Raw genomic sequence first — 71,687 nt, 5'->3', positions numbered from 1 at the left:
CAGAAAATAAGAAGGAAACACACAGAATTCTAGCAAAATTTAATAGATCCTCCTCTGTCCATTCACCCAAAAATGTACAATCGTCCGCATAGAGAAGATGTGTAAGAGTCGGTCCTTTATTAGGTAGTTTTAAGCCAATTAACGAACCTGAACCCTCGAAGCTTTATTCACCAAGCAAGACAAGCCTTCCATGACCAATAAAAAGGGAAACGGAGATATAGGATCACCTTGTGACATTCCTTTTTGACATTGTTATTCGAATGTTGGTGATCCATTAACTAGAACCGCCACTCGAGCCGACGAAAGAATTCCATGAATCTACTTACACCATCTTTCAGGGAACCCTATATTATCCATAATTGCTAACAAGAAATTCCAATTCACGTTGTCATAAGCTTTGTTAAAATCAACCTTGAATATGAACGATTTGTTTTCTCTTTTCTCCGCCCAAGTAATTAACTCGTTCAGCACCAACGGGCCATCTAGGATCAATCTATCTCTAAGGAATGTGGATTGAGTGTTCGAAATTAAAGGACTAAGAACTTGTTTCAGCCGATTACTCAGAACTTTTGATATCACTTTACTAATAACCCCAATGAGAGTAATAGGCCTATAATCGTTAAGACTTCTTGGATCCAACATCTTAGGAATAAGAGTAATGAAAGCGGAATTGCAGCCTCGACTATTGGTTCCAGTCTCGGAGAATTCGTTCATAATTGCCTTAAAATCAAGCTCGAAACTGCTCTAGAATTTTTTTTTATAAACTTAAAATTAAAACCGTCTGGTCCCGGAGCTTTGTCGTCTCCACAATCAAACACAACCTCTTTAATTTCTTCTTTGGAAAACCTTCTGATCAAATTGAGCGCCTCTGTTGTAGATAATTTTGTACCTAGATTGAATTCTGGAATGGGTCTTATGGGCCAATCCTCCTTAAACTTGTCTTTGAAAAAGCCATAGACCACTTTCTTAACACGATTTGGTTTAGTGACCCATTCATTATCGACCTCCAATCCCAGGATGCAGTTACTTCGCTTCCTGTAATTAACGAGTCTATGGAAAAACTTGGAATTCTTGTCACCTTCTAATGCCCATCTACATCTTGCCTTTTGTTTAATATCCAAAGATTTGATTCTTTCTAACTTTGAAATATTACGTTTGCATTCCATTTGAGTCCATAATTCTTCCTCTGAAAGTCCAATCTCTTCACTTTTCAATTCCAACTCTTGCAATCATTTTTTAAGAATCTCTGACTGCTCTCCTTCCTTTTTCACAACTCCATCGCGCCACTCTTTAATCTTTTCACGAAGCCACTTGAATTTCAATGACAAAACTACATCAGGCGATCCATTGCCCACAAAAGACTCAAGAGCATCATTGATGACTTCATTAAAATCCGGTCTTTCCATCCAAGTATTGAAGAAACAGAGAGGTTTAGGCCCAAATTTGTGCTCCACCAGCTTCAATGTAATTGGGTTATGATCTGAATAAAGTCTCGGTAACACCCTCAAGCAAGCTTCAGGCCACTTATCTACCACATCTCTACTCACTAGCACCCGATCTATTTTACTAAACTTTTTGCCTCTTTCATCTTCCATTAAGAAAGTAAACTTTCCGCCTTTCATGGAAAACTCGTGAAGATCATTAGAGCCAATAAAGTTGTTAAATTCTCTAGCACACCTCGGTTTGAATTTAGATCCAAGTCTTTCCTCTACACATCTAACCGTATTAAAATCTCCCATGATGAACCAGGACCCCGAAGTTCCTTCTATGATTCCAGTGAGAGCCTCCCATAATGCTTTCTTTTCTCTACTATTTTGTGGTGCATAAACGTTTACCACCCAAACAAAATTCTCACACCCCTTTATTTTTCCTTTCACCACCAAAAACTTGTTATTTTTTATACAATCTGTCTTTTTAAAAATCATGAGGTCCCAAATGCTAACTAAGCCACCAGATCTCCCACTAGGTTCTACAACTTCATAATCCATATCCGAACTCCCCCAATACCAACGAATTAAATCTTCCGTTATCGCACCACACTGAGATTCTTGCAGTGCAATAAATGAGGTCCCTTCTTTTATTTTAATACCTCTAAGCCAATTCCCTTTCCCATCGACTTTAATACCTCTAATATTACATGATAAGAAATTCATTGGAGAATAACATTAATACCTTTCAATTGGATGGCTTGAAAGACCTTCCCTTTGCTTGATTTAGATTGACTCCAGAAACTGTACCCATATTAATTGTTGCTTGGGCTTCGAATTCCATTGCCTCTGTATCAACCATCCCATTAATATCAGGTGTATAAGACTTATTGCTATTGCAAGTCTCCTGATAAGATATTGAAGTTGAGATCGAGACATTCTCAACCTCCTTAGCAAGTACTATGTTGCCAATTTCAACTTGGGGTTCACTTTCCTCCACCGTCGTCAAAATATTATCAAGCCTCAAATTTTGGGCCTCAAACTCATCAATAAAAAATGCATCAGCCTCCCTTTGCCTTTTCTTTGGTCTCGATATATCCTTGTTAATCTTGAGACTCAAGTCCAATGAGTTACTATCCTTCTGTCCTTCCTCACAATGTTTCATCCTTGGAGAGGAAATAACAAATGAGCTTGCTTGTTCCTCCTTGTTTCTCTGCGTGGAACCATCTTCCCCATGTTGGTCAGAATCTTTTATTTCACCTTCCTCCATAATTTCTTGGGTCTCCTGATTAAAATCATTCAACCCATGATGTGTATTTTCTAGTCTTAAATTTATGAACATGAAATACCTAGCTACTGACTACTACACACTTGCGGGCAGTGAACCCATTCGTATGCAATATAGTTGACTTGGTCAACCGAGGTCGAACACAAGGACTTAATAAGCAATTGTCACAGTAAAGTGATTCAGATTAAAAAGGGGGGTTTTGTGACCGAATTGTCACGTTGTAAAGTTAGTGAAGAAAGTCAGTAATCCCGTAGGATTAATCGCAAAGAGTATTTGATTGGTTGAATCTTAACACAGATTTAAAAATGAACACCTACTTGGATCAGCTCACATGCCAATCATCGGGTCTAAATACTACTTGCATTTGTTGAACAACTCAAAAAGTAGACAAGATGAACTCCGTTATACTTGAAACTTTAACTGCTAAATAGATAATTATTGCTCCCGCACTTAATTTCTCCTCTAAACAGTTAAGCATTAAATTCCTGAGTTGATTTTATGATTTAATCTTTTGAAAGCTTTCTCCCGAACTGCTTATTCGCCTAATCAGATCCCTCTATCATAGACGTTTACACATTCGAAATGAATTTAATTGTTTTTAATCTTCATCGTTGATTTCTCCCGAACTCCAACGATTTCAGGTTAATTACAGACCGATTAACCATTTCATAAATCAATTGACAATGACATAGATTTCTACCGAACTTCTAATTACAATTATCAATCAATTAATATAAAAGTTGAAAACGATATTTAAATCCAAATAAATGTAGATCTTCGATTAAACATATAAACCTTGTTCAACATTTGCAAGCAACATCAATTCGATCCTATGACATGCTTACTACCCAAGCGGGTGCTAAAGATTTAGCTATTCCTTAGAAATGCAAGAACAAACAAATAGAGAGGAAATCATATTATACCAAATGAATGATGATAATCCGGTAGCAATGATGATTACAATCCAAAGCTGAAAATAAGCGAAACCCTAATCACTTGTTTGCTCCCAAAATATTCCTAAGTATGAGAAAACTATCAAAATTGTGTTATCCATTCGTCCAAAAGTGCAGAACCCTAACTAATCCTATGTACAAAACACGCGTGTAACGGCCGTTACTGGGATAACGGCCGTTACTTTTATACTTAAGGCCTAACGGGAGTTACTGGGCTAACGGCCGTTACTCTTCAGTTGATTTCTAACGGCCGTTAGTTCTCTAACTGCCAGTTACAGGAGAAACCACAAACCACCTATGTAACGGCCGTTACTGGGCTAACGGCAGTTACAACTTCCAGATTTCGTTTTCTTCGTCTTTCGCTCGATTTCACCCGAATCTTTCTCCCGTTTCTTCCTTAACTCATCAAAATCGACCAATTCATTCGTCTAATCAATTTCCAACCTGAAAACACTCAACATACCTTCAAAGCATCGAAAGTTGGATATAAAACTATCAAAATGACGAATAATTGGTTCTAAAGTCACGTGGGAAATGGTTCTAAACCCATCTTTCTTTCAATATTCTCTGAATGATAATGGAAGACTGGGAGGAGTAAAAGTAGACATACAAAAAATTAATTATTGATTTCAAAGGAGTAATTAATATGGGCAAAATAGCCTTAACCCATTTTATGCAGCATGAGAATATTAACCCGTAGTATAAAAATCAGTGCAATGCGGTACTTGTATTTGCGCAATGCGGCGGTGGTCATTGCGGCGACCATGCTGTGTGGAAAAGACGTCGATTGGTCTAGGTAATTGATGTAAAGGGTTAATAGATATATCTTAAAAGATAAATGATTGATAGTATAATTTAATCATTATTGTTAAGGGATAGTGTATGTGAAAAATATTTTAAGCAATAAAATATTACACATTTTCAACCTTTCCTAAAATAAAGTGGTTTTTTCTTTATAAGCTAATATAGAAGTATAGATTATCATTCTATCAATCAATTGCGTATTAGTATTAGGAAAAAAAAACTTTAATTGTCAAATATAAATGTGACACTTATAATACAATTTACTCATTGTGGTCAATTGTTTCTTACTACTTAACTATTTAGTAAGAACTAGTAATTTGAAACGACTCGACTCAATTTAAGAAAAATACATTTTTTTTTTCATTTTTTTTAACCAAGATAAAAGAAAAGGCATAACCCAGATGAACAAATGGCACAACCCAGATGAACAAATGGCACAACCCAGATGAACAAATGACACAATCTAGATGAACAAAAGACACAACCCAGATGAACAAAAGACAACCCAGATGAACACTTAAAAGACTTGCAACTTTCACCATTCATATTCTAGTTCAAAACAATTGTCAAACTTCAAAAATTGACTAAAGATAAATGATTCAACTTAGAAAAACTTTCATTAACATAAACATAAGCAAGTCTTCATATTCCCAATCAAATGGGTCATTTACCCATTTTGCTAAACCTTCATTTTGACACTAAAGTCACCATGAGTCCATGACCATGATACAAAATCTGAAAGTACATAAATTACACATATTTATCAAGTTCCAAAATACCAACTTTTGTACCAAGAACCAAAGGTTTGAGAGGGGTTCAACTAAGCTTCTACCTAAAGTGTCATTCTTCAATGGATGGCCAAATTACCTTCAATCCTACTTCACTTCAAACACTTTCACTTGATCAAATTCCTCTCTTGGCTACTACCAACTCCTATAAAAAGGTTAAACAACTAAAACGTAAGCAATGCTTAGTGAATGCATAAACATATGATCATAATCAAGTTGCCAAAACATCTTTTGATAGCCATTTCATTCATAACAATCATAAACATAAAATTAACACGAACCAATTTCTAACATGGCCATGGATCATGCTAGTAGGTTTTTACCCACCTACTAGTCTTTATCATACAAATTGGCTAATAGGAATTTACCCACCTACTAGCTCACATAATCAAAATCACATTATGCTAATAGGAATTTACCCACCTACTAGCTTTCATTCATTAAATCAACATTTTGACTAGTAGGAATTTACCCACCTACTAGTCTTCATATTCAACAAACATATGGGTCATAAAAATTTACCCGCCTATGACCTCTAATAACTAAAACATGATCATATGCATATACACTCACCTTAAACTTGTCTATTTGGCACTATATGACTATTAGGCTTATGTAATATATATATATATATATATATATGAGTTCTACAAACTCAACTTTCTCACAATCATCTAATTGAATTCACCCTGAACTCTAATATTATGGTGTTTGACTACTTAAAACAATTCAACACAAATTTCATAATAAAGTTCCATATCACATCTACTAGCGAAACACCACCAAATATGGGGTTTTGTCATTATCAACATACTTATTCAAATCAAACTATCAATTTCTCAATCAAAATTATTAGGGCTTTACTTGCAAATTCTTAAATAACAAAAAAAACCCCAAATTCTAAGATTAAGAACCCTAATTTAATTAACAATAGCTTCTAGGGTTTAATTCATACCTCCAAAAAGAGAAAATAGTAAGAAGCAATTGAAACTCCAATTTTCTCCTTATCTTCTTGTGAATTTCAACCCACACCAAGCCAAAATCAAAACCCTTAATTTGTTTCTTTGCTAATTAAATTAGATGGGTGGATTTAGGAAGGATGAGTCACATATACAATTTACTAGAATAGATTAGAACTTTGAATTGGAAATGAAGAATGGGTGGAGAAATATGACAATGGAAGTATGAGTCACAAGATTTGAGATGGCTGGCTTCTTGTGATGCAACCACGTTTTTTTACAAAAATAAAGGGTATTATACCTGGCTAGTCAATATAGTTCAAACTAAATTAACCCCTTATCTCAAAACAAAATATTAGGAATTTAATTTAATGTCAAAACTATGATAAAGGTTAATTTTCTATTACCTTAAAATATTGGGGTGTTACATAATTGCATTCGCGCGTTATCGCAGAATACACTATTGTAAAACTCACCGAGTAGAGCCGAGTACTCTCCGAGTACTTGCTACAAGGTAAGGTGTCGAGTAGACCCGAGTCGGTCAATTATTCCGAGTACTCCCCGACTTGGCCATTTTGATCCCCGAGTACTCACCGAATACACCCGAGTACTCCCAACTCACCTGTCGACCGACCTGGGAGCGATTAGCGACTTCCGCAACCTTGGCAGAGTAAGCTTTCTATACGACAAAGTTTTGAACTCAAATTTATTTTTGAAATATTCGAACTAAATTTTGAAAATGGCAACTAAATATGTATCATTAACAATAAAAAATGTAAAAGAATAATAAGATGTATAAAATCATAAACAATATTGTTAATGCTTTAAATATTTATGAACGTAAGATGTAATTATGATGAAAGTTAATATATATTAAATATATTATAAAACACATTTACTTTTAATTTTCAACATTGAACTTAAATATTCAATATTAATTATAAGTTTCAACAATGCACACATTATAATGCATGATGTACCAAATATCATAGTCACATTACAGCAATAACTTACACGGCTCACCGGCGCCATCGTCAACACCACCGCCGGCGCAACTACTGCCGCTCGCCGCTACCACTGCCACCGCCATTACATCACCACCGCCGCCGCCACCGCAATTACCGTCGCAATGCGCGCATACCTTTTTCTCATATATTAAAAACGTTATTTACATAAAAAAGACAAATAAAAATAAACAAAATCAAATGTTTAAAAGTAAAACTGTAACTATGTGAAAGTTGTTTGATGAAAACATGATAACTCAAAAGTTTAGTGTCAATAAAAAAAAAAAAATTTTTTTTATGTAGGCTAAAAGTTAAAAGGTAGAAACTGTAAAGGGTTAAAATCAAAATTGATAAGAAAAAAAAAGTATTATGCACTATAAAAACTTGTACATTTTATGCATTAAAAATTTGTAGATTTATATATTTTTAGTGTATATATATAAATAAGTATAGCAATTAACAGTATCCAATAAAATCACTTCATATGTTACACTCTAAAAGTTGTAATTATTTTTATATGGACTTCTTATATTCTCTATGTAACTATAAGAGGATAGTTTTGTTTTTCTTTCTATATGACACTTCTCATTTCGTGTCAACTAGGCTTTTTGCCTAGGTATTATTTTCTGATAATTTTAATTTTTTTAATATATATATTGACATTTAAATTTATATTTTTAAATGCTCATGTGGCATTTCATTTGACACGCCATCATTTGACTACGTGGACATTTGCATTTTTTAAATAAATTTTAAATAGCAAATAAAAAAGTCACATACAAGATTAGAACTCATGACATGTAACTTTTAATATTATGCACAAACCACTTGATCTAACTTAATTTTTGTTTATATTTTACAAACTATGGTAGATATTCATTGAATATTAAAACTAATTAAAAGACATTGATTATATATCATCGATCTTTGTAACTTATCTCTTTCTATTTTCCTTCGTATTTAGTAATCTTCATACGTGAAATATAATTTACTTTAACAAAATATAAAACTAGATTATATTGATAATTATGGATATTAAATTAGATATTTACTTTATCAATTTCTTTAGTTTGTATGTTTCAGATCTATTTTTTTTCCTCTCACATGCTTCTTTTTTTTCTTCTTTATATGAATTCAAAGATATTCACTCCAGAAAATTCTTTTTTAGGACTTATGCAAAAGAACCTAGATCTATCAAAATATGGAAAAAACATTCATAATAACTTGCCGTCGTTGAAGATATAGATTAATCGAGATCTATATATATATTATTTTGAGAACCCATTTTTTTGTAAGAACCATGAGAACTCCTAAATTTCATATTGGATCACATTTTTTTTTGTTCATTCACATGTGAAACATTATAAAAACATATGTTGCAGAAGAATATTTTTTCCAAAACCTTATAGATAGCCGTTTGTCACATGTGAACAAAAAACGTGAACAAATTCATTCACGAGTTCACAAAAGGCTATTTTGAAGGTTTTTTAAAACATTTTCTTTTACAACATATATTTTTATATCATTTCACATGCGAATGAACAAAAAAACATGTGTACAAATATATATTTTGAGAGTTCTCATGGTTCTTAAAAAAAATGGTTCTCAAAATAAGGAAACTCTCTCTCTATATATATATACTATATTATAAAGCAAATTCACTTTTCAACTTTCAATATTCAATTTCAACAATATACACATATTAATGCATGAAGTACCATACATCAATACATAAAACTTTCTCTCTCCTTCATAAATCATTTTATTCCTTCAATGCTTTCAAAATCTTTTATCTCAAAAACCGTACATCGATAAATTATAAAAATTATATGGGTATTCTTAAAATTTCATGCTCTTTCATTAGAGATGTCATTCGATATACTTTCGACGAATTTTTAAATCCGAGGGTGGAGCCCGTACGACTAAGGCATTTAGCTATGACATTCTATGACATGTAACCTCCTATGACCTATCACACTTTATGACCTATCACCCTTACCATTTTACCGCCGCAACGCGCGGGTACTTGCTTTCGTGTGTGTGTATATATATATATATATTATATGTATATAAATCACTGTTGAAGAAGATACCGCCATTAACACAACCTGAATCGAAGATGGTGGAGGTGGGATGGAGTAACTCAATGGCAGTGTTTAGATCAGATTTTGATGACCGGATTTGGAAAATCTAGTTGAAAGTTTGATATTTTTGAAGTCTTAGAAGTCAAGATCTTAAATCTTGATAATTATATATTCTACAAGTAATTCGATCGATTGAGATTAAGCTAGAAAGAAAAAGAGATACAACACCAAGTTTTGGAATTTGGTCAAATGGAATTTTGTGAGCTGGGAAGTGAAATTTGGAAGTTAATTCATGTATAGATTTGGAAAATGGGGATGAGGAAGATAACAATGTATATATATGGACAATTATATCCTCACATGTTTTGCACATGAGGGGTTTAACAGAGCTTTTTGACGGCTGTTAGTAGAAGGGACGTTTGACAATGAAAATGAAAAGTACAGGGACACGTAATGATTAAAAAAAAGTACAAGGACGAAAATGCGAATCGAGCAAACACATGGACGATTTGTGATAGTTTCTCATTAATCTATATTTGTAACTTATCTCTATATAACTATGATGCCATATTTTGATAATATATGAGCACAAAGATGTTTATATATTCTTTTTTTATTAACTCAATCATAATTATCATTGTTTTAAATGAGATTGTTTATTATATTATATTTAATATATATAGATCATAGAAAAGAATTTTATGATTTATGAATATTTACGTTTCATTAGTCATGTTTTAACATATTTGATAGTTTATATTATATATTTATAAATTATAATTTTATTATTTGCATCAGTTGTAAATTGACTATTATATTATCATAAGCTATGAATAATAATGTAATTATGAGTTAATGTTAGTTTAGGTTCTCAGTCAGTCCCGCACAACGTGCGAATTTAATCTAGTTATCCTTATATAAAATGAAACTATACGAAACTGGTCTAATTTAGTGTATACATATGCCGTCATCACCACTGGTCTAATTTAGTGTAAACATATGCCGTCATCACCTTCTATCTATATGAATTAATGTTAGTTGACCTACTTTTATTGCTACAATTATTTTCTGAACCATATATCACACTTGTCTAATTTAGTGTAAAAATATAGATAGAAGGTGTAAAAGTATAGATAGCATGAGGCGTATAGATGAATTGGTTAAGGGTGGAAGTCTAACATGAAAGATATAGTGTTCAATCTTTATGATCTATATCCCTATATGACTTTGACCCTTCATTTAAGATATAGCTCAATTTATCATTCACATATTGGGCTTCTAACGATCTGATGTGTACGACCCAAAATTAGTCAAATGATAATATATTTGACCAAACATTAAAATATGATATTAACATATAAAAATAACTCCTTTTTCAAAAAGTAACATATAAAAAAAACTAAAGGGGTAGTTGATTTACATAAAAGAATAGCAAAGGAAATGATGATGAGAATAATAAGGAATGGAGTGAGTATTGTATTATTATTGATATTTGTTAATTTTATTTTAATATATAAAACCTTAAATTTAATATGTAATTACTAATGTTACCGTTTAAAAAAAATGTTATATATAATTGTTAAAATGAAAGTCATGTATACATTAATAGGCAGAGAACGAAGGTTATACGAGTAATAGTTTCCATAACCCCCAATTTATAGAGGAACAATGTAGTATCACTCACTACCAAGTAATCATTGTTTATATGGTAGTTCTATTCTTTACATGTGATAACCTAACACATGTTAAGTATATAGTATATTTCAAGGCCGGGCGGGTTAAAAATGACTTGTCTCGAGTCGGACATGTACCCCATAAAACTCATTTTTTGTTGCATTAAAGCGCACAGTTTAATTACAGTTTTCGGGTATCAAGTTTTTTAATTGGATTTCGGGTTTTATTGTCATGCCGTTGATTGGATAGGATAGTGTGATATTAATATTTCGGAAAGTTTATTTATGTTGAAAATCTTGGCGCCATTCAAAAGGGTAATTTCGAAACATGAAGCAAGAAATCTTTTTGAAAATATGAACCAAATCATCAGGGAGACCAAAGATGAGGTTTTTGTGGTTATAAGGTGTCCTCATCACAATCAATTAACCATCACTCTCTTTTTTATTTTCTTTTAATATAATAGTAATAATCATAATAATAATAAATGTTACCATTTCAATGAAACCAAATGTAATGTAAATAACGTTAATATGATCTCGAAGAAAACGGTGGCCAAGTTTCAAGTAGCAGTGGCCTGAGATCAGTTGTAATGTTACTAGTTTTTAAACGCTGAAAAATAGAGATGATCATAATCTTCATTCTACCATTTAAAAGTATTTTTCTAATACGAGTAGTAAATATACTTCATTGCTAGACGACTAGAACAAGTAGTCGAGTACTAAACCCATTAGGGTGGACAGAGTGTATAGGCACCCGACCGGTACCGTATCGGGACCGGTTTGAAAATCGTTCCGACCCTCCGGTACCGGTAGGGTGGGGAGCGTTTTGGGGAGGTTGTGGTGCCTAATCTATTCGACCGTTATCAATTATAAAAAATAAAAATAAAATGGGCCTACATGAAACGTTCCAATCTCCTTCTCTCTCTCTTCTTTTCCTCTTCCTTTATTTTCTTTTCTTCTTCTTTTCTTCTTTCTGTTCGAGTTCATTGCCTTTCTTCTTATTTTTTTTTTCTTTTCATTTGAAACAAAAAATCATTACCAATCACAAACACTACAATGAATCGAGGGAAAGGCAATACAAAATGTAATGAACGCGATTATGTTCAACTGCCAAAACGCCATAGAAACCCCCCGCCCCCAAACAATCGCGATTCAATGGCACCTCGTACTCCACCACATAACGTCGAAAATGCTTACATACCGGTACCCGTTGATGATTTCTTGTGTCAAATGGATCCCGGGTTTTTTGAAGCGCCTACAGGGTTTGTAGGATTCGCAAATCAAAGTCAAACCGGGTTTACACAATTTATGGCGAGTGGTTCATCACAACAATATGAAAATGTTCAACAAGGAGAAGAAGAAGAAGAAGAAGCTGCCGAGGAGGAAGAAGAAAATGAACAACCAATACCCGAGACTCAAGTACCGGTAAAAGGAAAAAGAGAGTGTCGTGGATGGGGGAAAAATGAAGAGGTGGCATTGGCAAAAGCTTGGTTAAACGTTTCCGAGGATCCACACACCGGAAACGCGCAAACGGCCCAGTCGTTTTGGAAAAAGGTGAAGTATGAGATGGATAGACACTTGAAAATCGGGTCGTACCCCTGAAGTGTGTAGGTCGAAATGGAAGGATTTGAGGCTTAAGGTGTCGGGTTTTTGTGGTATTTACAATGTCAAGAAAAGTAAGATGCTAAGTGGGCAAAGCGAGGAGGATGTGTTTAAGGCGGCCATGTCATTGTATATGCGGAAATACAATAACAAGTCCAGGTTTCCACATGTAGAGGCGTGACAAATTTTGAGAAACGGGCCGAAATGGGCGGAGGTTCTTACCTTGGAGGGGATTTGTGCGGAGTCGGGTAGCAAAAGGGCAAGAACGGAAGGGTCAAATGTTAATGTTCGTTCATCGGGGGAGGCGTCGGTCCATATTGACTTGAATGAGGATCAAGAAGAGGAATGGGGGTTAAAGTTTTATACCATTTCCCACGTGACTTTAGGACCAATTATTCGTTATTTTTATAGTTTTATATCCAACTTTCGATGCTTTGAGGCTGTGTTAAGTGTTTTCAGGTTGGAAACTGATTCGACGAATGAATTGGTTGTTTTAGATGATTTATGGAAGAAACGGGAGAAGGATTCGGTCGAAATCAAGTGAAAGACGAAGAAAACGAATTCTGAAAGGTGTAACGGCCGTTACTATTGTAACGGGTGTTATATAGTGGATTTTGGGGTTTCACCTGTAACTTGCAGTTACTGACATAACGGCAGTTAGAATTTCAAAGGAGGGTAACGGCCGTTACTTGAGTAACGGGGGTTAGCCAACTAACGGCCATTACACGCGTTTTTTTAATATATAGACGATTAGGGTTCTGCATTCATGGTCGAATTTTGGCATAATTTTCTCTAGTATTCTCATAGCTTTTAACACTTTGAAGGCAAACAAACTATTAGGTTTTTTTATCTTTTCAGCTTTGGATTACAATCATTGTTGCTACCGAATTTCCTTTAATTAATTAGTATAATATGATTTCTTCCATTCTTGTTTGTTTTATTTATTTCAATATGAGTAGCTAAATTCTCTATCATCCGTCTTGATGTAGTGATTCAATATGTAGGATTGCACGATTTTATAATTCAAAGTTGATTTTAATTAATGTTGTGTCGAGATCTTGATGATTTAATTCCTTATTAATTATTATTTTGATATTGGTGGCATATGTGTTCTTCGTTAGTGGTACTAGTTGAATACGTATGTGATTTTCTATTAATTGTTTGTCTATAAACAATTATCATTAGTTCATGGTATGATAGTGAATGTCATTTAATAAAAGGAGTTATTTTGTCAACGTGTTGTGTAACGATTGGTGGTACCACGTTATCTTCACATAGGTACAATTGTTAATTTGATAATCAAATAAACTAGTTGGTTAGGGAAATTGCTTTAAGCATTGGTGGTACCGGCTTTTACAAAGGAACTGATTAATTAGGTGATTTAAATGATTTTACAAACGTTGGTGGTACCAGTTTGTGTTTTTATTTTGTCACGGTTATCTTTATCAACTTAATTTGAATTTGAACTTCATTAATGTGCAATCCAAACATGTTGTTGAGCGAGGTCAAGACGGATGGCTTTTAAATCTCTTTTATTATTTAATACAACAAAATTCTCTTTGTGATTAATCCTACGAGATTACTAACCTTTTTCTACTAACTACTTGCAACGTGGCAACTCAGCCACAAAACCCCCTTTTAATTTGAATCATTTTATTATTAACAATTACTTAATTAAGTCTTTGTGTTCGACCTCGGATTTACCGGTTTACTATATTGCATACGAACGGGTCCACTGCCCGCAAGTGTGTAGTAGTCAGTCGCTAGGTAATTCGTTTTATAAATTTTAAGACTCGAAATTACACATCAGGTGGGAACGACATTGATGCACCAGTACAGCCTGCTAGACCCGTGCCACCCCGTCGTAGAGCTAAAGGTAAGAAGCCGTCTACATCCGCCTCCACCACATCTAAAGAATTCTTGAAAAGATGGTCGTCGAGTTAAAATGCGACAATGAGGATAAAAAGCGAATTCGGGAGGAGAAGATTTAGATGCAGAAGGCGATGATGGATAGCTATATGGCGGCGGAGGAGGCTAGGAAAAAATGGGAGGAGGAGATGACACGGATGGTCCAGAGTCAACAACAACGAAATGATATGGACTTCATGATCAGGCCACACGATCACCTCAGCGGGCCAATGTTGGAGATGGTTTTGGTGCGATAACGCGCCATTTGTGAGCAGTACGGATGGTCGTTGCCTTAGTTTATGTTGTTTATGTGTTAGTTATTGGTGTGTTTGAATAATAATTTATGTGGTTTGTTTATGTTTTTGAGTAGTATTTTTAATTTATTAAATAAAAGTTTTATTTATTATTTTAAATAAAATAAATAGAAAGTAAATTAAATAGAAAAAGGTGAGGAAGGCGGGGAGGGGTGTCGAGGTGCTCCTAGCTTTAGGGAGCGGGCGGGGAGGAGAAGAAAAATCGGGGAAAGGAGGGGAAGGGTGGCGAGGTGCTCTGTATCACCCGTCATTTAAAAACTTGGATTTTCAAAAATTTTCGCCTAACGGCATTTAATAATAGCGGAAAAGGATCTCATATAAATCTGCCCATCCGTAGCCGGATGAAACATTTGAAAACATTTGGTGTTACTAAATGCATCATCGAAATAATAAAAGAAAATCCAAGTCTTAGCACCAACATAAATGCCAAGCATTATTACATAGTCTTTAATCATAATATCGTAAATGAAATAGCCAAACAAAAGGCTAAGGGTAGTTTAAGCATCAAGAACATAAATGCTATCGTCTTTAATGTCTCTACCCATCCTCACCAAGCAGGGAGTCCTCACACCCGACATGATGGTAACCAATAAGGGGTCCATCGGCGTCGTTAAGGAAAGACAAAGTCATTTCCAACTGAATAAACCATTTATGCCTTTACACATTGGTGGTTAGTTACTCCACCCGAAATAAACAAACATAACTATGCCACAAGGAGCAACTCAAGTGACCACATACGCACTAGCTTTACAACTAGCACGGATTAAGCTTAACACAACTTTGAATATGCTCGAGAGTTCTTTATTACATTAGTTTAGGCTACAGTTTCACCTAAACTAATCACTTTTATCTTTACTTTATATTAACGTAGGCTACACTTTCACCCAAGTTAATCACATATCATCTTTACTTTAGGGCCCTTAACGTGCACGTGAACATGGCAATCCTAATCAAAGTACTAGTGACTAGGTGATCAAGCAACACATGTAATCATATCATAAACATGTCACCATTACGTGTTCACATATCGAAAGCATAACATTATTTCATGATCATTTAGCTTAAGCATAACATCGTATCATGATCACATAACATAAACATGGCATCATATCATATTCACATTTCATAAGCATATCTTCATTCCATAATATGAGAACTTACCTTATGCCTTTGCAACCTGCATATACATGTCATTCATCATAGAAAGGTAAGCATCATATCCCATATCAACCTCCCATAATCCCCTTTACCTTACTTTTAATCATACATAAACGTTTGGAAGGTTTTACTTATGAAAAACGTGTTTGTTGTACCACCAGGTGACAAAAGATGTTATCTTACCTTGGTATAGTTTATGAACCTGTTATGAACTGATTATAGTGCTTGCTAAGTGCTCCCGACTACCTATAATGAGTATAAGATCGACATATAAGCTAAACGAAGTGTTTTGTGCAAACTGGGCATCAGGTGCACTGCATCACCTACTTGGTGCGTCGCACCAATCAATCAGAAAACTCAGATCATGTCCAGGTGCGCCACACCTGCCCTTGGTGCGTCTCATATCGGGCTCCCTTCGAAAATCAAAAATCCCAATCTTGGCAGTGGTGCGCCGCACCACCCACCTGGTGCACCGCACCTGGGGTGCCGACCAGTAAACTCAATTTCAAACTTGCTTTAAACGATTCCCATTCAATCTCAAACCCTTAGCCCGACCTGCAGACATAAAATTGACCTCTTTGACAACACTTTTCAAGCCTTTAATCCATCAATTAATCCTTTAATGCTTTACATCATAAATCAATCATTAAAACACCCGAATAACATGAATTCGGTAAACGTTTAATCAAATAACCCAACCCAAACCCCATGGCCTGGATTGAATACTCATCTATGACTCATAAGATCAGATTCCAAAGAGAATATTACCTATATTAACTGTAGATGACTTTGGAGATTCAAGATCTTGACAAAACTTAATCAATACAGCACGAAACAATGAAATCTTGGAGGGAACTTGCTTGGAGAGGGAGAGAGATCGGCTGGGGACTCTTCACACACACGACACAGAAGTTATGTGACAATTAGGGCTGCCTAATTGCTCCTTAACCCCTGGCCATCAGCCTTACACGTTACACTTAAGACCCCTCAACTTATAAACTTGACTTTTTTAGCTTAAACCTCTATCGGGAGTCTTAACATTCTAACAAACACTTAATTACTTAACTTTATTTCAATTACTTTCATTAATCATCATATTAATCATATCATAATAAACACATATGCATTTATTCACATAATCCCATATAGGACACATAAACTTAACGAAACTTAACGTTGACTAACGGAAGGTCAAATAGTCAAACTTAAAATGTTTGGGATGCTACATGCTCCCCCCACCCTTATCTTGTGTGGCGCTACGTGTCAACTTTCCCATTAAGTATGATTGACACTTTATCTTGTCTTGATTGACACTGGCAGCTAGGTATGGAAAAATACCTGTACTCGATGGGGAACCTGATATCTGCACTCGATTTGACCGGGGATGGGTATTGGGATGTAAATCTAATCCCCGGTGGGGATGAGAACGGGGATGGGAAACCGTAAATCCTCGATCCCTATACCCGAACCCGAAAATACTATATATATTTATTAAAATCACTTTAAGTTCTTATTTATATTCTAGAATCAATTTATTTATTATATTTTATTAATCATTTATTTAATATACTCCCTCCATCCCATTTTAAATGTCCATCTTTCTATTTTTGGTTGTCCCAATTTAAATGTCAATTACTAAAAATATAAATGCAATTTCCAGTTTTGCCCTTACCACTACATACAAATATATTTAATGTTTAAGTGGGGTACCATAAAAGACAAAAGACAATCTAATTAACATAAATAAAAGTACAGAATTTCATCTTACAAAACAAATGACCATATTATACACATTTCTTTATATGGTGCAATACGTGTACATACAAGTACAGAACTAACAAAAGACATAAACTTTCATTTTTCATGAAGCTCTATTTTTTCTTCATTGCAACATAAAACACAAAAGACATACTCGTAAAGCTCTAAAAAATGTTTTCCTTACCAAGACAAATACGAAAGAGCTTCATATATCAAGTTCTCATCACACTCGATTTGTAGTGGTAAATTCCCTTGTCGTTCTAACTTACCTTTGCCGATATGCGGTACCTTATAATTGTTCCCACCTCGAACTTTCATGATCTCTTTCATGCATGTTTGTAAAGTTAAAAACACTTTGTTAAGCTCTTGTGATGGCATTCTTTCAAAAGATGATTTAACAGCACTAACCAACTCATCAATTGTTCCCAAAACCTCTTGTTCTTAAAGAGATTGAATCGCCCAAAAAAACTCGAGGTCTAACACATTTAAATCTGGACTGTTTGGAGGTTGAAAACATAGTCGTATATCAAACCCATCTTTAGATGCCTCGCGATTGAACTCCGCATCATTGACATCTATATGCGGCTTTGCATTGTCTTGTTGAATGAAAATTGGACCCATGTGATCTCTTGGCCATGTTGATCTAATAGCCGATAGTACTTTGTCGATCAACCAAGACCTCGTGACTTCTTTAGTCACCGATAAGATCGGTTTTGTTTCTAACGTTCCAGCAACACGATTCTTACTTGATCCTTTTGCGGGTTCCAAAGTTGTGAATGGGAATATACCGATCTTTCCCGAAAAGACTTCATTACCTAGTGAATCATATCTTGGTCGTGCAACTGCCGCTAAAAACATTACTTTTGTGATAAATTTTTTTGACTTACATGTTCTATACGGCTCATCCTCATTGGGAACTAAGTAGTAACGTTTGGATGGTTTTGACAAATAAAACCATTTTTCATCAATGTGAATCACATTAAACATATCATGAAATATCGGAGTAGCATTTGACAAAGATCTAGTAACACTTGATAAACAAAACACTAACCTTGCTTTCTTATTCTCATCGGTCAAATCCGACTTAATCGAATTTGTGTGTGGTCGTAAAGCTCCTTCTTTGATTCTTCTATGCATCGTTGTTTTCGAAATATTTATTGCTTTTGCTAGAGGGCGAATAGTCGTTCGACAACGTAATGGGATTTGTGAGACATGAGTATAATCGATTTGTATCCTTTTTTGTATAATTACATTAGCCCTTTTCGAAGATACATCAACAACCGATCCATGTTGAAGTTGATGTTTAGCGTCAAGCCAAATGCAATTTATAGTCCGGGCTGATACGAAGAAGAGTGTCGCCACATCCTTTGTGGTTTCACTTTTCAATCCACCATCGACACTTTGCTGCAATAACATTTGGTAAATGCATTGTCTTTGGTCATTAGTCAAGTTTGGTTTCTTACGTGAGTTTACTGAGATTTCCATACTTAAATTGGACAAGGAAAATTAGTGAAATGTGAAAAACTTAAAGAGTCTGTCGTGTGTATGTGTGTCAAACAAAAGGCAGTATCTTTAAAGGAAACATGAAAAAGTAGCGCCAAAAAGGTGGCGGCAATTTTGATCCGTGGAACAAGAAACATTTCATTAGCCAAATAAATTGAGGATACTATTGTCATTTTGTAGCTCCAAAAATATGACAGTGGAGTATTTCTTAAAATGTGATCTTAATTGTGTAGCACATTTCTCATTAAGTTAAAAAGGTTCTGTTTCAACGGAGTCGAACCCGCGTCCGTACTACACCAGGAAGGCCACTTTTCCAATTAAGCTGTCGATTAGTTGATGGCACTATCCTAAACAACATTACTTATTCTTTCAATACCTCTACAAACTCGCCGCACCTATAACCTCTAAATACTTATCCGGACCTTTTTACAATTGTTCTCTAAAAAATCTCAGTCTTCATTCATATATTCACTCAATCAATCAGCCCTATTTTTTAGAGACAATCCATTCCTAAAAAAACTCAATTCCAATCAAATTAAAAATAATAACAATTACGGTATCTTCCTATAATTTGGTAAATAGACTCAAATCCCTGTTTATTTATTTATTTTTTTTCACTTTTGTGACTGCATGTATATAGAGATTCATCATGGAGATGAACGCATACATTCTTTTCACAACTCCTAAGCATCTGAAGGTATTTTTATTTTATATAAAAATTATTACTGCTACATATATATTCTTTATTATTATTATATTATAAATATGATTATGATTATGATTATTGATTTCGTCATTTTGACTAAACATTTTGAATAACCTTTACGTATAGAGATATAGTTAAGATATTGACTGTGTACATAGTTAATTAATCTTATTACTATATTTCATTATATTATTATTATTATTTTAAATATGATATGATATGATAATTGTAATATCTGTTACTATAATTATGATGATGATGATTGTAATCTATTTGAGGTTATGGTGTCATAGTTGTAGTCCATATCTTACACTACCTATACTAGAAGAAACTAGACAAATGCCGCGCGGTGTGACGTCGGCGGTGGTTGGTGGCGGAAATGGTGGTGGCGGTGATGGCGGCGACGGGTGGTGGTGGCCGTTTGGTTATTAATCTAAAAGTAATTGATGTAAAGGGGTAGTGTAGTTATTTTCATTGTTGAAAGATGTATTTTGTAAATAATTACATTAGCTAAATATATTTAAATGAATGAATAAAGGAGAGGGGTAGTTTGAGTTTATCAAGTTCTATTTGAGAAATTTGGATAGGGTAAATGCTTTATAAGGTAGTTTAGATACGGTCATAATGTAAATTAAATTTCTGTCAATTTCTTTTTTAAACATGAGTTGCTTACTTTCTGATTCTATGGGTAGTTACTGTGTAGTGTTTAAAAACCATGTATTACGATCATTATAAGAAGGCAATTCCCTTTATCAGCTTGTTTTGCCATGACTATTAACAAGAGTCATGGACAGGGTTTAGGCCAAGTTGGTTTATGTTTGAGGAATCCCGTTTTTAGCCATGGTCAGTTGTATGTTGCCCTTTCAAGAGTCAAAAGTAAACAAGGTTTGAAGGTCTTGATTTTATGTTACAAATACCACAAAAAATGTTGTCTTCAAAGAAGTTTTGACTAATTTGTATTTGCTTTTATGTTTGCTAAGTATTCTATGTTTGATTCCCAGACTTTTCATTTGTAATAAATTTTAAAATCTAATGAGTTTTTTACATTGTTACTTCAATGTATAGAAGATCTATCTTATTATATATACCACTGTACATGTAGGATTATAACAGTTTACTTCTACCATACACATCCTTTATTTTGTAAGTAATTCATAAAGAAACGACAAGAAATATGGTAATACGTGCATCGCACGGGTATCACCTAGTAATGTATATACATCTGCAACATCAACACAAATAACTGTCTGTATGAGTTTGAAATTGTATGCAACTATAGTCTGTAATCTATAGTGTGTATCAATGTTAATGCTATTATGTGTCCACTTTTGAACATTGCTATATCTGCAACATCAACACAAATAACTGTCAGTATGAGTTTGAAAATGTATGCAACTATAGTCTGAAATCTATAGTGCGTATCAATGTTAATGCTATTACTATGTTGTTAATAGTCGAAAAACGGTTGTAACGGTCGACCACCGGTATTTGATATATCGGTTATAGCGGTGGTATAACGGTTATCATAATAAAGAACATTTGATGGATTGATTGATTGAAAGAAAAAGAAAAAGGAAAGAGTTTGAAGGAAAAGGAAAAAGATGCCGTGTACCTGATGGAAGCTGCTGATGGGAGCTGCTGTAGATCGATCGATTGATTGAAATATCGTTTTTTTCGGTTGTATTTCGGTAATTCTAATATTTTATATATATATATATATATATATATAATAAGTATACATAAATAAGAGTAAAAGATAAAACCTGGAAGTGCTAAAACAGAATTCACTGAAATTTCGGAAATTTCGGTGGTATTTTGGTCAAATTTCGGTCAAAACCACCGAAAATTTCAAAAACGATATCTAAACCGAAATTCAATACCGAAATTATGTCCCACCATCGAAAACCGAAATTTCATCGAAATTTCACCGAAATTGATAACATAGAATTAGGGTTGGGACATGTTTTTCTTTTTTATCTTGTGTTAAAATAATAGATGGATCTGGGCTTTTATTTAGTTAGTAGTATAGACTATTAAAAAACAAGGTATTTATTAGTTTTGGGACCAAAAAAAGGGGAAAAGAAAAAAATCTGTTATAACACCGTTACAACCGAAATATCAAAAGCTAAATATCGGTAAAATAACGGTAAATACCACCGTTAATAACGGGACCGTTATTTTGGGGAAGGACCGATAACCGTTATACCACTGTTATAACACCGTTATTAACAACATAGTGCTATTATATGTATCTACTTTTGAACATTGCTATTGTATTTATACGGTGTTATTGTTGTTAAATATGAAAACTGCCATGTCATCAGATATATATATATTTTTTTTCTCATACCGAACCCTTTCTTTCACCGAGATATGGAGTAGGTGAGATGTAGACATCTGGCCCTTATCCTAAGATAGAGAGAATGCTTCCATGATCTCCGACCATTTTGTAGGGAGTGAGGATCGAAATCTTGATCTCTGTTTCTAAAGGCCAGCGGGTTTTTCATTTGATCCAACTCTACTTTATTTTTTGTCATTAGATACATACAAAGCAATATTTGAATGTTATACATGCAATCTAAATTGGATACATCCACTAAATGCTTGATGGATGTTCCGTTTCGCTTTTTATTCGTACTCAGGTGAGAAAAAGGCTAGGGATGAGTGACAACATTTAACGAAGCTATACTGAAAGCAGAAGTTTCCCAAACTCTGCCACAAATATCCATTGAGCAAAAAAAAGCAAAAAATTTACCCAACATTTGAGTTATCATTTATTTCTATTATTATATTAGTTGATCACCTTATATGATATTATGTTCTTTGTATTGGTTAAACGTGAGTATATACTGTAAGTTTTAGCACAGGAGTTGTGTGATTGAGTAATGATTGAGATTCTGCCTTCTTGATGTATGGTTGTTTTGTTATGATTGTGGTTAAGATTGTCAAAAGTGAGTGTTGTAACAGTATCATGAAAGTCTGTCATTTGTTTGGTTAAGATGAAATAACCATATTAATGTTTCGAATAATCTTTCCGGTTAGGTTATTCTAACACCCAAGCCGGTTGCATTAGCCATTACAAGAAATGTGAACATATATGTAGATGATAAAGCTTTTAGTTCAAAGCATTTTTGTAGGGCTTGAGCTAAATAGACCTAGAAATGAGTAGTTCTTTTAACACGATTGATAATCAACATTTCAGTTTGGTGTTGACAGGTTACATTCTGTCATCAAATGGAACCGAAATAGACCAATCTCAAGCAAGTCAAAGATTCAAGTATCTTCAACCCTGGTACACATTGAATTTATCATAAACTTGACGTGCTATCAAAAAGTTGTATGTTTAAAACTAATTTGATGGTTAACATATGTTGCAGGAAACACATCTTCAAGAAAAAGTCCGGGGCGGTACAGTTTCAGCTGTACTAAGTTCACGAACTCATGACAGCTGCAACTTTTGTCTAGAAAACAAAAGCAACAGTTGCCAAACAGTCCGTTCACGAACCAAACTAATGAAGATTCTGATCGAGAAGAAAAAGCCTCAAGAAGTCGAATCAATCATGAAAGATCTTATAGAAGAAGGCCACACACCAACACTCGTCACATACACAACTCTGTTAGCTGCTTTAACGCTACAAAAGCGCTTCAACTCCATTCCATCCCTCCTTTCTAAAATTGAATCCAATGGCTTAAAGCCCGATTCCATTTTCTACAATGCAATGATCAATGCCTTTTCTGAATCTGGAAACATGAAAGAAGCCATGAAAATATACAAGAAAATGAAGGGTAGTGGATGTAAGCCAACAACAAGCACTTTAAACACATTAGTTAAAGGACTCGGGATCATTGGTAAGCCTGAAGAATGTTTAAAACTGTTGGAAATAATGACGGTAGAAGAGAGAGTGAAACCAAATGACAGAACTTTTAATATAATTGCTCAAGCTTGGTGTGGTAAGAACAACATTATGGAAGCATGGAAAGTCGTAGATAAGATGATTGCTTTTGGTATAAAGCCTGATGTTGTGACATATAATACTATAGCAAAAGCATACGCTTTGAATAGAGATACATATAGAGCCGAAGAGATGATATTTCAGATGCAGTATAATAGAGTGGCTCCAAATAAGCGAACTTGTGGGATTATTGTTAATGGGTATTGTAGAGAAGGTAATATGAATGATGCTATGAGGTTTGTTTACCGAATGAAGGATCTTGGAGTGCTCCCAAATGATGTTGTTTTCAATTCACTAATTAAAGGGTTTCTTGATGACTCAGATTCTGATGGAGTTGATGAGGTACGCATGCATGTATCTCAACTGCGCGGGTCAGGCGGGTTGGGTAATAGCTCTTGTTCCTGAATGAATTGGGTCAATTTAGAATGGTCTGTGACATTCTTAGTTGGGCTGCAGAGTGCAGACATTCCTTGTTCAACTAAAAGTACAAATTAGCATGTTATATATACCTGAAAAACATTGTTATTGGTAATGTTATCTGAATTCGTGAACGTTGATTCAGCTGGTTCTATGCACTAGAAATAGATTTCAAGAACTTTTAACGTGTTGACAAATTTGAACCGGTCTCCATTTTACATTATTATTTGTTCCAGTTTACTAGTATATGCCTAAACACGTCCGAAGTGGGGTTAGAACCAGATGTGAGAACTATCTTTTTATGTTTACTGGTTTATAAAAAAATGGAACAAACTTGCCAGTAGTATGGGGTCTGAACAAAATGTGAGAAACCATGCTTTTGTTGCTTTTAAGTTTTCAAGAAAGCTTGAATTGAAGCAATCCTAATTGGGACCTCAAGGACCAAACTAATTATGTTTTGATGGAATTTGCAGACACTAGAGTTGATGGAGGAATTTGGAGTAAAACCAGATGTGATTACATTCAGTACCATTATGAATGCATGGAGTTCAGTAGGATTAATGGACAAATGTCAAGATATCTTTGATGACATGATCAAGACAGGAATAGAACCCGACATTCATGCATTCAGTATCTTGGCCAAGGGTTATGTCCGAGCAGGTGAGCCAGAAAAAGCCGAATCACTTTTACAAGTAATGAGGGAATCAAAAGTTAGCCCAAATGTTGTCATTTTTACTACAATCATTAGTGGATGGTGTAGTGCAGGAAAAATGGATTATGCTACGAGGGTTTTTGATAAAATGGCCAAAATGGGTATCTCACCGAATTTGAAAACTTTTGAAACTCTGATTTGGGGGTATGGTGAAGCGAAACAGCCATGGAAAGCCGAAGAGTTGCTGCAAATCATGAAAGAAAAGGGGATTGTTCCACAAAAGAATACTTTCGAGCTTGTTGCAGAGGCATGGCGTGCCGTTGGTATTATTAATGAAGCAAAAAGAATTAAGGATTGTGTTGAAGAAGATGACTATGATTATTATGAAAATTATGATAAAACATCTCGATAATGAAACCGTGACGAAAGATGGATATATGGAAAATGTGATCAACAAAAGAAACGAATGACCGACTATGAAGTCGAGTTGAATTGTTGAAAGATCAAAGTTTTCACAAGAAAATTAAAATAGAGTCGCAAGAAAACACTTGCAAACGGGTGTTTTAAGATTTACATAGCAGAAAACTGATATGTTGTAGAAAGCCTCTTGAAGTTGCAAAATGATTGAAAAATTCAACAATTATTAAGAATTGTGTCATTCTTGTATAAAAATGCCTAAATTCATGGCAGACACACGTTCACCTCTCATTTAAGAGATATAGTACGTGATATTCAATGCATTATCTTTTTTAATATGAGATTAAATGAAGTGAATTTGTTTATTTGGATGATTCGAAACTCCCAATCAGCCACCGGTCACTTATTGACAAAAATTAACAAAACTAAATTCAAACATTTTTTAGGATTATTCGAAACTCCCAATTAGCCACCGGTCCTTATTCAATGCATTATCTTTTCTGATAAATGCATTATCTTTTTTAATATGAGATTAAATGCAGTGAATTTGTTTATTTGGATGATTCGAAACTCCCAATTAGCCACCGGTCACTTATTGACAAAAATTAACAAAACTAAATTCAAACATTTTTAGGACTAGCTGGCTCGGTAAAAAAAAAAAGAAGTGTTCTTCGCTTGTACAATTAATTTCAATAACCACAGTTTGCTGATATTTGATTCTCTTCAAGTCACATGTTGCTTGTTTGAAAGTTTGAATGTTTGATAACTCACAAGTTGTCTGGATATATTTGCTTCGAACCCTTATAATATAAAAAAGAGAAAATTACATTTTTGGTCCTTCAAGTTGGTAGGATTTTCAGTTGTTGCCCTTAAGTGAATTAATTACAGAAAAAACCCTAAAGTTGGTTAATTTTTTCACTTTTCATTCTGTGACAAACAACCGTATATTAGGTCCGTTAAGTAAGGGGTAGATTCATAATTATACCATGATCCCTTCTTCTTTTTCTTCTAAACTCAAACACAAACCCAAATTTTGAAAATCACAACGGCCGGAAAACGAAATGTCAACTGAAAAACACATACCGAGCACACCCGCACACACACTCGGAAACACACACAAACACACACTCGAAACACACACATCTGAAATCAGAAACAAGGGGTTTTGGATTTTGAATTGCTTGGATCGGGATCGGTTTTTGCTAGATTTGGTTGGATTCAAAGTCTCTGCAAAACCTGACGAATCTGAGTTTGTGTTTGAGTTTGGAAGAAGAAGAAGAAGAAAGGATCATTGTGAAATGACGAATCTGCGTCTCACTTAACGGACCTAATAGACGGCTGTTAGTTACGGAGTGAAAAATGAAAAAATTGACCAACTTCAGGGTTTTTTCTGTAACTAATTCACTTAAGGGCAATAACTGAAAATCTTGCCAACTTGAAGGACCAAAATTGTAATTTTCTCTATAAAAAATGGAATGTTTGCAACAATTTGACTTCTGAAGTTTAAGCAAAAAATTATTAGCCTAGAGCTCAGAGGCTCTCTTCATCGACTTGGATCAAAAGGCTCTTGATCCTGGAGATTCTGACAAGGTGGATGAGTTAAGTTTTCATCCCGGCACAAAGTGCAGGCAAAAGAAAACTTGATTTTGACTCAATTGTCTCGAAGGTCTCGATTTTTTGAAGGTCTTGATTTTATGACCATCTTATTTAACTTTTGACATCAATGGCCTCACAATATGCTTTCAAAAACATGAACTAAGAAAATAAGTGGGTTCAGCAGGAGAGTCGAACAACTAAACTTGAAATGATGCAAGAAAAAGGAGAAATATAACCAATCGCGTGTACCTCACTTGGTAATGGGTGGAAGCATAATGTCTCAGGTTCGAACCTAAACAATCCCGCAGCCACAATCAACAGAGCAAGTCAGCTATGCCCCCATATTATGGATAAGGAGCAGATTGTTGGTAAGCTTGGGTTGCTGGTTGTCAACCTTTTGCCACAAAAAAAGAAAAATAGGATATTTCCATAGATCATCCAAAGCACTGAAGTTCAACACAATTGGTTACAATTTGATAAATTTAACCCTGTTACTACCATAGCTATCACTAAACCTACAGCTGCTATCCTCCATGCACCAAAACCATGCCAAACTTCACCTTCCCCTGTCATGACGACCATAGGCACTTACACCACACCGACCGATCCTGGAACTACTTTCTCTATGCCAGCAGCTATTGGACCTAATATCTATACCTGAGCCTCTACCAAAGCCAATTTCTGCATGCCAAGCTCCTACCAACGCCATTTCCTCTAGGTGGCCGCTACAAAAATCAATCCCTCTTGGTGGGCCGCTATTATAACCATTTCCTCTAGGTAGGCCGCTGCCAAAACCATTTCCTCTACGCGGGCCGCCATCAAAATCAATTTTTCTGAGCAAGCTGCTACCGTGGCAACTTTTGCTATTCGAGGTCCTAGCATAGCCACTTTCTGGTCGTGAGGTACTAGCAGGGGCACTTTCTCGCCGCGAGTTGCTAGCAAAGCAGCTTTCACGATGTGAGCCGCTAGCTGAGCCACTTTCTCGACATGGTTCAGGACCTAAAACACTTTCTCTACCCGCTCCACCAGCATAACCGATTTCTCTACCCCAGCCACGAATAGAGCCATTTCCTCTACCCCAACCAGAACCATTTTCTCTAACCCAACCGCCACTAGAGCCAATTTTGAGACTCCAGCTGCATCCTCCACATCCAGATCCTTCACGAACATCACTTTTTTTTGGCTACCTCAACAGTGAGCCTGTTTCCACTTACTACAGATCTATCAAGTCCCAAAGCTCGACTGAACCCGATAATGTCCACAAAGTCATTAAAAGCAATTCTGCAGAAACACAATGCACTTGCTAATTGCTGTTAATGATAAGTATTCGGGTGAGCGCACATTAATACTTGCATAAATGATCTACCCTGGCTATCAACCAACTTGTGTGACCCACCCCCTCTATTTGATATTGATACCGCATACAAAGTATTGGAATGTACGAGTATATATTTGCCAAATTTCATGTCACACAAACATACAATGTCAAAACCATCACTGGAATGAAATCCCCGTACAAATACGGTTTTTCTCTGAGCCCGTTGAATTATACTTCACCATGCTACAATTGGCAAAGGTTAAAATTGAGAAATTTAATATTTTCAGCGGACAAATATATATACATTGCCAGGCTGTTACCCGGAGGGTAGGTACCTTGTTCCCTAGCCAAATCAAGTTTAACTCGCCGATCATATAGCACCCCCTTATTTAGTTTGAGAGCCTGAAATAGTATACAGTAGTTGGGAGTCATCAATTCTAGGTAACTCATTTATCTCAAGGACTGATACGCCATTTGACATCGATATCACTAAAGCGAATAGAACGAAAAGCAATCATCAAAGCCAGCAAACCCATTTACTTTGACAGGGCCAAACCGAACTATGTTTGATCTCCAACACAATTCAAGAATATATACTAAAGAAAAAGGCACTAAGTCGAATAAAATGTTTCCAAAAGCAATTTTTTGATGCAAAAAACCTCTAAGATCATTCTACTCAAAAACATTAGATTATTATTTGAATGAATATAAAGTTTTGGAACTAAACACTTGAATATATTGCACGAACATGCTTCAGATCAACCCAAACAGACCCATTAAACCAATCCAAAAGATCACCCGCTTAGACCAATAGCCCAACCCGCCCATCTTTCCCCCTCTTGAGCAGCTTCAGAAGTGGTGAACTCAACGCGCCCATAACCCAAAAATCGGTCATCTCTAATGGCAAAGCGTATTGCAGCAACATCTTTGAAGAAATCCCTTGTATAAAATCATATTAATTAGTTCTCTAATATCACAGTATTAAAAACATTTTTGTCTATCATTCTTATTTAAATTGTTGGTCCTATTTAGGATTCGTAAAGAATAGAAGATTTTGTTATGGTTCTGTTGTCTGTGATTAGTTTACAGAATATTGGAATAAGGAACGACAGAAAGTTGAAACCTGGACAAGTGATTGATTCAAAGTAAACTATACCGTTTCTAAGTGTATTGTCATAAGTTTTTTATGTAACAATGACTCTAATAAGTTAAAAGTAGGTAGGGTTTTTTTTTTTATAAGTGAAAGATGAAAGTATAACTATAGCAACTTATAAAACTTGAAAGCTATTAATACGCTTTTTTCTTTATAACTTGAAAGATAGAGATCCCTATTGTGGTAAACTAAGGGTGTTAGCAATATGGCTTCCCGAATACATTTGATCAAGAACAGGGACAAGCTCCTAGCATTTTCGAACTTTCTATGATGATATAGATTATAATCAATCACAAGAAAGGTCAATATGTTGATATCACGACTACTGTCTTTTGTTGGCTGAAACACTATTGCATGAAACAGTTTCAAAAAAACATAGTTGAAGTTGTTAATGTGGGTGTTAGATGAGCAAGTTGAGGAAAAAGATGTTAAGATGTTGATGGTTAGGGGTCAACTCTGCCAACCTCATTCAACACAAGACCATTTATAGAGACATGAAGACATATGATCACTAAGCCACCTTGGTGTATGTTACATGATGTTAAAAGTATTTTATGTAAAAATAATTCACCAGTTATTAGTACAAAAAGATGTACCAAATTCCAACATACATAACAATAAATATTATTGGGTACCTCCAATATTATTGAACTTCCTTTGAAGTTACACAAAATGTGCAGAACATATTTTAACCCAAATAAAGTAGCCGCTTTAGTGCTTTACAGAACAAAACCAAGCACAACCAATAACATGGATTTGTATAAATATACGAACTTGGCTCTACAACTAGTTGAAGCTAAAACCAGTGTCAACTCTAACTACATATCAGATTACGTTGTTGTTCCTTAAATACAAACAAAACTTGAAGCACTTGACTAGATAGAAGTGCATGATCTTTTTGGAGCAATGGCTAACATCTTGAAGCTTTTGTTAAGAATGAGCTATGGCATGCCACGTTATCAACGACATATGTCACCACTAATGTGCTACTTTCACAACTGGGTAGTAGAGGAGTGTACCTTTGAAATTTGACTTGAGAGTCAACACGTTATCTAGAATAGTTTGTAGCTGAGAGTCTCTTGAACCACTGGCTCTCATTGGTCGACCATGAAATCGAGCTTCCCATCATGGCACACCATCTCAAGTTCAATAGGGCAACTGAAAGATTTTCCTCGGAATCCTTGAAGAGATCCAAAGTCCTGAACTCGGCTTCCGAGTCTTCTGCATAAATGAACTCCTTCTCAAACACCATTTTCTTTTCTTCATCAATTTCTTCATAGGAAAACATGTGTATACTCATAACTTGTAATGCTTCCATGGCCGTGTTGTAGAAACCACCATCCACATATGCAGAGAAAACATAGCCACAGGTTTCAGGATCAGGCGTCACTTTCTCTTTGTGCATACGATCCATGACAAATTCAATTATGTCTATTCTATCCTGTATATAGAGCAGTTTACAACATTCACAAATCTTTCGTCATAACTATACCAGAAAACGGAAATAAATGATATAATCGACAACTAAGGCAGTCTACCAATGATCATTAATGATTGTGCCCACTAAAAATGACAAAAACAATAATCATGACCATCGTGACAAAATAATTATAAAATTGTGTAGAAATAGCAACAAGTTGTGGTAAAGAAACAATGTAAATGGCAAGTGTCATCTTTCTTCCTAATTGCGGTCTTTAACCAGTGACAATTTTAAAAAACTGTTTATACTGATAGTCTAATTATGGGGCATTTTGACCAAAACCAATGACATCAGTAAGTGGTAATAATAACGACGGTTAATAGGTTATTTGAAACTTCAACGTTTTCAAAACAAAGCCTACTTTTACCACACAAAAAAAATTGCAAATCTGCCTGATCATTAATACATGAAAATTGTTATTTGTCATTCCAAAAGCAATATCTCAGCTGTAAAATACACAACACCAATTTGCAACAAAGATAATCAACCATGAAATTCTTTTGCGGGTTGGCTGGTATCACTCATTATGCCAATCCAATAAACACATGAAAAGAAGATGAAACATGTGTGTATGATCAGCAGCCAAGCAATAAGCAAAAACAGCATGGAACTTATTTAGGTAAGGTGCATCAATTCTACAAATGCAAACAATATATTACTAAAGTAAAGAAATAGTCCTGTGTTACCTTCCATGATGCTTCTCTGAGAATTGTGTTGAACAACAATGCATCAAGGTGGATTCCTTCGATGCAGGCTTGGTTCAGAAGAACCAAAGCTTGATCAAAATCTCCCAATGCCAACACTAGCTGAAAGAAATTAATAGATAGAGTGAATTAATGTGGTCGATGAAAAGTCTTGTATAAGTCAAAATATGTATATATATCTTAAGAAAAAAATTTCAAATAGCAGATTCGCGGTGAAGTAAAAGAGTGAAGATGTGAGTGTCGGCACTTGGCACATTGAAATACCTTAACAAGAGCAGTATAAGTTTGCACTTGTGGTGGATAACCATGACGAAACATCGAGGCAGTCAAACCCAGAGCAGATTTGTAAGACCCGGTAATGGCACAACAGTCGATCATTATGGTAAAGGTTACATCATTCGGACAATAACCACCCGCCATCAAAGTTTTGAATACATGTATCGCCATTTGACCCTGGATTGCAAATCAACATTTTACAACTAAGATAAGCAGGGGAAAACATATAAAACAGGATGACAGAGAAGGCAACATAGACACGCTAACTTATAAATGGGTCGATATAGGTATTAAACAAAGATTCTATTTAACAAAGATTGATAATATAATTCAATATTTTTGGGATCATATGCAACACAATAAGGAGGGTTTTGGAATACTGACAAGGTATTAAAGCTGAAAATCTAGTTTGTTTAATTAAGGTCTTGGGTGAAACAGTACCCATCAAATGGCAATGTCTTTAACCCCCACCCATCCATTGGTTTTACTGACAAGGAAAATAATATTATATATTATATGTATATATATATAGGGTGGCAATCAAATGAGAACCAACTTAAAATGAGTACAAATGAGAACACTTAAAAACTACATTTTGATGCATTAAAAGTCCATAAAACTGACATAGTGCATAACTAATTATCATTATTTAAGTGTTTAACAACACATGGATCCGTCAAAATCGGAAAAAATCACGTTTTTTGTTGGATGCATCATTTTGATAATATGCATCCAAGATGGATGCACAAAACAAAAAAAGTGATTTTTTCGATTTTGAAGGATCAATGTGTTGTTAAACACTTAAATAATGATAATTGGTAATGCACTATGTTAGTTTTATGAACTTTTAATGCATCAAAATGATGCTTTTAAGTGTTCTCACCGTTCTTATTTTAAAAGTGTTCTCACCCCTATATATATATATATATATATATATTTCTATCTCTCTCTAACTAATCTTTTTCTCTTTCTTTTTTGTTTTATTACAAAACAATATTTACAATCCCATTTAAATAGTGTATCAAAAACGCTTCTGAATTATTCAAAAATGTACTTTTGAACGGCAATTCAAAAATATATTTATAATTTTCATTCAGACCTATACCCATCACCAATCCCATAAACCAATCATGCCCTAATTTACTTTTAAAAATAAACTTTTCACAGAAACGGAGTTAGGTTAAAGCAACCTGTTTCGATTAGCACAGAAATAATCCATTCTAATTAGTTGCTCAACCCGTATTTTGATCACTTACCTCATTCGCCTCGATAAGTGAATGCAACACTATGTTGTAGATTGGGGTTCCAGGGGTAAATTGGTTTTCTGCCCGACGCAAATAGTCAAAGAGCCCGCTTATCATTCCCTCTGACCCAAGTGCCTTCAGCTATAAATAATCATAGAAATGTATTTTAGGGCTGCAAACTCCGAAGCATTCTGATTTCAAAATTACATAGAAAATCCCTAAAATTCCACATGTAGTCTATTACATTTAAATCCGATACACCTTTGGGGAACCAGCAATGTTAGCCTGTTACCTCAAACTGGGTAAGTATTCACTTGCTTGGTTGGTTTTGGTCATGTGTAAATCAATAAACAAAATGAACAGGTCAGAACATATTATCCCATAGAAATCTAAAAACCAGGTACGGGCGTACCACTCCCACAGCCACTATCAGCACAACAATTAGAGTTTCATAAATGCCACAACCCCTTCCAAGATATCCTAAATCACCACCACCAATAACAACACTACCTCTCTAAAAAAAGACACTAACTAGGTTGACAGCCACAACTGTGACTGGTGTTGCAATTAAAAGGGAGGTTTCTTTTGGGAGTGAAGAGCTGAAGATAAAAGGTGGGATTTGGGGAAAGGAAACACTTAAATGTGTCTGCTTTAGTTTGAGTTAGAAATTTAAAAAAAGCTTTTTGGAAAAGAGCAAAATTGAAATAGATATTTTCCTATAGTGCCACAAAAAACTTCTACTTCATTATTTTAAAAAAATTAAAGTATTTGGCTCACCAGATTCCTTACTCTTCCATTATTGATAGTTATTATTAAACATTTGACCAAGCAATAGACAGGTGCAATTACAATGAGACCGAGCATATATTATCTTATCATGTTCTAACTTATCAATGTATCGTGAAGCGTGTTCATCAACTATTAGGGACTCCAAATCTGTAGTTCAAATTTTCATAGCAAAAAGTAAACAATGAACCTTTTAACAACCTATGGGTTCCAAACATGGAATCACAATGGGTTTCAGTTTAATTTCAGAAATGGGATTGGGTTTTTATACACACCACCCTAGATGGGTTTAGAAAATGTTTAAATGAATGGCTTTACTACCCAATTAACATTCCCAAGATCATTAACCATATAATTTCTATGAGAATGAAAGGCATTCCTTCATTCCCATGCCTATCAACCAAACACTTCAACTTGGGGTGCTTGGAATTGCATTTTTGAAACCGATTTCGCATTTTCAAACAGCTTTTTGAAAAAACATGTTCCAAACTTGCTTAAACGCAGATAATCATTTTTACCACACTTTTTCCTGATTATCTGCGTTTCGCAACGCAATAATCAGATGATCTTTCCAAAATGCAATCCCTAATACCCGCTAACTCCCATGCTAACGTAGTATGGCCAAGCTGGTACATTTTTACAGGTTCTCAGCCTATAAACCTTTTAATATCTTTTCTTGTTAGTATCATCTTTTTGACTGCTTATATGTTTTACTGTAGATATTTCATTTACCTGGATCCCAAGTTCACAATGGTAAAATATGAAATCAATTACAATACGAATACGCATGTTTGGATGTTTGTTTACGCCGATTATGGCAACTTGTAATTGTGATACATGGTTCTCAGTGTTTGGGCAAAGTTGATTATGTCTTTCTGATTATTAGGGCCAACATAATTAGACTCTAGTAGAATATGTTAACAAGTTGCAGCAAGAAAACCACTTAGTGAGTTAATTCAAACTTACTTACATATCCATATTTCTAATCAACTAACTTTCTGATTCTTAAAGTTGCAACAATCAACTGAAAGAACACATCCAAACACCCACTAAAAAGAGAGAGAAAAGAATAAATTGATAAAATTAGGTAAAAAGGAGGCCACTTACCAAGTTCCTCATTGATAAATAACTGTGTTGAATGCCATTTCTCATCATATCATCCTCAATAAGTTTTATCCTTTTAGCAGCCTCTGCTTGTGACAAAATATTTCCATTTTCATAGGGAGCATTCACGTTGCCAAACAATGAAAATAGAAACTCATATGTTCTGATATTTGGAGCTACTTTCAACTGCTTCATTTTACCAAATACACGAACACCCCTTTCAGGTTGATCCTAAAAGATAACACAAACACGATTTGTCATGTAAAGATAGCATATTTTTATCTATGTGCATATCATAACCAGTAATGATATCCCAAACATTACAAAAAATTATATATGGACTCATCATTAGTCAATAAATAACTGAGTATACATCAGATATCACGACTGAAGTGGCAAGCATGGCAAGTGAGATGACAAATGAAAATAGAAAAATACGTGAAGAGAAACAAATTAAACAAATGGCTGATTAATATAGAGAACACTGGGAAAATGAGAAAAGCACACAATGGGCCAACTTCAAGGGATCATAACTTTTCATCAAAGTGAGGGTACCTCATCTATGACCAGCCGATGGAAAAGTCTCAACAGGCCCAACTTCTATCTTAAGGGTCTTGAATTTCAAACTTCCCCTAATCTGTAAAATTTGAATGTTATCATTCTGTTTACTCTTTACTGTAAATCACAAAAGATCAGTGGAATCATCAACCACAACTCCCTTGAGTAGGGAAGTCCAATATCTTAGACATGTTTTATTTGTGTCCAGACCTGCCATAGGTAGCAAAATAGCATATCTAAAGGTGCACTTCTATGAAGAGTTAGATATCATTGATCAACTTTCCATATTACCCTCAACATAAATTAATATTACAAAAATTAAAGCATTAAATATATGCTTAAGGGTAAAACTGTCACTTGAGCAAAAAGAAAGCTGCAGTGATTACACTTTACTTAGACGTTTTTATAAAGTGGATAATTATTTTGAAACGGAGGTAGTATCCAATTTCTCTCCAATGCATGTGTGAGGTGTTTATTGACTGTGCTAAAACATATCTATCATGCTTTCGTCCTAGCCTATGATGACTTAAAAAGCTATTAAACATTAAAGTTAATAGACATTATCAGTTGTCTCAATTTGCTAATGATGTTTTACACAATTTGATTTGTCTAAGACCTAATATCACAAAATCATAAGTCAAGTGGTATTTACAATATACGTTATAAATATATAGCAATTGAGATTAAATGAGGCAAGATTGGTGGGTTAAGTAGCAGATCAAATGGCTTTTTCAAGCATAGGTCAGAACGGGGCAGGTCAAGCTGGTTTGACACACAAACAGTATTAACCACTTTGTATGTTTATTGTGATTAAACCGGTAAACGAATGAGATTTTCCCTATTCAAATTACCCAGGGAGGGCGAGTCTTCTTTTACTCAGATGTGAATTCTCGAATAAAAGAAAAATAATGCAATCATAATATATATATATATATATATTCGAATAAAACAATCTACACGGTTGTATATATTTTATATAGACCTCGGTTGAGCTTCAACCCATTCGACCAGTTTGCTATTAGGGGCTTAAAGTTCTTGGTTTGACCCATTTGAGATTAAAAAATTTAAAAGAAAAACAACCTATTCATAGGTAAATGGGTTAATAATGCCACCTCTAGTTAAGATATACATTTTTTAAGGATTTGCTTACTGACCAGTGTGTCACATGCTTCAAGCAGCTTATTATAAGGACGTGCACTAGTGCATTTGGACATCTGATCCAAGAATGCCTCGGCCAAATCCAGTTCCAAATATTTGATGCAACCAACTGATATTGCTGCCAAAGTAGAATCAAGTGGCTTTATATTCTTTTGTTGCATCAACTTTAACTGCCCAAAACAGCCAAGAAAAAAGCTGATGTCAACCCAAATGCAAGAAGTGGTTAGTCAGATACGAAGTATGAGTCATAATGAGAATAGAAGCAAACAAATACCACTTCCATGCCATCCTGCAAACCTCTCTGTTTAACAAGCACTCTAATAAGACCATCATATGCACCACGTGATGGTTCAATGCCAAGATTTTGCATCTAGACCAAATAGACCAACATAAAATTAGAAAGTACAATATTAATTAGTTGGCTACCTTCAAAGAGAAATGGGAAAGATGGCCAGGTGCCCAGGTCTATTAAATTGTATTATTAATGGCCGACCCTGACACATTATTAATACAAAGGTAGCTTAAAAAAGTTAGCGTAAAAAGAAACAATTAGAATGTGCCGCACTGACAGTACTACAAGATTGTATGTGTGGTTCAAGCACCGCATACTGCCCAATTGGATGTCCCTGTGGTGTCTCGAATGCTAACTACTAACTCGTTTTTAAAAAAAAAAAAGAATGTAAACGAGAAATATACACTACCTGAAAGAACAATTGTTCTGCAAGCTCATGGTTTTTAGGTCGTACACAAGCATGTATAACATCAGTGAAGGACAGCCTCAAGATCCTCATAACAGGAATATTTTTTGCATTCCCAACCACCATTCCAACACTTCTTACTTCATTAAAGTCAAACACAGAAACTTTTTGATTGTCCATGTTGTTTTCTCCAGTACCCATTTCATATATGGAAGGAACTGCAGTTATACTATCCTTTTTAGGTCTGCTCCATTCAAAATTACTAAAAAAGGGTATCGGTATATCAAATCTTGGAATGACCATTTTTTCTTCAGCAGTTATCTTGACTGTGAATCTACCCTGGAAAGCTACAGTCACCAAATGCCGTAAAGCTTCAAGAGCAGTTTCCAAATCTCCCAATCTCGTAAAGGACAGAACAAATTTTCTTAGAGAGATAAGGTTGAAATTATAATATTTCGCATATTCCTTCCAGATACTATGAACTGCAGAGAGATTTTTCTGCATAACTGCAAGCTGAAACAACAAACTTAAAATACACTCACCGGATAACACGGCAACTTATCACTAATTAAGCAAATAAAAGGTATGCCAACTTTTTTTTTAACTTGTCAATTTTGAGATTTGTATATTATTTAGTACTTGTTAAAAAGTGAGATGACAGTTTTCTTTCTTCTTGGGTATCTAAAACTCTACAATTTCCTTTTGCCTCATGGCTATTCAATTAATATAGTTGGAAAACAAACATTCAACAAAACCACAATAATCTCTACATGTAAAATTGGAGTATATCCTTTTCCGTGATGCTTACAAAGATTATGAACATAAAAAAAAACATAGATTTATAACATAACCTTTCCCTGAATTTGAGAATTTAATTGCTATGGCTCTACATACCTGGAGAAGCTCGATATAAGTTACTTCATCCTTCCACATCATGTCATGATCCATCATGTCTAAACATTTACTGGTATGACTTGCACTCTGCTTCCTTATAGAAGCTCCCAGAAGGGTGTTATATTTTTGCAGAGTAGGATAAAGATATTGAGTTTCAGCACAATTATACATCAAGTTAAATGCCTACATAAAATGAACATAAATCAAATCATTATCAGCCCTGTCTCTAAATCTTGACCTATAACACCAGCTGTGTTTTGTCATGTGCAAAAGTCAAGTATTTCTTTTTCAAGTCAACTAATCAATATGTAACTTCTGTTTCGCTTCAACATCTTAATGTGCAACTTGATTGTAGAAAATAAAGTTGCTATAATGATATTACTGCGAGGTAGAAGCATAATGATATAAGGAAACCTATGTCTAAAATGATTATACCTCATCTAAGTAACCTCCTTTGCAGAGAGCTTGGATCATAAGAGCATGACATTTATTGTTCATATCAATTCCTTTCTCCTCCATAGTTTTCCAAATCTCCATCACAAACTACAAACGAGAATAGATTCATGAAACTTGACAACGCAAGTATAATTCATAATAACCTCGTAACAAGGCCTACCAGAGGATCAGGCGTCAATGCACAATATTTAAGAATTTGAACGAAATGATTAGCACTCAACATATGTTTCTTGCACCCAATCTGAGACAGCAAAGACGAAGCCTTCCCTCTTTCTCCCAAGTAAAGTGCATTCACGATTTGCTTCTGGACTGACCCTGTAACTGGATTCACCGGATAACCTAACCAACAACGGCAAAGAACAATCATTAGATCTCTACAATCCACATGTCCCGCTTCTTCTTTCAAGTCAACTTGTTAATGTTTTCATGTATCAATGTGCGCAACTAATTCAGCTAAAAAAAAGGTTTGTAATCCATAAAATGCAATATAGAATAAATCTGATCACTGAAACCAATAACATAATGAGCCATTTCTCTCTTTTCCTTTATTAAAATTGTGAAATATCAACTACCGTATAATCTTGTAGGACTTCTCCATTCTTTCGGTATTCCTTTCCTTGAATTAAGTCTTGAATCCTTGTTTCTCCCCTACACAAAAACAAGTATTCTTTAAGCTCGGCAACTTTTGAACATTACTACTGAAAATTCAGCTTTAGTTTTATCAAAAATCCGGTGTAAATGCTTTGTGTGGCACCGCGGAGTAATTAGAAAATGGTCACGGGCTCAAATACATTCCCACTCCACGGGGCGGTACCCAAAAATAAACATACATTGTATCGTACTGGTCCTTCAGGAAGGGTCGGTCGGGTCCAAAGGGTCGGTTGGGTCCAAACATACATTATATCCCACTCCGTCGTTCTAAACCGAATTAAACTTTCTAATTTTTTTGGAAGTAAAATGTGAAAGAAAAAGGTTGAGAAATGAAAGAATACTTACAAATCGATTCGCGTAACACTTCCGAATTGATGGCCCAAAAATCTTGCTACTACTTCAAAAACAATAACAAAATTTATATAAATATATATATCAGAATAATTATAAAAATATATATATATACGTATATACAGATAGATATTGAAATTAAAAAAATGAAAGATATAGTCTGCTTACATTGAAACCCTATCACACATGACAATTATTTACGGTGGTGAAAAACGATTTACTGGAGATTCACATAACAGTGGTGAATAAGTAACGGTGGAAACTGATGATTGAAGATTTTCGCTGGCCGGAGGTGCTGCTGTTACGGTGGTCGCCGACGGTTTTTTCTTTTTTTCGAATAATAATGGCCGGAGCTGCTGCTGCTACTGCAAAGCCGGAAGTTTATTTTTTTTAAACTTTACTTTTTAAGTCCTTGTAGTCTTAGCTACTGGTAGATCAACCTCCTTAAATTTTTATTTTTTATTTTTTCATATTAACCACCTTAAATTTTAGTTGCAACGAGGAATTGCTCATTGCCATTTTTTATGAGTTTGAAACTCAATATTTTGACAGTGTATGAGGAGGTGAAGATGTATAGAGATCTTATCTTTATCCCGATAGAGAAACTGCTTCGAGGTTTTATCTTAATGTTAGAAAAAGACCTCGGCCTTTGCATGAAATCTTATCATTTTTAACTAAGAGTTAAATACAAGAATGGTCCTTGTAGTTTGTACACTTTTGCAATTTCACTCCATCCTCCCGGTTCAAGTTCACTTGCATTAATAGTCCTTAAATCTGAAAACTTTAACCACCATGGTCTAAATTGACGGATCCACTAATTACTTTTTATGTCTATATTTCTAATCTATAATCCCTAAAAAAACAAACTCGCATCCCTTATTTTAAGAAATTCAGTACTTTTTTCAATATCCTCAAACTATCGCTGTATAACCTAACAAATTTATTCAAAATGGTTAATTTTTGCATCTAATCTTCGACTTATAATTAGAATGATAACCACGGTAAGATGTTTCATCGTCGCATCTTATAAAAGTAATCTAAATAACTTGTATTACCGTTACGACATCTCACATGCTACAAACTCTTATCAAATGCGCGGGCACCCTTTTATATTATAAAGAAAAACATCTCATATCTTATTTATAAAAAAAAATCTTAGATTAATGATATACTTGGCAATGTGGAGTTTTTCTTTTTATTTTTATTTTTTTTAATGTTTTGTTTGTTCAATTGATTATTTTATTTTTTTCACTTTGTAAATTTTAACAGTAAGGTTTTATTCTTTTAATTTTATTGTAGCTACAAAAATAAACAACACATTCAAACTATGATAATCAAACTAAATTTATTAATTATCAATGTAAATATTAAGATTTTGAAAAATGAATTCAACAGCCACGCATCGCATATCTTATATTTAATTGATAGAGAAAACTCTTAGATCGATCATACATTTGTCAATGTGTAGTTTTTCTTACTTTTTCTTAAATGTCTTTTTTTTCAATTGATTATTTTATTTTTTATTTTGTAAATTTTGACAATAAGATTCTATTTTTTTAAATTTTATTGTAGCTACAAAAATAAACAACACATTCAAACTATGATAACCAAACTAAAATTTATTGACTATCAATGTAAATATTAAAAACTTTGAAAAATCAATTCAACAACCATGCATCGCGTAGGTAAAAAAACCTAGTTTTATGATGAATAGAGTAGATGTGAAAAGAGTAGGGAGATAATAAAAAGTAACATAAAATAAAAAGTCACAATAAAAAATATACACGTATGGTGTTTCCTGAAAACATCAAATCAATAAGCTATTTTTTATAACTTTTGTTGCATTTTCGTGCAACCGTTTCACGGCTTTTTTCACATCATTAACAATTTGTCTAGCATATATTTTGTCAAATTATTTATGTTGTCATTACGAAAAAGTGTCTGCATCCCGTAACTCGATCCTTAAGCCATACATACCTTTTGGGATGTTGAACTCTAGAATGGTTTTTAATAAACTATGTATGAAGGGTTTGACCTAACTTTTTTTCTCATTTATAATCTTTTACCGAATGAGATATCAAATTATCAATTGATGTATAGTATAATACAATATAATATAGTAATAATAATAAATAATAAAAGATAGTAATCAGTATGGTTCAATTATTCAAATAGTGAATAGCAATTGTCACTTTGGCAGGATCAATGTGAATGGTATATTTTTTTTGAAAATCAATGATATGTATAATGAACATGATTGTTAAAGTTTATTTATATTTTCCAAATAGCAGATCTAATCACTATTTTAAAATTTCGTTATTTTTCTCATGCCAAAGATCTTTATTTCAAATACATTCAATAATTAATTTTTTTTCTTTTATAAATATTTTCAATACATCTATGGCTAATCTTTCTTCTTCCACAGTATCAACAAGTCCTTCTAGATTAAGGGGCCAATCTATCTCAGTAAGTTATTACTATTTTACATACATGCTTATTTTTCTATAAAAATCCTACATTAATCTTTTTGACAGATTATTGAAATATTGTCAAGCTTTTATAGAAACTATATCAAGCAAAGAGGCGAATCAATGGAGGTCGTTAATCGCCTCTTAAACCAGGCTATGGATAGGATGTGGCCATGCTAGAGAGAGAACTAAATGAAACAAAGATGGAACTTTTCTACGAAAAGTTTTTTGGGTTGGTTAAAACTTACGCATCCACAAATATTCGGTGTAGAGGAATCGACGAATGAAAACAAACTAGGCGTTAATGTTCAAGCGACAAGCCACTACCACACCAACTGAAGACCTAGGCGATTAAGGATGAAGATGAAAAGACCCAAGCTTGGGATTTAGGTGTTATCTTACATAAGTACGTTGAATGATTATCTTGATCCATTGACTTGTTTTGAATATATATATATATATATATATAGAGAGAGAGAGAGAGAGAGAGAGTGAAGATAAAGCGAGAACTAAAAAAATATCGAAAACTGCGAAAACTAATTACAGCCATCAAATAAGTTAGATCAATGGTTATTAACCATCCATGACATTTTGGTAAATAAAGTAACTCTAATTGATACATGGACGTCTGAAAGGGCACTATGGGAATTTAAAAAATAATTACTATATACTCATTAATTAATTAATAATAAATTAATTAAACACATGTATATCCTCATTTATCACCAACCACCAAATTTATTTTTTTTACTGTCACATCACGTAAAGAAACATATGAATAATCAATATGATCCACTAATTAAAACAAAACCGCGATCTGCACCTGGAAATCCGTCGAAATCATCTGATCAACTCATGATTCGAGATATACTAAGTTGCAATTATGAGTATAAATACAAGATTATCTAACAATAAAAATAAAAGAGGTATTTTTTAACGTAATTTTATTTTTGTTCTTTTATTATGTTTTATAAGTAAGTTTTGTAAAGCAAGTATTTGCGGATTATTTTGATGTGGTGTGTTCATTGGTAGTAAGTATACCAATAAAAAAGAAACGACGATCGATTAAACTAAGTCTGATAAATCCAATGAAAGTATATCTATATCAGTATATCACTATGTAATGAGTAGTAAATAGAATGAATATTTTCTAACTAGTTCATATGTGTGTGTAATACATGAGTAAATTTAAGAGTTAGCAAAAGAATTGCAAATTAGTTCTTTCTATTGAGTTTATTGGTTATTCAATGATACAAACTGTTTTTGAGATGCAGTCACGTTGAGTAACCATGATAGAAAACCAATAATGCATATGTGAATAATGGTAGTAGTCTTTAACTTTGGTAATAGGTGCTTCAAAAACATAGTATGTGTGGTTTGGTGAACACATGTTTGTGTCTGTGTGCACCTGTGTTTGTATATGTTATTTGTGATCATGGGGTATGAAAGCATGTGTGATTGGGTGTACACATTTGTATGTCAGTTCTAGCACCTGTGATTTTGTGGTACAAATGTGTTTGGACTGTGTACTTATTAGGTTCCGATTCTTGGTGTACACATGTGAGAGAAGTTGTACACGTTTGTTTTCCAAGCGTATCACACGCGTTTTTGTGATACAAATGATTGCTGATTGTTTACATGTGATCTTCGGGTTCTAGTTGAACACACGTATTTTGTTTACGCGTGTTCACTATGTGTTGAGTAAATATATGTGCTATGACTATAAACATATGAGGTTGACTTTATCATGTGTGTTTTGTTTTAGAGTAAACACCAAATCAAAAAAGTAGTAGTACAGAGCAAAGTGCAAGTGGGCAGAGTCAAGAACCGAGTTTGTTGGTTACACCGGTGGGGAAATTGACGTAAAGGATATTCATGGGGGTGTTGGACAAAAGGAAACAGATAAAGAACCATTATACCTATATTGGTCTGTCCAGTTATACGAGAGGCAATTGAAAACAATTTCGAGAAATGCTCAAAGACATGTTTAGAAACAGTGAAACAATTGGTCAAATGCATACAAAAAAAGTGCAGGGCAAACAGTTGAAGTCGAAAACAAGAAGATGATAGTGTTCCTACAAACCATATGACTGTATGTTATTGACTATTCGCCTAGATGTTGGTCGTTTATGTGATGAATTTGAAGTAATACGTTACCTAATTAATTTAAGTTAGCTCCAAGGTTGTACATATGTTCTTCTAAGCTAGTTAGTTCTGGTCTTAAATTTAGAGGAATCGATGAATGAAAACAAACTAGGCGTTAATGTTCAAGCGACAAGCCACTACCACACTAACTAAAGACCTAGGCGATTAAGGATGAAGATGAAAAGACCCAAGCTTGGGTTTTAGGTGTTATCTTACATAAGTACGTTGAATGATTATCTTGATCTATTGACTTGTTTTAAATATATATATATATATAGTTTCCTTATTTTGAGAACCATTTTTTTAAGAACTATGAGAACTCTTAAAATATATATTTGTTCACATGTTTTTTTTTTCATTCACATGTTAAAATGATATAAAAATGTATGTTGTAAAAGAAACTTTTTTTAAGAAACCTTCGAAGTAGCCTTTTGTGAACATGTGAATAAATTGATCACGTTTTTTGTTCACATGTAACAAACGATTATATATAAAGTTTTGAAAAAAAGTTTCTTCTGCAACATGTGTTTTTATAACGTTTCACATGTGAATGAACAAAAAAAACATATGATCCAAAATGAAATTTAGCAGTTTCTCACGGTTCTTATAAAAAATTAGGTTATCAAAAACATATGATCTAATATGAGATGCGTTATATATATGTATTATATAAACTTTATCTCCGTCCAAAAATTGTCATAACGGATAAAATTCACATCATTTAAAAGATGTACAATCAATACACCGTGTCATAGTGGCGGACATAGAATTAAATGTTACCCGTAGTACAAATATTTTGTGTTGCTCTCTTATCAGCGTAAAATATTGATAACATCTAGATTGTTATGATTTTGAACTTTTTTTTATATTTTTTTCTATTTTTGACGGTTTTAAAGGGTTTTTTTCAAGAAAATCTTTTGAAAGTTTAAAGTTAGTTAGATCGACTCGTATTCCATATTTATATGACTCGTAGCACCAAAAGAAAAATACATTATTTAAAAAAAAATTATACTACAAAAATTTAGCGGACTCGTAGTCCAAGCTACCCTTATTACTATTTGGTTTTGCCAATACCTTGTATAATTTATAATTAATATCTAAATATTTTTTTAACTAAATGTATAATTTGTAATTAGATAACTACTTTAAAATATATAATTAACAATTAAAGGCAATACAATAATACATAAAGTACTATTTTTAACCTTGAAATGTTGCATTGGTTTAACCAGAAACATGTTATGCTTTATGAATATGGTTGTCCAAAAATGTATATTATTTTTTGTTGTGTTCCTAAATAATTTATTTATTACGAATGTAACATAGTTACCGACTTCATCTTTTTGTTACCAATTTTCATTGAATCATAAATAGATCTAATATTTTTACGATAATATATGAAATAACGATTAGTAATATTTCATATTTATATCTATATCTATACTCTCTTATAAAGTATTTTGAAGTTTTATTTATGGTATGTCTTAAAAAATTAAGCATATATTTTTTTTTTTCCAAAAAACCCCTTTCACTATATATATGGTTTTCAAAATGGTCCTTCGTACACTACAACACTGAATTACTGTATCTACCCTTATAACAAATTGTCACTCCTAAAATAAAATTCTACCGCAACGTGCGGGTATTATGCTCGTTATATATTACATAAGTTTATTAAGATATTTGACGCTTAAGCTAATGGAGTTGGTTGCCCATTGATAAGAGTATCTCTATTTCTATCTCTATTCCCTTATAAAGTAAAGCTGTAAAGGCCAATTTTTATTTTAGGTAATTTTACATTTGAATTACCAAAAATGCCCTTGACTTTTTATATTTTACCATTAATATATTTATTTACATTTTAAACTTTTAATTTAATAATTAACACTTTAAGCTTTTATCTTCTAAAAATTTTCACAATCACAATTACATCAACCAACACCACTTGACACTGCCACCACCACCAATAGCACCATCACCGACACCACTAGACCACCTTCCTCACCATCGCTACCGTCTTGCGTAAGTACCATACCCGTTGACTTTGAAAGATTCCACCAGGGTTTAAGTAATTTCCCACATTTATAGAGTGAATAAATGGGGTAAGTTAAAAGTAACAATATAATAATTTTTCGTTCTTAAAAGAAGTATGTGACATTTAACAATAAACTTTTGGTGAAATTAAATATGAAGATCATGTCATATCTATTATAATTATTACGAACATTAAATGAAAAGTAAATTTAAATGTTTACGAATCTTGATAATATTTGTACCATTTATTTTTATTAATGTACCATAATATACAATTATTATAACAGACAAATTCGGAGCTATAATTTTTTTTTACGATGGGTAAATTTTAAAAGTTGTTTGTCACATTTATAAGAGTCCTTTATACGACAATGTAAAAAAATTGAGCCCTAGCTCGTTAATAGAAAACTGACTCTCAAAAGAATTTTGTTTCCCACTATAACACTAGTATTTAAAAATAACAATTTTTGTTAATAAATAAAGACCACACATGCCGGACAAGGTGTTATTAAATGAAAACATATTCAACCATAATGCAAAAATCCCGAAAAACATACTTTTATGAAATAATTAGCTTGTATATGTATACCTTTCCTGCATAACTATTTTGAGTATCATAATTAGTTGTTTGTGATAAATATATGAAATATTTTAAAAGAGAATAATTTTTCTATAAACAACTACACTAGTAATGTATTACACATTAATATATCCAAACAAAGAAAGCTTTTTCTTTGAACTTTCTTAATTCTTTCTATTAAGAATTAAAATAACTCAAGTTTTATATTCTCTCAATGGGAAGATCTATCTCAAAATTAATGTTTCGATTACCAATGACTTCCAAAGAATAAGCTTATGACAATGAATATAATATTTGTATGTATTTCCTATTTATTTTTTCTTATTTTTTTAAAAAAATTACAAATATACCATTTAAATTTTTAAAAAATACATTGTACTAAGATTTAAGTGAGGCAGCTGACCCGCTGCCCCCATAATAAATCCATCCCTGATAACAAACAATATAGTATATGATGTATAGTAATGGTGTGTGGTACATTTGTCATTTCCCATCCCTTATATATGTCAAAATCATTTAGGTGATAACCCCAAATACAATTCATAAAATCAATCTAGAAACTAATCACAGAAGTAATAACATGACAAACTCCATTGCTGTCACAATGTCTCTTCTATTTGTTATGGTAACAGGTAATTTCTTTTAATTTCTTTCAAAAATGAAAAGATTTATGTTAGGTTTATAGGTTTACATATAAATAAAACCTATGCTCTTCTACGTACGGTTCCGATAAAACCGGACCTACTCGCCCATTTTGCTCCCAAGGGGGCGTGAGGTTCCGGAAAGAACTCGGATGTATCTATTGTTGGACTTTTACATGACAAAACTTAATATATGCTCTTATTTTTACATGACAAAATTTGTTAAAAAGAAAAACATTGAAGTTTTTATTATCAGGGAATATCTATTTCTAAATCTATACTACCAATATATATTACTAATCCACCAATGTTAAAAAAAGTTGCAAAACCTCTACCACTCAACTAAAACTTAAATTGGAAGAGGAACACTAAATAAGTAATGTTTCCAGAAACCTTTAGTCACCTAGTACCAAAGTGTAATTAGGTTACCCATAACTACACAGTAGAGGTTTAAATCATTCGGAACACACTATATATAGTTAGGAAAATATGTGTATGGTAAAATTCTTTTTACCGCTAATTAGTTAGTGGTTATAATCTTAGGATATATTCAAGGGGGCAACCGACCCCAAGATTCGAACCCTCAATTCACACATATGATGAACCTTGATAGCAACCCCCTATGACCAACCCTTCTATGAAGGTTTTGACAAGTTTATGTTATTTTTGATTTGTTATGTGTCTAATAATTGGGCAATCAAGAAACTCTTTGAATTATATGAGAAAAACACACACATAGCAAATTCCTTATATATAAGTTAAGGTATAAATTATTCCAATATTTTTCTTCTCAAAATTGAGCTTATTTGTTACTCTTCTCTTTGCTTTCTCCATTAACAAAAATTAAAGAAAAGAGTGTAAGTGAGTAGTTTTTAATATAATGAGTCCCCTTTTTCATAGACTCTGGGGAGAGATATTGGGGGAGATAAACTTTATCTCCCACAATTTTTAAAGTCTTACAATTATTTAGTAGGTATCAGACATTATAATTAATATTTATGAGGAAAGATGATTGGTTGCTAGTATGAGAAAACCTTTTCTAGACTTTACTTTTACTAGTATCATTTGAATGGTGCATATATAACTTGTATCAAATTATAATGCGTTTCGAATTTCACAGGTATGGAGTCACGCATCAAAGTTTGCCAAGAAGATATTGATTTAAAAGTTTGCACGGAGGATGGTTGTTATCAATCTTGCGACGAGCGACATCCAAGTACATGTTTTGGAGCATCATGTATAAACAATGTCCTTTGTCATTATAGTTTCCTATGTTAACCAAAAAAAAAAAAGTTAATTATGTTGCAATATTTCCATTTCTTTCTCATCTTACTTCATGTTTCTCCTTATAATCAAGAGTAAATTACTCAAATGGTACACATAGTTTGCTCAAAATCACCGTTTTCATATCTCTTAGATTTAAATTACGACTATCATACCCAAGGTTTACAAAACTGCACTCAGACCATGCTTGACCATGACGGCCATCTATGAGTCACCCCCACGTGACTTGTACGTGAGGGATAATTTTGTATTTCCACACTCTATCTCTCCTTTCCACGTTTTTAGGCCACACATACTTTTTGGCATGTTGGGCTATAGATTGATTAATAAACTATTTATGAAAAGAGCGTATTTTTTATTTTTTATTTTTCTCATATATATAATCTTTTACCAAAATATAATACAAAATAATATAATAATAAATAATCAAAGTAATTAATATTTTCATGGTTAAGTTCTTCAAATATTGGATAGCAATTGGTATTTTGACAGAATTAATGTATGTCAGATATAAATGCAGTTATTAATTTTTATTTTACATCTAAATACTGCTAAACTATTTCAAATATAACTAAATTATGTCATGTAAAAGATTGAACATTGGTCTTTACTTTAAAAGGCAAAAAGCTCTACCAAATAGGTTAACCTCACATGGACGGATATACGCTGCTATTTCGTTTCAACTCGGAAAAGAAGACAACTCAAAGCTTTGAATTAAGGACACCCATTACTAACAACCCTGTTTATACGCAACTAGAGGGTACCCGTGTAAAGCGACGGAAGTGACACAACGACCACGTGTGGCGGTAATGCGAGAGGCGGTGCCAAATGCAGCAACGACGAATAGTTAAGATTATTAAAGCAAAAGGGGACTATAGCTATTTTAGAAGCTAAAGATAGATGTTATAGATTAATTCACACAGTACTTCTAATTCTATATCTTTAAATACAATCAGACAAATATCCTACCATGATCTAACACACCATAACTTCTTTCCCTCCTTCCTATTTACACACACGCATATCTATTTCTCAGCCTCACTAATTTGTATTAACATCACCGTTTAACCGTCGTAACGTGCGGGCACCAACCCTCGTTAAATAAAAGAATAATGAGATTTTGAGATTTTCAAAATCTTAGAAAAAGTAGTAAAGCATAAATGGTTTATAAGTAAATAAATAATAAATATATATATAAACTTTCCCTGTTTATAAATAAACGTTAAACTTATTAATAAATTTTCTAAAACTAGTTTACCTATCTATCATGTTATTTTATTATCTCATATTTCGCAAATTTTCATAATCTGACTTTAAAGTGATTGATCCTCTTAAACATTATCCTAAAAATCCTTTTAAAACCTTAAAATTGTGACAAATAGATTTTACTTAGTCTCTTTTTTAATATCCAATTTTTACATGTTACTATCTAATAAATTAGGATGATTGTTAAGTTAATGAATTAAGAAAATTAGCCAATGACACAACCACTATGGGACCCAGAAAACATGATTGTCATCCAACACAAAATCAATAAGCACAATGGTTTTTCAGTTCTAGATATAGATTTTTAATACCCGAAACCAAATGGGTCATATTTGAACCTTTGCAATGCTAAATTAAAAGCATGGATTACGTAAGATCAAAAATCAAGTTAATTTTGAAAAATAATAATGAATGACAACTTGATTCTTACACACACAAAAAAGAAAAAGGTAGGCTGAAAGAACTAATAAGTATACCAATTTATATAAAATAAAGTTTGACATTTGGGCAAACATAAAGCAGGAAAACGGGGGAAGAGATCACAGTGACAGCAGCTAGGTAACCAATCTAAAACAAAGCTTCACTCCATCAGTGTTGACCACACATCCTCTTCCATGAGCACACACAAACATTTATGAACACACAGTGAAAGTCAAGTGGACACCGGAACCATTGTTTTCATAGAAATAATATATTACGAGTAAAAGTTTTCGATTTTAATTCTTACTACATTATTTTCCCAAGGAATAACGAGAGTATTAAGTTTTTTAATAATATAATTAGAATTATAGAGAAAAGAAACGTTATAGTATAACTAAAGCGTGCATGGTTTTAACCTTATACATACATATAGGGTAATGTTCAAAAAAAAAAAAGGGGCTTAAACAAAGAAAAGTAGTTTTATAATATTTTTTCACCATGTTTTTCCTTTTTGCATCTTTTATTTCTAATAAAAAAATTTTGAAATAATATGTACATGTTTAATTATATACATTATACAAGTGTAAATTAAATACCTTACATATTTGTAAGATATATGCACACATGAAAATAAATAAAAAAAGACATATATGTGTAAGGAATTGTATTGGCTTGTAGCTTGTAATTTTCATTTACATATATAGATGATTTATACGGTCACTAAGGTAAAACCACAGTGGCAAGACAATTCTTTAATGAAGGGATTTGGGTCTGGTAACCCCAGGTTCAAATCTTAGAAGAGACAAGGGTTTATATTTTTTAATTGTTGTGCATTCGGACGATTTGTAAGGTTTTTTCCTCATCGGGTATTTGATATAGACATTTCTATTTCGAAAAAGCTCTCTCACGCGGACCTAGTTAAATCAAAACGTATGCTAAAACTCCCGCTATTGAATCACGGCCACAAAATTTCAAGCAAAATTCACCTTAAAAAAATGATTTGGACGAAATATATTATAGATTTGTAGTAAATACTTGTTAGTGATGCATGTATCTTTTGCTATATATATATATATATATATATATTGCTATATTACTTCTCCTACTTTTTTTCTTATATACAATGATTATTTATTCATATGGACTATAATGTAATATTTATCGTATATATTTTGATATTTATTTACATATAATTGATCTAAAAAATAATGTCATATAATCATTCATTAAATAAAATAATTTATTAAATGAATGGATTTTTATATTTATTATAAATATCTACCAAAAAGTACTAAAAGTAAAACTTATCTCTTAATTTAAAATCACATAGTAATAAATTAAAGTATCATGTATAATGCGTAACTTTTATATATGTTATTAACTAATATTAATTAATACATGTTAAGTACATGATGTCACCCATTTGATCTAAGGTTACAATTCAATATTTGTTTTAAAATCTTGACTTCCACTTTTATTAAACAATTTATAAAAGTAGTATTATCTTGTAAGATAATCTAAAAAACAATATCTTATTTCTTTACCCCAATTCGAATTTAAAATTAAACATGGTTTTTTTCAAAAGAATCTCTGTTTTTAGCCTAAAAAATCATTTTGCTCACATCTCAATTTCAACCTAAGACCTAAAGGTCTCTAAATACCAAGAAGTCTTTTAATAGTAAGTGAGAATTATATGTGAGCTACATGAAATGAAATAAGTTAACTTTACGTTAGATTTTAATTTTCTCTTCATGATCTTTTCTAATGTTTTTTTCTTTTCTACCATCTATCCGTCGGGAGAGTATTCTCTCAAGTTAATTTCTCAACTTGACTCAAGTTAAGAAAATCTAAACCATTGAATGAAAATCAAGGGCCAAGATTTAAAGATCATTTTTAAAACTTGACCCTTGATTTCATGTTAGGGTAACTTGAAAAATTCTCTACCCTATCTGTTCCCTATAAATACGAATTTCATTACTTCACGGAAACATACCATAATCAAATATATAACAAAGCAGTCTCCGATTGAGCATCGCCTAGGCCAAAAAATGATGCTTTTAATGATACTAATTGCATATACAACTAGTGGAAGAGCTATGCAGTGACCACGGATGTTTATGGCAACCTCACAATTTCTATAAAACTCTATATTTTTAGTACTATTTCTTAGTATTTGATCAATTTTAAGGTAATTGGCAACCCCAGACTATAGTAATTAGATTTTGTAGTTTAATTTTACACTTGTTAGTATCATAAAACTGTTCGGTGGCTCTAAGATAAAAATCTTACAATATCATCTTTTCTAGATACCAAAACTACCCATACAAATTTAAAGCGAATTAAATATTAATTGATGAAATGACATAAAATAACTTTACGCAAGACATGCACATTTTTATTTTCTTTTTCATAATTTTCTTTTTGTTTTTTCGTTTTCACGTCTATTCGTTACCCATAAACATTCTTTTTCTCTCCAGTTTTATTCCATCGCAAAAATTTTTTGAACTGGCTTTATTAAAATCATGCCACAGCCACTATTGACCCAGGAAACTTGATTGTTATCCAACATAAAATCAATGTGCAAAACCTGATTGTTATCCAACATAAAATCAATGTGCACAATGTTTTTCAGTTTTTGATGGGTATTTCTACTACCCCAAACCAAATGGGTCAAATTTGAACCTTTGATATGATACATGAAAAACATGGATTCCGTTAGATCAAAACTCAAGTTATTATTGAAATATGAATGATAACTTGACTCATACACAAATAATAATGGTAGGCTGAAAGAACCAATCTGATTCATTTAAAATAAAGTTGGCATTTGGGAAAACAATTGGAACACATGTTGCCGCTTATACATTTAGGAGGACTAGTTTCGTGTAGCTAAAAAAGTGGGTGTCCAAAGGGTGTTAAAATAGTATCTCGACTTTCCACTCATTTCTTATAAAGTTTATAAATTTATAATAGAAGTGACGTTTAATTATAATAATAACTCACTGTTCAAAAAATAATACAGTAATAGTAATAATAGCACAAAACAATTAAGTAGTAATAATAATCCTAATTTTATACGGATATATGGTTATCTATCATCCATCCACCCAAGATGCAAGTATTTAGCAGTCAACCATAACAAGATTACCCCACAAGTATTTAGGAGTAATATTCTTTTGTCTTTCAAGTGGTTTTCTTAAATGCAGCATTAAGTAGATCAATGCAAGCATAGAAATCTTTCCTGAACGTGCTTGTATAGAGCTTCTTTTTGCGTGGCAAAAGAAGAATCTTACGAGCACAAACGCGAAAATGAAGAGCCACAAATTCCTCAAAGTTCTGTCATCCAACGTACAACATCTAATTAAAAAACATGTATGTTGAAGAAGGAAATTGAAAGATTGAAAAAAAGAAAACTCAAAATCTTACCTTGAGTGGTCTGTTCATGATATACATCATTGTTTTTAGTGATTTTATCCAAGCAGTCTCATTGTATAGGAACGAAGCATATTCTCCGTAAGAGGAGCCTTTCAAAGTGGCATATGCAGGTTCATTGAACAACGGACCGGCCTTCAAAATCTGATTCTGTATAGAGACCAAAAGTTGGAGCATAGTCGTAGTGCCAGGCACCCACATCAATTCCCATCCACCGGTTTTAGTAGGCAGCTTCAAACGAACCTCACCACTGTTGAACAGATTTGGATTGATACCCAGACCACCAGAGTGATAATGCACAAGCTGAAACACAATTCATTCAATATGTTTATATCTAATTAATTGACATGTAATTAGCCTCGAGTAGCTAGACATAAGAAGACGGAGAGAATGACATACAGGCGGGCTATCAGGATAGTTGCTCGGGAAACACACGTCAAAGAAAAAGAGACCCCCATGATAAGGAGTCCCCCGTGGTCCAACAATTACCGCTGTTAAAAGATCCATCCTTGACTTATAAGCCCTGACATATATGGTCTCTGTAAACCATAACCCCGATGTCAATCATTGAGCTTAATTAAATTACATGCTTAGATATCTGCAGCATACCAGGTAACTGTTCCACAACTCTTCGTTTATCTTGCCAGCCAAGTTTTCTGGCAGCTGAAATATATATATATATATAGATATATAGATGAATGTGTATGAAGTGATGAAAGATAATAGTGGCACGATACACAGGTACCTGGTTCATTTCAGGATTTGCCCAAAAAAAATGATCCGCATGGTCCATTACAACTGCAAACTTGTTGAAGTTTTTATACCTTGTCAGAACTTCATCTTTTGCAAGCCCTGCCAATGGTCTGCTATCAGGATCAGCACCCTCCTGGTCCATTAGCACATCTTCCATAGAAAAAATACCAACACTTGAACTATGGTTTAGCTCCAAAATCCTATGAGCCGCTGATTCTGGTCTCGTCTCCTTGAGCCTATCAAAGTCCTAAAAGACCATAAAACAACACACAAAACATACACAAGATAAATTTGTATAGTTTAAAGAGGACCATATTAAACGGAGGATGGATGGTTTTATGATTGGAATTCAGACCTCCAGTCCCAATATATCTTTGACATACAAAGGCTGCCCCGGCTCGAGTTTCATTCCATCTTTGACTAGCACCTTAACCACCGAGCAAGGAATGTAAGACCTAATGTTCAAAGGCACATCATAATGATAGTCTGAACCATCATGACATGCGTCACCGTCCTGCAACTAGTGATGGAAAAAACTGTCACTTTTTAAATAAGTAGTGGTTTGTAAATGGCGATTTAAGTAACAGCAAGCGAACAATTTTTAACGGCTAACAATAAGGCAAAAGCTATTAATCACTTGATCAAACTAAGATAAGATAAAAAGTTTGAGAAGAGCTGTTGTTATGCAAGCCAGATATTCCAAAAGTAAAAGACGGCACCCTCAGAAACAGAGAATCGACAAGTCCTTCAAGTGCGCTGAGCAAGATTATTGCCGAAACATATAAAGTAACAAGAGACCTTTGATACATATGTTTGGAAAGAAATAAAGAAAACTTGTACCTTGATCTTTTTGTTTGCTGCTTCATTAAGGTGGTCTTCATCAACGACAACCTGGCAAATATTCATTAATTAAAAAATCACACAAATCAGAGAAACATGAAAACTAATACAAGAGACATCATCCAGCACAAGGCATTTTTTTGCTATGTTTACAAATTAAATTTCCCTTGAAAAAAAAGTGTGTTGTATATTCCCATATTGCACTCCCAGGATTGAGAAAGTAGACCATATAATTAAGGGAAAGGAAATAATTTATTATACTTTCCTCTTTTTGTTCACTCCATCATCCATGTCGTCAATCGCAACGTTAGTCTCTTGAATTAGATTAAGGAATTCTTGAGTTTCATTTGCTCCGATTTTGTTAAATGCATCTACAAGGGGCTTAATGCATGATGCCACCTCATTCTTGAACTCAAGTGAGGTACGGTTGTAATCACCAACAAGACACCCAAACTGTAGACCTTCCATATAAGCTTGCGAAAGTGCCCAACCACCAAATCCTCAAAGTTCTGGCGTTCTGCGTCATCCAACGAGTAACGACATCTAGCTTAATTAGTTTAACCATACGAAACAAGTAGGTTAGGAAAAAAAAAAGGAGGAAAAGTCTTACCTTGGGAGGTTTGTTCATGGTATGCGCCAATGTCACGAGGGATTTTACAATAGTATTCTCGTTGTATAGCAATGCAGGATATTCGCCATTGACAAGGCCTCTCATACGTTCACAAGAGTTGAAGAAAGGCTTTGGGTTAAAATCAGGGTCTGTATGCAAACCAGAAATTGGAGAATACTTGTGCCAGGGAACCACAAACGTTCTTCTCTTGAAGTTGTATCGAAAAGGCTCAGGCAGACTTCACCACACATTTTCAGATTTGGATTGATACCGAGACCACCAGAGCGATAACGCACAAGCTGAAACAAAACACCAAAAAAAGAAAAGAAACACTCAATCAAATAAGCCAGACTAACCAGAACATACACAACACGTAGTAACTATAAGAGGATGAGGATGACATACAGGAGGACTATTAGGATAGTCGTTAGGGAAGTGAAAATCGAAGAAGAAGAGACCGCCCTGATAAGGAGTCCCATCCGGTCCAACAATTGCAGCTCTCAAAAGATCCATCCTCTTTTCATAAACCCTGACAAAGATAGTATCTGAAAAAAAGGAAGAAAGAAACATCTTATTGGACTAGTAATAATCCGGGAGACTTGATTATGATTAATTGGTAACAAAAAAATATACTAGGCAAATGTTGGTCAAGAATTCTCCAGTCTTCCTGAAGTGTTTTAACCCAGTCTGGCTGTTGCAATGCAGGGGGGGCGTATGCTGAAAAAAGATGATCGGAATGATCAGTGACAGTATCAAACGTCTTAAAGTTTCCGATAGCATCTTGTTGTCCATAATCAAGCGGCGGGGGCTAAGTTGATCAGGCATTACTATACATCTTGGATGGGATAAACACCAACGACACGTGATTTCTCCTCGAGAGACTTTTTATACTTCAATTTAACGGATTCAGATACATCCAACTGTGAGGTGAAAGTTGAAGGAACAAGAGCCTTCACGCGAACAACAGGTTGATTCCTTTCGAGTTTTGTACCCGCCTCGATGAGAACCTTATCAACAACACAAGGATAAGGACAATGGCTGGTGACAACCTCAACTCCTTCGCCATACTTTCGTTTAGTCTCTTCCCATCCAACAGTAAGTCTCTCAAGAGGGTGAGGATCATCCGCAAATTTAGGCACTCGCTGCATGTAACAACAATAATAAATAAGATATGCAAAAAAAAAAAAAGGAATTATTAAAAAAATTTATAAACAGAGACAGAGAATAGAAAGGATACCTTCTTTACATATGATATCACTGTATCCATGTCAGCAAACCTGTCCAGAATATACAAGTACAATAATATATGTATCATATATCAAAACTATACTAGTATAATATTATTAATATAATAAAGAATAAAAGTTATAATAATTAAATTAAATTAAATTGAAGGTGTGATGACTACTGATGATGAGGGTTATGCTTTTCCCTTTGCATTCTTTCGGTTCTTATATATCAAAACTTTTTTTTTTTTTTTTTTTTTTCATATTACTACTAACTACATGGGAGATTGGCCTGCTGGGCTTGTTACTAACGTGATCTTTATTAGACGGCATGTTGAACGACGAACGTCTATCGTCAGGTAATAGTTTATATGCACAGACATATGCAGAAATGATGATCTAATCATTACGTAGTGAACTTACTTGTTTTTCTACATACATGTTACTCAATCTACTAAAAAAAATCATTAGATATGATAATAATAGATTAATGAAGAAAACTTAACGTGATTATGAAAGCATTGCGCAAGGGTTGTTTATCATGCAATGGATGGGAGAGTGTATATGTATTTTTATATTTTTAAAAAAATTTTAGGGGGTTTTCAATTTATGTATATATAATGCATAGGCATAGGCTGGAATCACATATCAGAAGATGAAGTCAATATTTTCGAGAACACGGAACTCTCGGTCAATTATTAAATCTCATAGGTTTTGACTAGGGTGAATATGGTTCGGTTTGGTTTGATTTTGCTTTAAAAACGAAAATTAAACCATTATAATTCAGTTTAAAGTTATTGGGTTTTGATTTTTTCGGTCCAATTTTTTTGGTTTGATTTATTTCGGTTCGTTTTTTTGTTTTGTCAGTTTTTTAACCAATTGTTGGTTTAAGACAACTTGGGTTTGAAAAGTTTAAAGTTTATACCCTATGGTTAGACTGCAACTTCAATAACTTTTACAAACAATATCAATAACAAAATAAAACAATGACATTAAATCCATAAAAAAAACAAACTTCAAGTTTTTAATTCAAACAAATTTCATATATAACTAATTCTATCTTTAATGTCTTCTTTCAATATGCAGTTTATTAAACTGAATCAATTTTGTCATGTATTTTCACTTGAATCACAGTTGATAACTTGATATTGTTTTGTACACTAACAAATCAAATTTATTAACATATTTAGCAACAATGAATAATAAAAATATATAAATATAAAAAGGGTGAAGGGAATCACATACCTTTTTTAAAACAATAAAAATCATGTTATTAAAAATAGGGATGATATTTATACCATTTATATTGATTAAGCTACCAAAGTTATGCATTAAATACATGTACCGTATGTTCTAAATGTTGTACAGTTTGGTAAATTAATCAGCAGTTTTGGTACAAATATCAATTCCCTATTAAAAATATTAAACTATTGGTATGTGAGGGGTTTTTCACCCAAGTTAGGTGCATAACAGCCCCATACTCACTTTTCTCATATAAAAATAACGTAAACAATATAAAATTTGGTTCGGTTCGGTTTTTCATATGAAACCAAAACCGAACCAAAACCTTCGATTTTAAGAAAATCAAAAGCAAAAACTATTTAGTTTTTTCGGTTTGAATTTTTCAGTTTTCATGATTTTTTCAGTTTTTGGTACCCCTAGTTCTGACTTTGAATGCTAATTTAAGTGTGTTTTTTAAAGGAGAATTTCGCTAAAAACTTCGTGTCGCGATTCGACAGCGAGAGGTCTAACATACGTTGTCTTAACCGCTCGAAGTAAAAGTACCTATTTCAAATACCCGATGGGAGAAAACCCCCTACTAATAAGCCCGAAGGCACAACGATTTATAGGAGTAAACCCTGACCCTTTAGATTTGAACTCCCAAGGCTTAAAACTCAAGACCTCATGAATGGGATGGTCTTTCAACCATTGAGCTAATGCTCAAGGACGCTAATTTAAGTGTTTAACCTCGCTAACTGGACTTTCTTGGGAATACATATGAATATTGTTAGTAAGATTTTAACTAAGATGTTCCAATTATTGTTACTCGATACAATCAGTGACACAATGGCTTTTCAATATTGAATATATATTTCAAATTCCCCAAACTGAATGGGTCGAATTTTAACATTCGAATGATACATGAAAACATGGACTTTCGTAGATAAAAATTCAAGTTAATATCGAAATAACAATGAATTGAATGACAATTGATTCTTAAACACGCACAAAAAAGCAGGGAAAGAACCAACTAGAACTGTACCGATTCAATTACAATCAAGGTAACATTTGAGCAAACAATTGGAATACCATTAGCTAAAAGAATCTTGATGGGTGTAAACCCCAAATACCGTTCAAAGTTATATATTATATTGAAAAGGACATAAGTTAAAGATAATATACACCAAAACTTTTCCATCACCCTACATTAAGCAGGAAAATGGGGGAAGAGATCACGGTGGCAGCAGCCAGGTAACCAATCTGAACCAAAGCTTCATTCCATCAGTGTTGAACACACATCGTCTTCCATGAGCTATCACTCACGGGGGGAACATTTATGAACACACAGTGAAGGTCAAGTGGACATCGGGAACCAATGTTCGGGCCACTTGGGATATGATCGCTTAAATAAACTCATGCACACAGTATCGTTCTGTTGGAGTACACCATTCAATATGCACTTCATTGCACCTAATAAAATAAGTAAAAATTCAGAATCAATATATATGTAGGCGTTTTGTGAATAGGCTGCTTTCTCCAAAAAAGCAAAAGAACAGGCTGCTATATTGGTCGTTTTTTGTCCTCTGAGGTATAGATATGAACATCGCATATCATACAAACAAGTTACAATAACATTTTTTAGGTTCTTGTAGATCAACACATCACTTTCCACACGTATCAGAAACTATTGGCTATAATATGTAAATAGGGGTAGTGAAATACACGAGATAAGATTTGTTTTGACCTGCAATACTTAAACCTTTGCAGAAAACCACTTCGGAGGTCGCACACATTAAATGAACACTTTGGGTCACTTTCAACCCATTAGACCCATTGGAGATTTACCATAATAGAAATCCAGCCATCAAATGTGGGTCATATATGATTACTAAGTGAACAACATCAATGACGCAGATAAAAAGTATTAGAAAAGTCAGATCCAACAGAACCATACCATGTGTACCAACGGGCTCCTTAATGCGACCACGGCGACCCAATTTTGTCCAAACTTCCACAGGCTATAACAGAACACAAAAAAAATCAAATTCTCAACAAATATTAGAAAAGGATGTCACATCCACAAAGAAACACATACCTTGAACCACTTCACATCCTCTGGATTATGGAACATATATCTTACTGCAGCTTTTGATTTAGAAACACGTTGAGGATAACTGCAGCATACATAAGCAGTAACCAAGCAAGTTTTATAACGATTATGGAACATTATCCGAAAATATATAGTACTCTCAACCCATAGGAGTATAGGACCCTTCCCCTTTTAGCTATAGCAGCTTATTATTACTCTAAACTCACAAGACCCCGTTTGAAAAAAAATAACAACCCAAAGTGACCCCATTCCTAAGTAGATCACCAAAAATTCCACCAAAAAAATAAATCAGAAATTACTCAAAATGTGAAGTGTTTCTTACCCAGTTAAGATGATCTTCTTTAGGATAATCTTATCAGGGTTAATACTGTTTAATGAGCCGACAGCAGCCAACACAGGTGCAAGAGAATCACCTCTCCTCTTGAACGCAATCAGTGGAAGAGGAGGAAAAGAAATCGGAGCATAAACTGAAGCTATAGAAAAGCGACCTGCATGAAGAAATCTTTCCATCTTGTGTTTGTCTGAATTGAAATTGTCAGACGCAAAAGTCGGTCTGCAATAAATTTCAAGTTTAAGTCGTCAAAATACAAATGATGGCTGATAAAAATCATAAAGAGGCACAAATACTACCTTGTTACAAACTGTCTGAAGCCAACATGAAATATTAGTTCTTCTTTGGCTTTTATGGGTTCACTATATGTTTCATGCTTCTTTATCCTGCAGAAAGAAAAAAAAAACATTATGAACAGAAGTGATATTATGATGTACATAATTATTTCCACGTCCGCACATTGACTATATGAACAGAAGTGGCAGTTTTGACATATGCTTTAAAACAGGACCACACCAGTCAGACTAACAACAGGGAATGCTACCGATTAAGGCTAAACCACCTATTAAAGAATGGACATACACTACTTCAACCTTGCACATACATTTGTTTTCAAAGAATGGTCATATACATTTTTGTAGAGCCTCGTGTTTTTATGAAAGTAAACATATTTTTAAACAATACATGACAATATTATGATGTCATCTAGGTTTTATAACATGTCCATGTTCAACCACCTTTCAATAAATTGAAGTTGATGCTTTCACATCCTCAACATGACCTTATTATAAGTTGTTCTAAAAACTCCAGCCAGGATATAATATTGAAAAAGAAATCACCAACAAAGTCACATTAACTTGCAACCAAAAAATGCGTCAAGTCATTGAACAAGTTTTACTTTTATCAAAGTCATCCGAATATACTTTCTTATTCACAAGTATATTTTAGACAGAAAAACATATACAAAAGTACAAAACCAAATATAGAACCAGATAAAACCCAGTTCGATCAGCAAGATAAACAAACTGGATTAAAATCTGGTTTAGCCGGCAACATACATACTTTAAGAAAAAGTGGTTGAGTGACCTAATTGAACACAAACCGTTGATAGTCACTCATCATATTTTATTAATACAATTAACCTCCTAAGTTATTCCATTTGAAGATTTAGACTATAAATGATCTGACTTCTAGTAATCCTGTGTGACATAAATAAGTGTTTACAATCATTACCTGTCACCCACATTGCTATCTCTATAAAACCTTTTTTTTTTTAAAAAAACACAAAAAGTAAAAATTTATTAACATACCTAAAGTGAAGAACAGAAATCTTTGATTCATGTTGCAAGAGACCACATGTAATGACTGGCGTCGTCTTTGACAGAATGCATAGGTTTGCAGCAATATGAACTGGGACTTCTCTGATGTAAAGTGTCACATAAGAATTTGCAGGTACACATTCATCTAAACTTCCTTGTTCCATATCCCGAGCTTTAGAAAGAACGTGCTTCTGTGTTCTATTAAAATTATCGAATGCAAAAATTCGTGCATATTCAGGAGGTAGAGATTCCTGGAAAAAAGAAAATGGGTTAGCGAAAAGCTAAAAGCAATGAAAATCATGGTGCTGAATCATATAGAGCTAACTTTAGGGTCCCATGCAGAAGTCCGGAACGATTTTAAGCCTCTGTATTTAGCAAATCGTTTCCGAGCAGGAATATCTACTGGAGCATCCACTTCATCCGGGTACTCTGAAATACAACCAATGAAATCTTGAACAAAGAGCATTGGCGATGATGTAATATCCGGTATCTGGTAAGCTAACTAAATATTCTAAACAGATTAAGCTAACAGTTATCTTAAATTTTATCGAATTTATACACCTAATAATCTACATTTCTCTGAGCTAGTAGCTAGATGGAGAAAAATGGGCAGGTCACACACATATGTATTCATCGGATTTGGCAAAGTGGGTGGGTTACACACAAAAGCACTCTCATAAAATGATATGACACTCTTTTTGTCCAGCATCAAAATTCTTGGAAAGTAAACATTGTGCCAAATACGATTATATTGTTCCAATGATGATTGAAATTTCTGAATAAAATGATATAATCGAGTTTATACATTAAGACTACACACGGGAACTTAGGGCTCGTTTTCTTTAGAGAAACTTTTTTACTTAACAGTTTGACCCATTTGAGATCAACCATAACCCGAATCAAGTAATTTCTAAGTAAATAAGTAATTGCTAATTGTCGCCTCTAACTGAACAATATACCATATGCATACAATTTGATGTAGATTAAGGCTTACAAAAATGTATTTACTATAGGTTATTATACTACTTATGCAATTATATTTGATAAGTATCGAATCAATACCTTCATCTTCAGCATGTGCCTCTTTTATCTTTCGGATATCTTCTTCTATCTGCTCCTTCGTCAAGTTGTCATTATCCTGAAAGACAAAAAATACAACTTTTTTTAGAATCAAACAAATTAAAGTACAACCTTTAAAAACCACATTATCAGTTCTTAACTATAACAGGGTTTCATCGTTATGCAGATAAAAACCAACTTTGTACCGGCACCGACAGTCTATTTACCATTTTTTTGGTTCTATAGAGTCAAGATACTAGACACAAGTTTAATGTAATAAAAGAGGCAGTTTTGACTCATTTACTTGCTTATGAGTAGGTCAATATTGGGTCATTTATAATCTTTATGACCTGTAATTAAACATAGTATATCAAATTACAGACAACAAGTTATATAAAATTTATTTTTAAAACATAGAATCCCCTGTAATACTTTATTATAAAAAGTTATAAGTTATACTGGAAACTTCTATTTTTAAAGAAAGATTTAATAGTTTTGGACAAGGAAGTGTTGTCTTAACCCAACTTGCATTTCGTCCATAGCAAACTATTTAAAAACCCACCCGCACAGCCCACTTTGCCTTAACTATATGCAAGCAATAAGAACATTATATGGCAAAGTTTCTCTAAATACCATCATCACTGAATCAGCCTCAGTTTCGTCATCTGAATCCCTTAGCTTGAGTGAAGCCTGGTCATCTTCGAGGTCAAATCCCCCACCATCACCTTGACGATGGAGGTCGTGTTCTTCATCAACTACCATACCATCATCTGAACCAGCATCATCACTATCTGTACCAGAGACATCGGAATCATCCACTATCCAACCAGCCTGTAAATTCAATATCACAAGGGTCATGATAACACCAACTTAAAGTTAAACAAACACTCTGGAATTAACTACCTACCTGATATTCAGAAGTACCCCGAGGAAGTAACCTCTTTTTTTGCTTTTTTTCCTTGTGTACTCTATCAGCTTCTGCCATCTCTGCCTCTGTTGGCCATGTCTGTATATAAAATAAGGCACATAAGAAGCCAAAACGAGACACAAAACTATGATTTTCACCAAGTAAAATGCAGAATACTTCTAGCTTAAACAAAACTGTCCTATCTAAGAGGGTGAACTTAAAAGCTTTTTTTAAACAAATGTAGTCTGAGGATATTTTAGACCAAAGATACTACCGGTGTTATCCGGAACTTGAACCAAACAACATGCGGTCTTTAGGTACAACTTAATGAAGGAGGCATAAAGAGAGGGAACAACAGAAAAAATAGAGAAATATATATCTATATATATATATATAGGGAAGGTTCGTGTGAGAACTTCTTTATTCACCACAACCGTGAGAACTCTAAAATTATGTATTAGATCACATGTAAACGACTTCATTCACATGAAAAAACATAATAAAGGTTCATATGAGGGCAAAAACAAAATTGTTAAAAACATGTAAAATTAAGTATAACTTGATCTGTTCATATGTGAACAAATTTGTTCACATATGAACATATCAAGTTATAATTTAAAGGTTCTCTTGATTCTTCCAATTCAAATAGTTCTCATATATGAAACAAAGGCTGAAATAATACAAAATAAAGGTAAATATATCCTTTGTAAAAGGTACCTGTTCCCCTTCCAGAGGATCCGGTACATTTTCAACAAGTAAAGGCTCTTGATTCATAGGATCTGGAACTAAAGTTTTGATAACCTGCATAATACCATATTTTAATATCATTTAAATAACAGAGCTTGTCGACAAAATTTGCACACCATTAAATAGAAAAAATAGTGAACCCATTCTTAACAGAATATGCACACAGAGACAACAAAAATTACAAACAAGAAAACTCATTTAATGGTCTTCAGAGGAAAGAATATGTACCTGACAACCATCAACCTCATCCGCATCCATCAAATCCCCTTCTTTTTTCACATTTAATGAACATGGATCATTGAGAAGTTCAATCTTGCCCAACTGAAAATCCCCAGCACCCGATACATGCACCTGGCGAAAAGTAGGTTAGGGACTGGACCAAAATATCAAGGAGATAAATGGAAGGGGGTGAATGATAAATAAATACCAGCTGATTCACTGAAAGATTGCGAGCACGAAGATAACCAGTTACAAGAAGAGTGCATTTTCCAGATCCATCAGCCTCCATGTCAACCTGTCATGGTATTATACAAGCATGATAATCAGTTCAAGGTAAAAGAATCATCAGGTATAAAAGAAAAGGTAAAAAGAATACAAGTACATATATTAATACAAAACTGATCATTTTATTAAAAAAAAATACAAAACTGATCTTTGCTCTTTTTAAGAAAGAGGAAAAGAGAGCAGCCCTTTCATACTCATAACTACGACTACCTATTACTTTTAAGTCTTTATTGCAGGTCCAAAAACACTTTACCTTCTGAGCCATGAGGTACGGTCGTTGGGTACGCCAATGGGGTATTGTGATCCTTTGCTCCTTGAAGAGCGACATGAACTGTAAAAGCCACGTCAAGCCAAGAGTTAGAGCCTAGACCATAAGAACATGGCACAAATGCTAGCCATAGAATTATAATTAGAGGTGGCAAATAGGAGTGTTGGAAAACGGATCAAAACAGGAAACCTTAATGTGGCTTTTACCTAACAATTTTATTGATTTTTGAAAAAGAATTAATGTGTCAAATAATGATTACAACAGTTAGATCAAAATAAAAATAATCTATTTTTTAATAAAAGAAATAAAGAAGTTTTACGCATTAAGAACCCTCAAAGGGGGCAACTTTTGACCTGATTGACCTGGTAGGAATTAGACACATCCAAGATCGACCCTTTTCATAACCAAATGGGTCAAAATTGCAATTTCAACTTATATGATGCATTTGTTCCAGTAACGTTAGGGTTTGGGATTTAGGAGATATACCTTGTGCAAATCATCTTTTGTATCTGCTGGGTAGACCTTACAATCTTCAGGGAATTGGGAAGCAAGGCTAGAAATGCATGTCTTCTTCATATCATTTCTTTTCTTTAAATCAGAAGGCAAATCCTGAAGTGAAAAAAATATAAATTACTGATAACACTGTCAATGTAAAAAAGATACTTTGTTGGACATATTAAACTTTCGTAAACAGAAAACTTTGTCAAGTGCTTACACGAAGAAAAACAGCAGAACTTGGGAAGCCAAGAGATCTGAACACGGATAGACTCTGAGAACCAAATTTGTCAATGTAATAATTGGAGCTACCTTGCTCACTTGAACATTTAGCAGAAGCCACAAAAACAATCAGATCTGCAATCTGCAAAATTTAGTATATTGGCAATTTAGCATCAAAACAAATCAACCAAATATATATATATATATATATATTACATATAAACACACAGAGAAATATGTATGTATACTGTTTCAAAGACTGAAACTCAAGTACCTTGGCCATCTCCATGCATGCCATTAGATCACCATGAGGTGCTTCTAGGACCTATAAATAGCCCAAAATTTTATAAGGTGTATGGTAATTACATATTCCATGTCTTGCCAATTTCCCAACAAAAGAAAACTTTAATTATAACTTGATTCTGATATAAAAAATAACATACTCAAAAGCATAACAAGCAAGCACTGCACGCTACATTAGAAAAAGTTTAAGGGTGGTGTGGCAACATACTGTTGCTCTTAGTCTATACTCGGATGATGCAACTGCTGGAAATTGAGTTCCATTAGTATCATTTGACAACAATGCCAAAAGATCCCTTGCTACCAGGCTAACACTTGTAGAAGCGGATAGTCCAAATAAAACCTGATTTAGGAGACCATATTAGAAATGTTGTAAGACAAAATATATGATGTTTTGAGTAAATGTGAGTTGATTATACTCACAATAATACGGGGTGCACTAGTTGTTCCGCTAGAAGCCCTTTTCTCTTTCACAAGGGCTGCCCTCTTATGCTCTCTTATCTGCATCATTCAAATCCACCGATTAGACCAACTACAAAAACTATCTCCTTCATATATCTACTTTCATACTATTTTTTGATGTTATAAAATTTGAAAACTTGAAAGCTTCGTAAGGCCTACGTATATATATATATATATATCAAACTGCTTATATTATAGCTAGCAGATAAGAACATCGGGAAAACATTTTTTTTTAATTAACAGCCTGAATCATTATTAGTACCAAAACATACAAGTACAAAAAATGACGAGTGGGAAATTCACCATTTTGTTACGTTGTAGCCGAGCAGCCCGAGCTCCCTTCATTGCATTTCGATCAGGTTTGTTGATTTTACTCTTATCTAAATTCCACAAAAGCAATCAAAAGTTACAAAAAGTAAACAACATTTGAAGGCATTTCAACTAAGACTGTAAACAAAAAACGAACCACAAAAAGCCGTTCTTTATTTATGTTCGTGGGCGTTCAGTCGCTTATGTTCATTTGTTTATGTTCATCATAATGTTAAATTTACATCGTAATATTTCTAGTCATATGTTCATTAGTTCAAGTTCATTTGTGTTCTTTCACAAACAAATGTGATGTCACATGTAACAATAATAATATATATACACACACATAACTTAAAATCAAGAATTTTTTAAAGATATAAACTTATATATATATACAGTGCAGCTCAAACAATAACATTATATGGAATTTAAAACAAATTACATAAAAAAAAATGAGGGGAAACCTTTGACAGAAGTTTTGTGGAGGTTGCGAGAAGCTTTAGAAGCAAAACGAGTTTTGTGAGATTTGTTATGTTGAGCTCGTGAACCGCCCGCCATTGTTTGTTATGGACCTGACCTTCAGCTGAAAGAACAGGTTTTGAAGGGGGTGGCTATAAAACCCTAATTTGGGATTTTAGAATGGTGAATGTTTATTACTCCGTAGTATTTATATTTTCTAGTTTTAAGCGCCGTTATAAAATTACACTCCGAATTAATTTTTTGCCATTTTCTTGATTTTAATCAAGCCTGTCAAACTCGAGAATTGGGATGCGAGTTGATGAGATTGGATTTTTTAAAAATGAGAAAAAAATCGGATCGGTAAATAGTGAGTCTTTTATGTATCAAGTAATAACTAGATTTTAAATCCGTTTTATATATACGGGTTTTACAGTATTATTAATATAAGAAATAGTAAATGGAAAAAATTGACCAATTGACCAAGGCTAAATGGTATAGTAGAGTTTTCTTTTATACAAATTTTTCCAGAGAAGCAATATCTTAACTTTGATTACATAATTAACCAAGTTTTCATTGATATCTTGCAAAAGTAATTATATTTTTGTTCGTCATGGTTGTTAGGAACAATAAAAGTAACAGATAGTTCGTGAGGTTTTCAAAGATTTCATGTGTTGTGATTTTATATGTAAAGTTCAGTTTATATAAAAAGAATCTGTATTTTATACATAGTCTGATTCTAATTACTAAGAGGGGAGGGAGTGGTAGCGGGGAAGGGGTTGCGGGGTTGCGGGGTCGCGGGGCCGGGCGGGCACACCGTCGCCAGTGTTTAATCGCAGGAGAGAGAGAAGGGAATCGGGGGTAGGAAGCCGTTGCGGGGAAGAAGAAGAAAGAGGAGAGAGGGAGGAAAGAGAAGGTAGGACCCCCCACTAACGGCCGGTCAAAATATGTGGGACCCCCCACTAACGGGTCTTTTGACCATTATTAAAATAAAAAAAAAATTATTTTATTTTTTTAAACCTTTTTATCTATAAAAACCAACACCACTTCGCCATTTTTATACAACAAAACACCATTTTTCTCCATTTTCTCTCCTCTTTCTTTCAAATTATATACCAAAACTCCATCCCTTTTATAAAAAAAACATGTCATCTGATTCTTCTTCGTCGGGGGATTTAAATTATCCTACTTCTTCCGACGAATCCACGGGTAGTTCTTTGCAATTTTTGCTTAAAGCACATAAGTATCTTCAAGACACCGCAAGCTCTAGTGAATTCCGACCCCGTCAAAGTATAGATCGCCGGCGTGATATTGGTCTTCAAACTCTAATGAATGATTGGTTTGTTGAAGAACCAAAGTATGACGACGCTTATTTTCGTCGCAAGTTTCGTATGGATAAAAGTATGTTTTTATCCATAGTAGACAACATTGAAGCAAACTTCCCATATTTTCAAGAAGGATACGACGCTCGAGGCAAGAGAAGTTTCTTGGCTTTACAAAAGATCACGTCGGCGGTAAGACAACTTACAACAGGCAACGCACCCGATGAGTATGACGAGTACTTATGCATGTCCGCAGGAACTTCACGTGAAACTCTTGATCATTTTTGTGATGCCATCATTAAGCTGTATGGCCGAGAGTACCTACGTAGGCCGACTCAACACAATGTTGCACGCATATTCGAGGCCCATGAGGCTAAGCACCACATTCCCGGCATGCTTGGTAGCATCGATTGTACCCACATCGAATGGAGGAATTGTCCTAGAAGGTTGAGAGGGCAATATACGAGAGGTGACTATGGTGTGCCTACTATTATGATTGAGATTACGGCGTCACAGGATTTGTGGATTTGGCATGCCTTTTTTGGAGCGCCGGGGTCGAACAATGATCTCAATGTGTTGAATCAATCCGATTTGTATCTTCAAGAGATACTAGGAACGGCTCCAAATAGTTCATTTTCTGTGAATGGACGGGATTACAAACGCGGCTACCATCTTACCGATGGAATCTACAACAAGTGGGCAACCTTAGTTAAAGCGTACCCGTATCCTACCGACCCAAAGGAAAAGAAATTCAAGAGGTTACAAGAGGCAGCAAGAAAAGATGTGAAGCGCGCATTCGGTGTGCTCAAAGAAAAATGGAAGATTCTCATTCGACCTCTCCGGCCTATGACCAAACACAAAATTGGTCAATATGTTTATGCGCTATGTATTTTGCATAACATGATCATAAAGCGCGATGGTAGGGCGATATCACCGGTTCATATCATGGATCCGCCGGTGGAAGCAGTTTATAACGGTGATGTATACGATGAGATACAAGATGAGGATGTCCATCACCGTCTTCGATTCGACCTCACGGAGCATGTCGTGGCTCAAAATTTGCCATATCTTAATGAGTAGTTTGTTTTTTTAGTATGTCGTAAATTGTTTTAATTTTTAAGTATGTCGTAGTGTTTATTTTTATGCAAGTTGTTTTTTTTAGTATGTTGTAATGTGTTTTTAATATTTCTAATAAAATGTGATGTTTTTAATATTATTGTTGTTATTTTATATAGTTTGTAAAATTATATAGTATTAAAAATATATGAAATAGTATTAAAAATAAATGAAAAAGAAATGAAATAGTATTAAAAATAAATGAAAAAGAAATGATGAGGTGGAGATGGGGGAAGAGTGGGGAAAATTGAGGTGGCAAAATCTAATTGGTTAGTGGTGGGGGAGGAGGGGTGACCACTCCCTCCCCCCTAATAACAATTAACAATGATTATCCTAATTATAATCTGATTACAATTGCTAATAAAAACAATATTTTAGTTTGATTACTATTAATAATGTGAAATAAATTATTGATATAAATATTAATTCTTATTAATTTAACTATTGTAACTTTTCTAGCTTTTAGCTTTTTTTTGTTATTAGATAGATATTATTATGCAATAAAGTATTAATTATTTATAAATTTGGTTAAATGGGTAAATTGGTGATGGAAAAACCAAAAAGTGTAAATTAATTTAGACATGTGTTGATTTAATCAATTTTGAGAAATTGAGCACTGCGATTGGTCAATTAAGGTTAGGTCAAAGATTTTTGAAATTATATATAAGAAAAAATTAAAATTAAAAAAAAATATATATATAACTTTAAACTTAAACATAACATGATGTTTCAACTTCAACATAATTCTCTAGAAACAAAAACATAATTAATAAAAGCTTAAAAGAAAAAAAGGTTTAACTTTGGTTGACCCTATCCGATACAGACGATTCTTGACTGATACAGCCGAGTCTTGACCAAGTTAACCCGAGTGTGGAACCCTGACCGAGTTTCAGACTGAGTATGCAAACTCGTATCGTCATTCAGGCGGACACGATCTGACTCGGCTGTATCTGTCGAGTTTCACAACTCCGGATTTAATGCATAATGTATTTCACTACGAGGACTTAAAAATATGTATTTATACACAACATATAGAGAGTGAGAG

General features: G+C 33.7%; 8 protein-coding genes across 12 annotated transcripts; 2 read left to right on the top strand and 6 right to left on the bottom strand.

Moving 5' to 3' along the window:
* Window positions 1-18,161: 18,161 nt before the first annotated feature.
* Window positions 18,162-19,205, bottom strand: LOC122603025. The gene has a single exon (XM_043775638.1). It carries the CDS (start codon window positions 19,203-19,205, stop codon window positions 18,162-18,164), a length of 1,044 nt encoding a protein of 347 aa, XP_043631573.1.
* A 658-nt stretch (window positions 19,206-19,863) lies between these two features.
* Window positions 19,864-25,590, top strand: LOC122603214 (pentatricopeptide repeat-containing protein At5g21222-like). Of its 4 annotated transcripts, none has more exons than XM_043775859.1 (5): window positions 19,864-19,920; window positions 23,132-23,221; window positions 23,307-24,224; window positions 24,773-24,959; window positions 25,065-25,590. In XM_043775859.1, the coding sequence occupies exons 1-5, from the start codon at window positions 19,873-19,875 to the stop codon at window positions 25,361-25,363; spliced, it is 1,542 nt and encodes a 513-aa protein (XP_043631794.1). In that variant the 5' UTR covers window positions 19,864-19,872; the 3' UTR covers window positions 25,364-25,590. The 4 variants fall into 4 exon arrangements, with proteins under 4 accessions (XP_043631794.1, XP_043631795.1, XP_043631792.1 ...); XM_043775860.1 differs by having other exon boundaries at window positions 25,060-25,214; XM_043775857.1 differs by having other exon boundaries at window positions 24,773-25,590.
* A 4,453-nt stretch (window positions 25,591-30,043) lies between these two features.
* Window positions 30,044-40,134, bottom strand: LOC122606138 (pentatricopeptide repeat-containing protein At1g76280). 2 transcript variants are annotated; one of them, XM_043779099.1, is made up of 14 exons: window positions 39,964-40,134; window positions 39,790-39,841; window positions 39,366-39,441; window positions 38,954-39,132; window positions 38,773-38,880; window positions 38,338-38,520; window positions 37,447-37,956; window positions 37,020-37,115; window positions 36,742-36,915; window positions 35,033-35,260; window positions 33,152-33,280; window positions 31,884-32,072; window positions 31,602-31,721; window positions 30,044-30,876 (listed from the first exon to the last, which is right to left on the bottom strand). In XM_043779099.1, the coding sequence occupies exons 1-14, from the start codon at window positions 39,981-39,983 to the stop codon at window positions 30,484-30,486; spliced, it is 2,457 nt and encodes an 818-aa protein (XP_043635034.1). In that variant the 5' UTR covers window positions 39,984-40,134; the 3' UTR covers window positions 30,044-30,483. The 2 variants fall into 2 exon arrangements, with proteins under 2 accessions (XP_043635034.1, XP_043635035.1); XM_043779100.1 differs by having other exon boundaries at window positions 39,790-39,838.
* Window positions 40,135-53,754: 13,620 nt separating this feature from the next.
* Window positions 53,755-54,279, bottom strand: LOC122602671 (probable ubiquitin-conjugating enzyme E2 25). Its single transcript, XM_043775264.1, has 2 exons — window positions 54,060-54,279; window positions 53,755-53,969 (listed from the first exon to the last, which is right to left on the bottom strand). The coding sequence occupies exons 1-2, from the start codon at window positions 54,264-54,266 to the stop codon at window positions 53,817-53,819; spliced, it is 360 nt and encodes a 119-aa protein (XP_043631199.1). The 5' UTR covers window positions 54,267-54,279; the 3' UTR covers window positions 53,755-53,816.
* Window positions 54,280-54,647: 368 nt separating this feature from the next.
* On the bottom strand, window positions 54,648-55,262 carry LOC122603024. The gene is made up of 3 exons (XM_043775636.1): window positions 55,174-55,262; window positions 54,811-55,065; window positions 54,648-54,728 (listed from the first exon to the last, which is right to left on the bottom strand). Exons 1-3 carry the CDS (start codon window positions 55,225-55,227, stop codon window positions 54,648-54,650), a joined length of 390 nt encoding a protein of 129 aa, XP_043631571.1. The 5' UTR covers window positions 55,228-55,262.
* Window positions 55,263-55,913: 651 nt separating this feature from the next.
* LOC122603023 (putative ubiquitin-conjugating enzyme E2 39) lies at window positions 55,914-57,535 on the bottom strand. Its single transcript, XM_043775635.1, has 7 exons — window positions 57,506-57,535; window positions 57,122-57,410; window positions 56,902-56,985; window positions 56,674-56,813; window positions 56,468-56,567; window positions 56,269-56,417; window positions 55,914-56,111 (listed from the first exon to the last, which is right to left on the bottom strand). The coding sequence occupies exons 1-7, from the start codon at window positions 57,533-57,535 to the stop codon at window positions 55,914-55,916; spliced, it is 990 nt and encodes a 329-aa protein (XP_043631570.1).
* A 2,247-nt stretch (window positions 57,536-59,782) lies between these two features.
* On the bottom strand, window positions 59,783-68,396 carry LOC122605439 (pre-rRNA-processing protein TSR1 homolog). Its single transcript, XM_043778392.1, has 21 exons — window positions 68,213-68,396; window positions 67,743-67,819; window positions 67,401-67,478; window positions 67,189-67,320; window positions 66,952-67,002; window positions 66,676-66,819; window positions 66,447-66,569; window positions 65,946-66,023; window positions 65,616-65,702; window positions 65,417-65,539; window positions 65,159-65,242; window positions 64,442-64,540; window positions 64,168-64,365; window positions 63,538-63,613; window positions 62,801-62,904; window positions 62,467-62,726; window positions 61,456-61,542; window positions 61,148-61,378; window positions 60,811-60,889; window positions 60,670-60,733; window positions 59,783-60,185 (listed from the first exon to the last, which is right to left on the bottom strand). The coding sequence occupies exons 1-21, from the start codon at window positions 68,304-68,306 to the stop codon at window positions 60,070-60,072; spliced, it is 2,385 nt and encodes a 794-aa protein (XP_043634327.1). The 5' UTR covers window positions 68,307-68,396; the 3' UTR covers window positions 59,783-60,069.
* Window positions 68,397-69,349: 953 nt separating this feature from the next.
* Window positions 69,350-70,606, top strand: LOC122603022 (protein ALP1-like). Its single transcript, XM_043775634.1, has one exon. It carries the CDS (start codon window positions 69,350-69,352, stop codon window positions 70,604-70,606), a length of 1,257 nt encoding a protein of 418 aa, XP_043631569.1.
* Window positions 70,607-71,687: the final 1,081 nt, after the last annotated feature.

This window comes from Erigeron canadensis, chromosome 6 (genome assembly GCF_010389155.1).
Source record: "Erigeron canadensis isolate Cc75 chromosome 6, C_canadensis_v1, whole genome shotgun sequence".
Taxonomy (NCBI): Eukaryota; Viridiplantae; Streptophyta; class Magnoliopsida; order Asterales; family Asteraceae; genus Erigeron; species Erigeron canadensis.
Note: the sequence above shows the minus strand (reverse complement) of the source record. Positions and strands in the feature narration are given on the sequence as shown.

What these genes read in the sequence shown, in the direction of transcription:
- LOC122603022 (XM_043775634.1), top strand. Translation starts at nt 69,350, where the DNA reads ATGTCATCTGATTCTTCTTCGTCGGGGGATTTAAATTATCCTACTTCT.
- LOC122606138 (XM_043779099.1), bottom strand. Translation starts at nt 39,983, where the DNA reads ATGTGTGATAGGGTTTCAAT. An exon ending in CATTGACGCCTGATCCTCTG is followed by an intron (nt 38,881 to 38,953) that starts GTAGGCCTTGTT and finishes TCTCGTTTGTAG; the next exon opens with TTTGTGATGGAGATTTGGAA. An exon ending in ATTTATCAATGAGGAACTTG is followed by an intron (nt 33,281 to 35,032) that starts GTAAGTGGCCTC and finishes GATTATTTATAG; the next exon opens with CTGAAGGCACTTGGGTCAGA.
- LOC122603023 (XM_043775635.1), bottom strand. Translation starts at nt 57,535, where the DNA reads ATGGATACAGTGATATCATATGTAAAGAAG. An exon ending in TCTTGACCAACATTTGCCTA is followed by an intron (nt 56,814 to 56,901) that starts GTATATTTTTTT and finishes CCTTTTTTTCAG; the next exon opens with ATACTATCTTTGTCAGGGTT. An exon ending in ACTATCCTAATAGTCCTCCT is followed by an intron (nt 56,568 to 56,673) that starts GTATGTCATCCT and finishes GTTTTGTTTCAG; the next exon opens with CTTGTGCGTTATCGCTCTGG.
- LOC122603214 (XM_043775857.1), top strand. Translation starts at nt 19,873, where the DNA reads ATGGAGATGAACGCATACATTCTTTTCACAACTCCTAAGCATCTGAAG. An exon ending in CAACTCCTAAGCATCTGAAG is followed by an intron (nt 19,921 to 23,131) that starts GTATTTTTATTT and finishes TCAACATTTCAG; the next exon opens with TTTGGTGTTGACAGGTTACA. An exon ending in TTCAAGTATCTTCAACCCTG is followed by an intron (nt 23,222 to 23,306) that starts GTACACATTGAA and finishes CATATGTTGCAG; the next exon opens with GAAACACATCTTCAAGAAAA.
- LOC122605439 (XM_043778392.1), bottom strand. Translation starts at nt 68,306, where the DNA reads ATGGCGGGCGGTTCACGAGCTCAACATAACAAATCTCACAAAACTCGT. An exon ending in CCACAAAACTTCTGTCAAAG is followed by an intron (nt 67,820 to 68,212) that starts GTTTCCCCTCAT and finishes TGTGGAATTTAG; the next exon opens with ATAAGAGTAAAATCAACAAA. An exon ending in AGTATAGACTAAGAGCAACA is followed by an intron (nt 67,003 to 67,188) that starts GTATGTTGCCAC and finishes GGCTATTTATAG; the next exon opens with GTCCTAGAAGCACCTCATGG.
- LOC122603024 (XM_043775636.1), bottom strand. Translation starts at nt 55,227, where the DNA reads ATGAAACTCGAGCCGGGGCAGCCTTTGTATGTCAAAGATATATTGGGA. An exon ending in AAGATATATTGGGACTGGAG is followed by an intron (nt 55,066 to 55,173) that starts GTCTGAATTCCA and finishes ATGGTCTTTTAG; the next exon opens with GACTTTGATAGGCTCAAGGA. An exon ending in CAAATCCTGAAATGAACCAG is followed by an intron (nt 54,729 to 54,810) that starts GTACCTGTGTAT and finishes TATATATTTCAG; the next exon opens with CTGCCAGAAAACTTGGCTGG.
- LOC122602671 (XM_043775264.1), bottom strand. Translation starts at nt 54,266, where the DNA reads ATGTGGGTGCCTGGCACTACGACTATGCTCCAACTTTTGGTCTCTATA. An exon ending in TCATGAACAGACCACTCAAG is followed by an intron (nt 53,970 to 54,059) that starts GTAAGATTTTGA and finishes GTTGGATGACAG; the next exon opens with AACTTTGAGGAATTTGTGGC.
- LOC122603025 (XM_043775638.1), bottom strand. Translation starts at nt 19,205, where the DNA reads ATGGAAATCTCAGTAAACTCACGTAAGAAACCAAACTTGACTAATGAC.